At 36.5% G+C, this 72,089-nt stretch overlaps 2 protein-coding genes and 2 pseudogenes across 2 annotated transcripts; 3 read left to right on the plus strand and 1 right to left on the minus strand.

The window, feature by feature from the left end:
- Nucleotides 1-1,815: 1,815 nt before the first annotated feature.
- On the minus strand, nt 1,816-2,360 carry LOC127104697 (polyadenylate-binding protein RBP45B-like; annotated as a pseudogene).
- Nucleotides 2,361-11,745: 9,385 nt separating this feature from the next.
- LOC127104699 (uncharacterized) lies at nt 11,746-24,585 on the plus strand (annotated as a pseudogene).
- A 1,826-nt stretch (nt 24,586-26,411) lies between these two features.
- On the plus strand, nt 26,412-30,635 carry LOC127104700 (uncharacterized). Its single transcript, XM_051041870.1, has 5 exons — nt 26,412-26,642; nt 26,805-26,938; nt 27,024-27,384; nt 30,098-30,261; nt 30,560-30,635. The coding sequence occupies exons 1-5, from the start codon at nt 26,412-26,414 to the stop codon at nt 30,633-30,635; spliced, it is 966 nt and encodes a 321-aa protein (XP_050897827.1).
- A 2,968-nt stretch (nt 30,636-33,603) lies between these two features.
- Nucleotides 33,604-35,452, plus strand: LOC127100985 (6,7,8-trihydroxycoumarin synthase). The gene is made up of 2 exons (XM_051038296.1): nt 33,604-34,624; nt 34,730-35,452. Exons 1-2 carry the CDS (start codon nt 33,746-33,748, stop codon nt 35,336-35,338), a joined length of 1,488 nt encoding a protein of 495 aa, XP_050894253.1. The 5' UTR covers nt 33,604-33,745; the 3' UTR covers nt 35,339-35,452.
- The last annotated feature ends 36,637 nt before the right edge of the window (nt 35,453-72,089 follow it).

Below are 72,089 nucleotides of genomic sequence, written 5' to 3' on the forward strand. Positions count from 1 at the left end.
TAGTTATACTTGATTGATGTTGACTTGAAGTCTTGATCTTGCATTTGAACCTTGAGATTTTGAGCTCCTGAGATTCAGCGTATCCACAATAGCTTGAGCGTAATAAACTTGTCATATCAAGTGATCAATGGTCTTTTGATTACTTGAATGAGCTTATGGCTTACATCATAATTACAAAGGATTTGGTTGACCAAAGTATCTTTTGGTCAACTAATCAGTGGGATCAAAATAATAGCTTAATTAATAAAAATCATACAAATCTGATTAAGGCCCTAAACTAAGGGATGATGTATCAAAAATCAAGATTTTTCTACCTAGGAGTAAAATGGTCATTATGCTAAAGTTTTTGATTAAATGGAATTTATAATATGGATTGTTTAGAATTAATTAAAACCAAACTAATTAATTAAAAATAATACATGAATATATGATGATAAAAAATTTGGCTAAGTTTAAATAACCTAAAACTTTTAATGATTAATATCAACCGATTACCCACAATTAACAAATTAAAGCAAACTTATTTCTATTAATCAACTAATTAACAAAATAATCATAATTAACCGCAATTAATCATAATTACAATTAATTTAAAAATAACTATCAATTTTTTTATGTAAAAAACAGAAAGTGAAAAATTAATCAAGAAATAATTAGGATTCATTAATTAAGATTGAACCAAATTAAATAATAATTAACCAAATATTAGGGGGGTGCAGGCCCATGGCTTGTGGTAAAGAATAACAAAAACGAGGTTGGGCCTATGGAGCCAAGGCCCAACGCTTCAGCTGGTTGAAGGGGGTGCCACGAGTTCGATGCAGGTGTGAACCAAACAACTCGTTTGGGCCTAAGGCGAAAAACGATTATGAAAATCTCAGGTGGAAACGCAGCAACACGATGGTGATGGTGTGTTGCTTCTTTGATATGCTTTGTTGCGTTGCATTCTTGATGGTTGCGGTTACGTTGCGAGAGAATTCGAATTGCAGAAAGTGGAACTTCAAGTTGTCGATTGTGAACTCGAATTATAGAAGGTCAACCACCCAGTTGCAGAATTGAAAGCTCGAGTTGAAGAATGAAAAATCAAGTTGCCGAATGAAGAAGAAGGTTCGTGTGAGTTTATGCAGAGTGAGAAATTCTCCCAATTGCAGTGGATCAATAGGTACTTATAGACTTTTTCATCTCAGTTCTGTTAGAGATTCACATGAAATTCATTATGAAATTCACTTATCAGTTAGAGATTCAATAGTTTGTTAGGGATTGTTAAGTTGGTTAGAGTGAAATCCAAATTGAAATGAAATGAAATGAATGTTTTAGTTAGAAATTCAACTTAAATTGAAAATACCAATTAAACTCCACTTCCTGCTTTTGTAATGCTCTTCTCCTTTTGAAATTCCCTTGTTAGTTATGCAGTTAGAGTATTTATTGAATTGTATGGACTATGTTAGGTTATGGTTTTCCAATTTTGGTTAAATGAAATGTTAAATGCCAATTTGTGTTGAACTGAATTTGTGGGATCAAAATTGTCTCAACTCGATTTCTTCTCAAATATTTTTGTTAAGTGATGTTTTAATTAGTGGCTGAAAATTTGTTATGCTTCCTGAAAATTCTGTTAGAACTTGTTTATTTGGTTAGAAGTTGGTTAAAAGTTAGTGTTAACCGAGTTTCCGTTAGGTTATTTGTGCTAAGGATCAAATCATCTAAATGCCAGTCCTGTTAGCAATGGTTTTGTTAACTCGTGACGTATGATTGTTTGCAATGCTGAGTTATTCACGTTTTGACCTTGTTTATGGCCATTTTTGGACTGATTTTGCAGGGTTACGGGTTGTTTATTCGCTTCATGGTTGATTTGGATTTTGGCCTACTATGAGAGTTTAGATGGAGGCTAGGAGTTAGTCCAGTACGCATGGGTTTTGTGGAATGAAGAACTCCTTGCATTCCAGTCATAGCCCTCATTTGTTCACTCCTACTGGTGAGCCTATCAATTGCAACCTTGCCTCCCTTAACTGAGTTATATTGATTTCTAAATACCTTCGTTAGATGTGATCAGTAATATCAGCAACCAAGTCTCCAATACCTATGGTGAGAATCAATCATGACGTTTCTCACCAGAACTAAAAGTTGCCCAACTCAAAATGAAATTCCGCCCACCATTTGGCATACTGGGCTATTAAATGATTGAAGCACTCTCTCAGTGTCAGAGCGGCTAGCGAACTCCATAACTCCCATCCATCAGGTATTGCAAATCAACGATCCAGAGGGTGCAAACTTCGTCGGCACTGGCAGGTTGCACTTGTTACCGTTGAGGCGTGGATTGAGGAGGAGCTTTAGGAGAAAAGGGTCCACACTCGAGCAGGTTGGGTTTGAGGTTAAGGTTATGTAGGCCTTATCAGGGAGGGTGGTTGTTGGTGTTGTTGGCATGGCTTTTATTGGTTTTTTATGGACATGTTGTAATGTTGATTTGCAATTCGGAGTATATGGTTATAATTTTTGCAATTTGACATTGAAATAGGGATGTTGGTTTGTGGTTATAATTGGATGTACATGGTTAAAATGAAAATGCGAGTTGGTTTGGTTTACATTTGAAAATGATGAACGTAATTTGGATATTAATTGGAAGTGGTTGTATAGGTTTATGTAATGCATTGTAATGTTGGAAAATTGGTTTACGTCTAAAATTGTTTGTAGTTTGAATGAATTTGTAAATTGGATTGAATGAATGCAATTGTAGGGAATTTGGTTATGTGTGTGAGAATGGAAAATGGAGTTTGACTTGAAAGGATTTGGTTAGGTCATTTGGAATGTGGTTTACGTCATGGTGAAAACTGAAAATGAACAAGTTTTAAAGAATGACTTAGAATGAACACGTGATTATGGTTTGAATTGATTTATGTAAGTGATGGGTAACAAAGAATAAGATTGCTAGGGACTATTAATGGTAGCATGAAAAGTTGACTTTGGTCTACTGTGACGAAAAAGTCAATAGTTGATCAAAAGTCAACTCATGCATAAATGATGTAAATCTTGTAATCTTTTTCAATGCAATGTATGGACTACAATGAAAGAAACGGATTTACTATGTTAAAGAATGCTTTAATGAACCACTTGGATTCAAATGACCATTTTCCAAATTCAATGCGACCAAATTGCAAACAAGTGTTTTGACTGAATGAAGGATATTGAAATCAAATGACCCTAAAATGATTTGACCAAAATAGAAAATGAAACTTTGGGCTAAATGACCTTAAATGGGTCTTGCCCTACAATGAGACTAATGAACGAGAATGATGATGATCATGAAAACCAATGGGGGAAGTGCAATCAAGGGGTGGAATGTAAATGAAGTATGCCTGTAGGCATGTCTCAGACCAGTCATGTGGCAAACCATGAATTAGGGTTTAGCTAGGCCAAAGTTCAAAACCAAGCAATAATCAAGAATCTCAACTCAAAAGTGAATATCCCACACATGTAATGCACCAATTCCATGAACCACAGCTAGGGTTTTCAACCCTCTTCAAAGCAAGCCATATAGTTACAAACTTCCTAGATCAAATAGCTAGGGTTTTGATGAATTCCCAATCCAAAAGTTAATCCATCATGGTACTTAAGCATCAACTATCCTTGATTAGGGTTTCAAACTAAGCACAAAGATCCACTAACAACATCTTAAACCAAATACCCACCATTAGGGTTTGAATACCTTGAAGAATACCATAGTGGAACCTTGTTGAATTCAAGCTTCAAAGAGGTCAAGCCACTAGGTTTTTGCATCTCTGCCCAAAACCTTAGCTTTGTAAGCCAAGAACTTTGAATCCATAATGATCAGCCACTAGATATGAATAAATGTTGATGCATATTCATGAAGCATGAGGGCATGCAAATGATTCTCAAATTAAGGATTGAATGGAAAGATGAAAATGGGAGGGCGAATTTTGGGGTACGAAAGGAAGCAAGACGCTTGGTTTGTTGTCAGAATATTTACCCCCGCCCATAGACTTTAGTACAATCTAATCGCAAACATTATTTTCATAAATCCTTGTTTAAGGTAAAATCAACACAACCCATCAAACCTATTTTTTGTGCCTTAGGGCACCCATCCCGAAACCCTTTTCTCAAACGTAAAATCAATCAACACACAAACATTTTCTACTATGAACTACGAAGCTCTGATTCCTCATCCCCGATGAGTGATACGTAGGCACAAAGGCCATAATCCTTGGCGAGCACCATAATAAAAAACCCATAATCCCTTTCTTTCACACACACATTCTTTTGAAAATAAAATAATAATGAGATAAATCCTCGCTTATGTAAACAACCCAAATGGTTCCAATGAAGTACCATGGACATAAGGGGTGTTAATACCTTCCCCTTGCGTAATCGACTTCTGAACCCTAATCTCAGTTTCAAGACCGATTTCTTATCCCTTTCTAGCGCTTCCCGTGCACTTAACTTTTTTGAGGGTTTTATCGACTATTTCCCCTCGCCTCTCCGATAGAGGCACACAAATAAAATTTGGTGGAGACTCTTCTGATTTTTCCCTTGATAGGCAGTTCATTTAGTCTCGGTTTTCGTTATTATGTGAAACCCCGGTAGCGACAACTGGCGACTTCGTTGGGGACCTGGTTTTCCTTAAGCGAGTCTAGCCTAGTTTGGATTGATTTTCTTTACGGACGTGGAGATTTATTTGTTATTTATTTTTTATGTATATATTTCTTTTATTGCTAACTTGTGTATATTTTCTTTGTTTATCTGTTGGTTCGTAACCATAATTTCGTGAGAAAGAAAATTTAGAGGCAATACTGATTTCAAAGAGAATCTTGTGTGAAAGACTCTCCACCCGAGTCTGATAAATTGCTTGAGATAGGAGAGGTTGAGTAGTATTTATCCCTGAGGTGCCTTCCTCGTAAGGATCGTACGAGAACCTCACTTAGTGGTAGACTCTCTTAAGAGGATTGATGACCGTCGTGCTTTCGGGGTAAACATCTTTTCCTTTATTAGAGTTTGTGACCCTAAGACCCCCTTTTAGAATATTTAACTATGACCAGTCTAGACCGATGGTCACGTAGTATAGGTCCTTAAGGTGCCTTCCTCGTAGGGGTCGATACGAATATCTCACTTAGAGTAGATGACCTTGATGGAGCAGTTGCCTGGCAAGTAAATTGAAATAAACGGATGACAGTCAAGAGAGTCCATGACTCTAGGGGTGGTGTCTTACACCCAATTTCTCAAAAATCCCTTAATCATGCAAAGCGAGAACCTTTGTTTACAAAGCAATATTTATTAAACCTCACGCTTCGTCACGATGGTCCAAAACTTTGAACCCATTCCTAAGTTCCATGAAAATCAATAAAAAAACCAATCATTTGTAAGACCCAATTTTGAACCTAAGATCCCTCACGTTATTTCATCATTTGCATTGATTTTGGGATCACACCTTGGCATCCTCCTTACCTCTCAGTCATTGGGTTTGCATTGAAAGAGGTCACCAAGTACTATTTGAATATATCATACTTATTTTTATTTTTTTACTAACCAAAGTACCAAAAATATGTATATGTGTAACTTTGTTTCTTTTGTAGGTAGTGTGTGTGTCCACCTGTGCCTCATCAAGCTCACAACTAGGGTTTGAGACCCTCAATGCAAAGAGAAAGTTAAGAAAAGTTTCACATTGGTTCTAAGCATCATATATGGATCCCCATATTCTTCATTTATCATTTTGATCAAGAATTCATCAAGAGTTTGAAGCTTGTTTACCTTGGAAGCCCTAATTCATCTGGGTATCTTATGTGACTTCCTCAGCAAGTTTCTTCACTAATTGATCAAATATTTCAAAGGATACTCCATCATACATAATATCAAGCATATATGACCCTCTGTGAGTCCCAAAGATCGAGAGAGCTTCAAGTTTGCAAGTTGGTTCAAGTAGGTTGACCAGAGAAAGTAAATTGGTCAAAATTGGGGTTCCCTAGACCCTATCTCCTATAATTTTTGTCATATGAAAATGATTATAAGAGAAAAGTTAATATTTATGACATTCCAAACAACTTTGATATTGACATCAAGAGCTAGTTTTTCTTGGAAAGTCATTTTTTATGGTGAAAAATTATAGGTCATTTTGTCTGTGCCCTAGTTAGGAGGTGAACTTCCAAGAATCATAACTTTCTAAATTTTTGTGATATGAATGTCATCCAAGTTTCATGATCTATTTCAAGATGTCTTATCCAACTTTTATTCTTTTATAAATATCAAATTCAACTTTCAAAGGCATGTGCCAAGAGGAAACATTATAGGTTATTTTGGATCATTACCATTGAACATGCAATTTTCCTCAACTTCAAAATCCATATCTCCCTCATGACAAATCTAAATGATGTTAAATTTGTAACCAAATTTAATTGTAATGAAAGAGATACAACTTTGGTGAAGAAACCATTTTCATATGGAGCTCATAGCAAAAGTTATTCAAGGTGGAAGAAGTGGTCATTTGACTTTGTACTTTGAAAATTTTCAACCATGTTTGATTTCTCCAACTTCCACCTCAAAATCTATCATGATCTAAGCTCCAAATGAAAAAGTGTTCAACATCCAAGTTGTTCCCCTTCATGTCACCATTCCAAATCATCCAAGATCACTTCATTTGGATAAGAATTAAGGGACTTGCGCATGGTTCCTTTGTTGGGTTTCTTTGGCAACTTTTGCACTCAAATGATTAATTATTTTTGCATGCTTCCATGTGATGACTTCAGTATCAAATGTTCAGGAATTGGAAGTGGATTGCATCATTGGTTGGGCCTAATTCAATGCACATGCACCCATGCGCAACATTGCTATTTTTGACATTTTTTGGATTGGTGTAGAAATGAATCATGTAGCCTATAAATACAAGTGCATTGCTTCAGAAATCATAGACACACATTGCCCAAGCCTTGCCAAGCAAACTCAGAACCCTACTTCATAGAATTCTTTGAAGATTTCTTTGAAATCGAGTTTGAATTTCTCCTTCTATTTTGCGATTCAAACTCCAAGGATTCATTGCCATTTTCATCTCAATTGATGACTGCAAGCAAGAGGAGGAAGAACCAAGTGGATTCACATTGAGATCAAGCCAAATCACTGTCACCCAAAGGTGATTTTTTCAAAACTTCAAGCCTTCGATTCTCTTTCAATTCTCCATTATTCTTTTTGTTTATTGGTTGCCTGAAGGCCTACCAATGTAGGAAACAAGATTGAGTTGCTTTGAGGTCAAATCAAAGCAACTCAGATCGTGTACCTCAAAATTCAATTCCTCATATCTCTCAATATATTTGGAATTGGATAAAATTTAGGCTAGATTCGAGCTCTTGAGCTTTTTCTCTTTAAAATAGTGTCCTTACTTTTTATTTTCTTGATGGTTGAGGGTCGACCAGTTCAATGAGGTCCACCGGAGAAGACAACCGGAGCTAGGGCTTCGGTGATGTGAGGGCATTCATCCTAGCCATCTGATTTGTTTAAAATGTTTTAATCTGAGCCGCTCCTTCTGATTACCACTCCTGTGACGCATTACTGAGGACTATGGTAGAAAGTGCGCGCTTGACCATCAGATTTGCCACCTCAATTAATTAGGGAGATCTGATGGCCTCATTTTTTCTATTTTCTTTTTTAATTCTGATTTTTCATTTAATCCATCTATTTTATTTTATTCATAGAAATTTCATTTTTAATCCAAAAAATATGAGACTTTCACCAAAAATCTTCAAATATTCTCCTCTTCTATATTATGAATTAAAATCATTTTTTTGATTACTTTTGATATTTTTCATGAATTAAATGATTTTTAACTTGTTTTAAATATTTTTAAAATACTTTTGACTTTCCAAAAATTATGAATTTTTTTTCTTAAGGTCCTTTGACCTTATTTGACCTAGGATAAATCCCTTGGCCATTTATTTGATGTTTTGAAGAGATTTGAGGTTTTATCCATTTTGAAATGCATTTTAATTCATTTTTAATTTGATTTTTAATTGGATAATTGTCTAAAAACTATGTTGAGTCACTTTTATGGTCTTGTGATGTTTGACTTTCTGTTTGGCCTTGGTCATGATTGATTTGACTTTTGTTTGATCAATACCATTGGAATTAGGGGATTGATGAAAATGTACATTTTATCTCCCAAAATGAATGAATAGTATTGATCAGATAAAATTTCTCCTATGATCAATTTGGGTTTCTAGTTTCCCTTCCCTCTTCATCTTCTTCCCTATTCTTTCCCAATCCATCATTGACCAATGACTTCTTTAATGTCTAAATGCTAGTTGATTCATCAATGACCTTGTGTCAGATGAATCAACATAAGTCTGACTGAGATAGGTCTTTCCCATTTCTTTTAGTGTGTGGTATGTTTTAGGAGTTTGGTTCTTTGTACCAAATCTCTAACATACATTAACACCTATATCTTATTGGCCGACCTCATATAGTTGTGACTTCTACATAAGTCCAATTACAATTGCTTAACATAGATCTAAATTTGTCCCTCAAGGCATAGAATTCTAGTAAGTGAGATTGTAAGTCTCTCATTCTTCATGGCATTGTGTGGAAACTTGACCTTTTTTCCATTCATGAGAGCTAGTGGCATACTTGTTGATTTATCTAAGTTGGATCCCTTCTCATGGATGATATCTTAGTCCAAGAATTCATACTTGTGAATGAATGGTTGAGTGTCCAAAGAATGACTTAATCAATTAAAACTATTCACTAACATTTGACTAACCATTGACTAACTTTTATTAATGTTGCTTTATTTTAAAGTCATTTAATTTATGCACTTTAAATTTCAGTACCTTTATCATTCATTGTCATTTACATTTCATGCAACTTGTTTATGTTTTAGTCCTTTATTTCACTTTGCTCACTTGAGCCATACTTTGTGATTGTGTATATTGTTTGTATGTCTTTGTTTTTTTTTTGTGGTCTTAGGACCTTAAAACACCTAATAACAACAAAACCCTAAAAACATCTTGGTGGACTGTTGGACTTGATCTGAACTTATGGACTTAGAATTAGGAAACATTCCCTATGCTAAAGGACTTGGCCAATGCCATTATTTGAGACTATGTTATCTCTGATAGTGTCTTTCATCTAATGCAAGACCTTGAGTGCCTTTGATTCATCTGTTACTCTGTCTTTGTGCTTAATTGATATATTGTTATTATCATCTATGTCTGATGATTGTTCTGAATTGATCAAGGAATATTTCATCTAATACATTGGAAGACATTGAAGACTGCTAGCTATTAGAATGCTTGCTTGGATATTATGGCTATCTTTATTTGATGTCTTGGTCTTCATATGGTTTATTGAGATATTTCTTATGTTTGTTGCTTGCTAAAGTCCAAAGGAAAATGGGTTTCTATATGACATTCTTATCTGTTGGATTGCATCCCGTTGGTCAGATCTTTTCAACTCTTAACTTTTAATTTTTGTCTAGGATAATCCCTTCATCAACTCCCACTTCTTAAATTTCAAAATTTCTCTCTCTTTTCAAAAACCTTCTTTACCTGTGATTTCAAACTTAGACATATTTTAATTATTAGAAACCTTGGCCTTAGGCCATTGAATTTTCAAATCTTTTCCTTAATCAAATTTGTAAATAAACTAAACCATATTGACTTTAATTTCAAAAAGAAAAAAAGAACTAACAACCCCATTTAAATCTTTGCCCTTTTGTGCCTTTTCATTTAAACTTTTGTTAAAACCAATTCACCAACTTCTTTGAAATTTTTACCACGAACTACGAGGTTTTGATCCCTCATTTTTATGTTGGTACGTAGGCATAAGACTGAATGTCTTGTCAAACATAAAAATATAATCAACAAATTCTTTCCTCATCCCCTCACTCTATATTTTATCAAACATCATTTAGACCAAATCACTTGCACAAAAAGGGATTCATAGGAGTACATAGGACACTTTGGGTGCTAACACCTTCCCTCTGTGTAACCAACCCCATTACCTATAATCTCTGGGATTTTATTAGTTTTGATTTGAAAACCTCTTATCTTTGGGTTTTGTTCGTAATTTCCCCTTTTCCTTTGGAAACAATAAAAGCGCGGTGGAGAATCTGGTTTTACTAACGTCAAGTTTACCCATAACTTGATGATCATGAATTTACCGCTACAAATATTAAGTGGCGACTCTACTGGGGAGTAGTCCTTAGTGGGTTTAGCCTAATTTTTATGTGTATATATTTGTATATTTGATGTTTGTGTTGTATATATTGTTGTGTGATATATTCTATCTCTTGTGCTTGGCGATCTCTGTGTGGTGAGATAAGTTCTAACCCGAACTTGAGTGAAATCTAAGATAGGAGGGTGGTATAGTCATGTTGACTTTGAAGGAGTAGTCCTGAAAGAGTTGGCATGAGATCCCCCACTCAGTGGAGACCTCTTTAGGGTTACTGATGTCATACGAGTAATTCGTGGATAGGCACTACTTTCTCTAATTCGGGGGTCCGAGAAGCTGAGTACCGTAGAACATTTAACCCAACTTGGCCTATTTAGGACGTAGTATGGAGACTGTTCAAGTGTAAACTTGATAACAGTTGTTACGCGATACTACACTCAGACGAGTTTCTCTTCAGAATATTATGGGTTGATGAGTCAATCATCCTAACCTATAATATTCGATAGATGGGATCATAACTCTGGGAACTTTTTAGAACATGATCTACAAGATTTATCCTTAGTACACTCCTTTTGGAATGGTTCTTATCCCGACTCCATGCTCGTGACTCACAACAAACCCTTTGATTCTTGGTTGATCCGATCAAGTCTTGTCAATATCAATGGAACTTGGGTGTTGATAAGGTGAAAACCATAATCCACCAAAATGGATGATTGATCTTGATGATAACTTTATCCATCCCTTGACCTTTGTTTCTGTTTGCCTTGTGTGTGATCCCTTGTGTGTGATTGTTGCATTCATGCATTCATGCACATCACAACATTCATCACGGAAAAATAAATTTCAAGGAAACTAAGGTCTTGTTTGCAAATATTTTCAGACCATGGATTATGGACGAAGAAACACTAAGAAGTATAGTTTCAGATGTCATGATTTGAAAGAGTTAAGAAATTTGTAATCCTTTGTATTAGATCTCTTGGACTTCAAGCAATGTCATGGGAAGATCTTGTCTCTATTATCTGCTGATGTGGTTGAAGAACTTCTGAGTGTGTTGGTTCAGTTCTATGACCCTCTCTATCGGTGCTTCACTTTTCACGATTATCAGCTTGTGCCCATGTTGGAGGAGTATGCCCATCTCTTGGGTATGCCCGTCTCTGACAAGGTATGTTTTAGTGGATTTGAGGAGATTCCCAGATCTCATGACATAGTCGAGGCTCTTCATTTGAAGAAATCTGAGATTGATACTCATTTGGTGAAGAAAGGAGGCATTCTTGGGTTAACTTTTGAGTTCCTCATTGGTAGAGCTACTGTTTTTTCTCAAGCTAGTATCATGGATGCTTTTGAAGCCATCTTTGTATTGCTCATCTATGGCCTAGCTTTGTTCCCTAACATTGACAGTTTTGCTGATATTAACGCCATTAGAATCTTCTTGATCGGGAATCCTGTTCCAACTGGGTTGGGCGACATGTATTTCTCTTTCCATTTATGTGATGTGTTCCTCTTCTGTACAAGTGGTTTATTTCGCACTTACCTCAAACACCCGCTTTCTTGGAGAACCGACAATGTCTACGGTGGTCCCAGAGACTTATGTCTCTCACTAATGATGATATTATTTCGTATGTTTCTGCATTGGGTAGCATGGATATTATTGACAGTTGTGGTGAGTTCTCTAACGTTCCTCTCATTCGTACGCAAGGAGGAATCAATTACAACCCTGCATTGGCTCGTTATCAACTTGGGAACCCTTCGAGAGAGAAACCTAATAACGTTCAATTAGAGGGTCTATTCCATCAGGAGGGTAAAGATCCCTAACTTTTGAAGAATAGAATGGTGCGTGCTTAACACACTATGCATATGAAAGGAAGATTTGAGCTTGGTCCACGTGACTGTGTAGCTTTGGAAGCTTACACTATTTAGGTAAAGAAAAGAGCTTTGGAGCTCAAGATGTCGTATGCTTGTGAAAGACCTATGTCTATGGTTGTGGCTGAGCCATCAACTCTCCATAACCAAGATGTAGAGGAGTTGGAAGATGCACTTACCAAGATGAAGCAAGAGAAAGACTTGTGGGAAGAGTGGTTCCATGCTTTGAGCCGAAAGCATGAGGAGTTACAACTCGATTCGAAAGATAAAGATGCATTTATCGAGATTCTTGAGGAGCGTGTAGTGAAGAGACAGAGAAAGCCAGAGGATTTATTTTCCTCTAGCATTCCTCAGCCTTCCAATGCTTGGAAGAAGATTGTTAATCAGCTTTTCCTTGAGAAGCTCATAAGAAGACGTCCTTTGAGTCAGAGAATCGACGCATCCTAAGGAAATACACTCCCTTGGCCATATCATATGATGCAGTTGCTAAGGATCCTTAGGATGACATTTTCCTTTTCTCTTGTATTTGTATTTTGGTTTCTGAAATTATACTCAGTGTATCCTTCCAAATTTTATGAATAAAAAGAGATTTTATGGTCAATTGAATTATTATTATTGTTGATTATTGTTATATTTGCAAATAAGACTTCATATGTTCCTTGAAATTAAAAACAATCAAACAGATTGCATTTTATGCATCATTTGCATAACAGGTTTCTTCTGCAAGGTGTCTTATCAATTCTTCTTCTGTGTATCAGCCAAGCTAACTCATCACTACAACACCCGAGCTAATCGACTGAGAAGAATGGAACATCTAGATCAAGGGAATAGAGAACCGAAGGATGAGATCGCCAGACTCATGGCATTGATGGAGTCTGTAATTGCTGCTCATAACCAACCTTTTCCACCTCCTACAACTCCTCCTCCTCAAAGGACTGTCATTTCATAGATCACTTCATCATCTGTACCTGTCATTGCTAGCCAATCTGTTCCTGCTATGCCTGTTAGGTTCCCATGGGGGATGCCACCAAATTTTGTGCCTGAAGGGTACGCGCCAACATTTTCTTCTCTGCCGGCATCTAGCCTGGTCCTGTATGTGCCTCCTCCTATTATTCATACTATTACTCATGTCGAGGAAACCATTTACCACTCTGATCCGTCTAAAGGTCCGGATGTTTATGAGAAGATGGATGAGATGAAGGATCAATTTCTTGAGCTGCGCAAGGAATTGAAGATTCTAAGAGGGAAAGATTTATTTGGTAAGAGTGTTGTTGAACTGTGCTTAGTTCCCAACGTCAAAACTCCGGTGAAATTCAAGGTTCCAGACTTTGAAAAATACAAGGGGAATACTTGTCCGTTGATCATCTTGTTATGTATGCTAGAAAGACGTCTACTCAAACTGATAATGATCAGCTTCTTATTCACTACTTCCAGGACAGTTTGACTGGTGTTGCGCTTAGATGGTATATGGGCCTGGACAGTGCTAGTATCCGTACTTTCAATAACTTGGGCGAGGCCTTTGTCAAGTAGTATAAGTATAATGTTGATATGGCGCCCGATAGAGATCAATTGAGGTTGATGTCTCCGAAGGACAAAGAGACATTTAAAGAATATTCTCAAAGATTGAGGGAGTTAGCTTCCCAAATTAGTTCGCCTTTGGAAGAAAAAGAGATGACCAAGATTTTCTTGAAAACACTGAGTTCATTTTACTATAAACATATGATCGCTAGTGCCTCCAATGATTTTACTGAGATGGTAAACATGGGGATGAGATTAAAGGAAGGGGTTCGTGAAGGACATTTATCCAAAGATGAAGCAATGACAAGAAAGAAGTATGGTGGATGCTTCTCCAAGAAGAAGGAAGGATAAACTAATGCGGGATCAACCGGGAGGAAGAGGAGGCCTCATGTGAGGAAACGTTCTCAGTCCCGTCAACATCAGCACCAAGTATCATCAGTGATTCTAGTTTTTTCCAACAATTCAACCAATCAATTTATTCCTATTCAACAATAACATCAACAACAACCACAACAACGAATCAACTACAACAACAACAATAATCATTAGCAAAACTATGATAGGAAGAAGGTCTCTTTTGACCCTATTCCAATGACATATGCAGAACTGTACCCATCCTTGGTAGTCAAGAATCTTATCCAGCCAAAGAACCCTCCTCAAATTCCTAAGCCACTACCTTGGTGGTTCAAACCTGACCTTCATTGTGCTTTTCACCAGGGATCCCATGGTCATGATATTGAGAACTGTTATCCCCTGAAGTATGAAGTTCAGAAGCTTGTCAAAAGTGGTATGGTGTCCTTTGAGGATAGAGCGCCAAATGTTAAAGCCAACCTGTTTCCTGCTCATGGTAACGCTTCTGTAAATATGCATATCAATGCACTTGATGACATATATCAATATGGATAAGTGACATGGAAATTTCATGCAACGTGATCTTTAAATAATGCATATTTCCAACTGATCCTACTTAAGTCTTTAGTGAGATCAAACTAAAGTTCCTTAGATGCAATTCAAAATTAAAATATTTGAATATAAAAAAGACTTAACATTGTTATAACAATAGTACCTCCTGAATTTTTATTTCTACAGAAAATCAAACATAACTAAAGTTTGTACCAAAATAAAATCAATGTATAGAACGTACGTAGAAAAATAAGGAAAAGACTCTCACTAATCTAAGACAATCTCAAAACCAAGACTCATAAGAACAACATGCCATGTAAAGTCTTAGCTGTCAAACCTTTGGTTAGTGGATCAGCTAGTATTAAGTTTGTCCCTATATGTTCTATGAAAATTCTCTTCTCCCGAATTATTTCTTTCGCAACAAGATGGTTTGATGCCTCATAGAAAACCACAAACTTTGCTGCCATGGTGGAGGGAGCCACTAAAGTCTGTTTGGAATACTTCTAGGAGACGACTCCTCCAAGCAAGAGAAAGATGTAACCAAATATGGAACCTCTGCTATCCGAGCATCCTGCAAAATTGGAGTCAGAAAACCCAATGATATCCAAGTTATCTGACTTCCCATAAGTGAGAACGATGTCTCTAGTTCTCTTCAGGTACCGCGGTACATATTTTACTACTATCAAATGTTGTATACCAAGGTTTCTTAGATATCTTCCAAGAACTCCTACGATGAATGCTAAGTATGGACATGTTCAAACTTGAGCATACATAAGACTCTTCACAACTGAAGCATATGGAACCTTATGTATCTCTTCTTTTTTAGGATCAGTAGTGGGGTATTGTTTGATACTAAATTGGTATCCTCTAGCAATGGGCGTGTCTCCTAGTTTTCTATCTTTCATGGAGAATCTATCCAAGACTGTATCAATATAGTTCCTCTATTACAATCCTAAAATACCTCGAGAGCAGACTCTAAGTATTTGAAGTCCTAAAATAAAGGAGGCGTCCCCAAGATCTTCCATCTCAAAATTATTTGTTACAAATCTCTTGGTTTCGTGCAATACACCTACATTTTTTGCATTCCAAAAGGATATCATCTACATATAGTACAAAGAAAACGAGTTCACTCCCACTTAACTGTTGGTATTCACAATTATCAATTGGATTAGCCTCAAAACCAAATGAGGATACAAATTGATGAAATTTACGATACCATTTATGGGAAGCATGTTTAAGGCCATAGATGGATTTTTTGAGTTTGCAAACCATAGATTTTGGGTCCCCTAACACAGTTTTTTTGGTTGCACCATATATATTGTCTCTTAAATGTTTCCCTTTAGAAATGCAATCTTTACATCCATCTGATGCAACTATAAATCAAAATGAGATACAGATGCCATCATCTCCCTAAGAGAGTATTTTGAATAAATTGGAAAGAAAGTATATTTATAATCAATGGCTTGCTTTTAAGTAAAACCTTTAGCAACAAGATGAGCTTTATATCTCTAAATGTTACCCTTTGAGTACCTTTGGGTTTCAAATATCCATTTACAACCAATCAGTTTCTATCCTCCATGTAATTTAACGAGATCCCAAGAACCATTCATAGCCATCGACTTCATCTCATCCTCCATGGAATCAATCCACTTAAGATAGTTTGGACTTTGCATAGCTTGACTAAAGTTGATATGATCTTCCCATTTCAAAAAAAAAAATATAATGATAAGATTATAAAAATTGTACTCGTAAGATATTAGTTGTCATCATCAAAATTTGATGTCTTTGTTAAAATCATATCACCTGCAAAACAAGGTTCCACACACTTGTCACTAATATCTTACAAAACATGTTTCCACAAGCTTAACCAATAACAACTTTCGTTTTGGTCATTACTTTATCCCTAAAATTATCTGTTTGGTTTGTTAGTTAGCTTGGGATAAGAGCTCTCAATTGGTTTGTGAGATTATCCAAAAAAAATCTTTTTTTGGTTCATCGGTTATGGCAGATGTATAACCTCTCATTTTGTTTGTGAGATTGTATATTAAAATCCCATGTTTTGTTCAGAGGATAACCAACTGCTATCTATTTGTGGGAAGGTTCATGAGAATAACCTGTAAAAATTTCACATATATAATGGAAACTCTTAAGAAGAAATTATTGGGGATAAGAGTAGGCAAAATGATTGGGTTGAACCTATAAGAATATCTAGTGCAAATCTCTTACCTCTTATCTCTAATTATTTGTGTTATTTACTTATTTCTGATGTGCTTAAATTTGTTTTCTACTCTAATTTCATTCTATTTTTTAATTTCGTTGCTTACTCTTTGCTTACATCAAGGAACTAGTTGAAGAAAAGAAAATCACCCTTGAGCATGTTCGAATAGACAAACAATTGACTGATAGATTCACAAAAGATCTTGATGATATCCAATTTCAAAATCTTCGACCAATTTTAGAACATTGTATTATTAACTTATTTTAACTATTGAAAGTATGGCAAAAGGTTTTTGGACAAACTAGTATCTTTATCGGTCTGCACCTCTCAAGAATGATGTCACTTATATCCTTCAGCCTAACAATAAAAAGTTACTTTATATAAATATTCAAAGAATACAAACTTTTTTTCCGCTTCCATGCCTCAAACATCTCTATAACCCTTGACCTTCCTCGGGAAATTTGTTAAATCCTTTTGAGAGAATGATGGGAACAATGAGAGAGATAAACACATCTCAAAATGATAAGAAGATCACTACTACAAATAATACATTTCATGACAAAACTTTCACTTTGATCTACCAATAACCGAGGTATATGTCCTAGAAGTGCCATCATATATATATATATACATATATATATATATATATATATATATATATATATATATATATATAATATATATATATATATATATATATATATATATATATATATATATATATATATATATAATATATATATATATATATATATATATATATATATTATTACCAAAACTAGGGGAATATAATTACGAGGGAGCTCACTTCGTTTTATTTTTAATTTTTAATTTGTTTAGGGTCACATGGTGCCTCTCTCTTTTCCCTTTTCCTTTTTTTTTTTAAATTTACTTTTAATTTGTATTACACTCGGTTATGTATGTCAATCGATGGGTAATATCTTTTGCATCAATATTTTAAATGCCTTTTTTTTTAATAATTGGTAATCTATTACCTCAGTTTTGTCTAAAAATTAACGTGATAGTTATTTTAAATGAATTACTAGAATATGGCGCTATGAGGCTTTCCTATTTTTATTTTTTATTTTTAATTAATATATTCCCCCAATTTAGCTTAAAAACCAACATGTTTGTTCTATTGCATGAATACTTCAGAGAACTAGACTCTAACTTTTCATTTACCTATCAACAAACACTCTTACTTCATCGTCATTCTCTTAAAAAAACCTATGCGATTCTTACCAAAACTCTTCCAACATCAACTTAAACATCATTTATTTTCAACTTCAACTCTTCTAACATTAACCCGAACATCGACTCTTTTCAAAACTCATTGAAGCTTCGTCATCGCGTTTGAGGTAGGTAACTCACCACTAAAATGTTCATAGAAATGGCGTTAGTTTTAGAAATATTCATAAAAATGTTGTTAGAAATGTTAGAAATGTTGTTACGCACTATGTTGTTAGTTTTATATGTTCATAGAAATGGTAATACCGCTGAAATGTACGCAATTCTTCCTTATATGTTATTTTTCTTGAAATTTTTCATCATAGCTTATTACTTAAGTGTATGTTTCTAGTTAGTATTATTATATGGTCTCTCTCTTCCATATATATAGTTAGTATGTTCTATGTTTTGGATCATTTATGATGAAGTGGTTTTCAAGTTCATGTCGGTGTCTCTGTAATAAGTTGTTATTTTTCTTAATATACACATACATGTGTGATTCGACAAATATCTCTCATATAAATTTTGTTACAACCTCTGTTAATACAAAAAATAAAAGAAAAACTAGAGGTGCCACGATGTGTACCAAGATTAAAATATCCCACAAAAATGATGTTATCTCCCCAATTAACTTTGATATGAAAACCAATAGGTTTATGGTGAAAATATTGATGGTTGTAAGGGTTGCATGGCATTACAAGGTATAGATAAAATGACTATTTTGATAGACAATTGGCACGAGATTGACGGTTATTTGAAAGAAATCATATGGACTAATATTAGGGTATTTATTATGAATTTTATGATTTGTTTTACAAGTATATATGACCTTTTTTTTTTTGGTTTAATACTAATTTCGACTCTATTATGTAAACGTAGGAAGTGTTTATTATTTTAGAGGATACAATATTGAAAAAGAATGACTTGTATATGCTGATGAGGGTTGGAGGGGCTTTAAGACACATCTCACATATGATTATATTAATAATCCAAAAGATGACGAAATGCCTCTATACATGAAGTATTCATCTATACCTATAGATAAAGGGGATAAGTGAAAATGGTATGGCCTTTTTTTCATCCAATTTTATCCTTTATCAATTGTTACAATTACTATCAATTATTAAATTTAAAAAAAAAAACAAAAACAAAATCATTTATTAAATATGTAACATCCATGAACACATCAAATAACTTCCTCCAACATATCAAATATACTAAATAACTTCCTCCAACACCACTATATATGATAAGTGCATATGTAATCTATTATCTATAACAATATATAAAGGGAAAACTTGGTTTTGGTGTAGCCTTTTTTCTATCATTTTTACCCTTACTTTATTGTATAATTTACTTAATAAACCACTATTATCAACTTCTATATAACTTCTTGCTATTAACTTCCACTTTCTATTATTAACTTCCACATACTGTAATTTTTTAAAATTATATTCAAATATAAAATATGATTTATATTTATCCATTATACTCTTTATATTTATTTATTTTTTATTTTATTTTTAATGGATAAAATTTGTTGTTACATGTTGACTATAAAAGAAAAATATTTATATAACTTACGGCAATAACTTCCACTTAATATTAATCCCCTTTTTCACTTCCACTTTCTATTATTAACTTCCACATACTGTAATTTTTTATAATTATATTTAAATATAAAATATGATTTATATTTATCCATTATACTCTTTATATTTATTTATTTATTCTTTTATTTTTAATGGATAAAATTTGTTGTTACATGTTGACTATAAAAGAAAAATGCTAATATAACTTGCGGCAATAACTTCCACTTAATATCAACCCCCTCTCTCACTTCCACTTTCTATTATTAATTTTCACATACTGTAATTTTTTAAAATTATATTTAAATATAAAATATGATTTATATTTATTCATTATACTCTTTATATTTATTTATTTTTTATTTTATTTTTAATGAATAAAATTTGTTGTTACATGTTGACTATAGAAGAAAAATATTTATATAACTTGCGGCAATAATCCCCTCTCTCACACATAAAACTGTTTTTTAATTTTTTAACTGATCCCCACACAATTGTTTAATCTTTAAATACCTTAAAATCATAATGCTTTGGAATCATAATTGTTTTCTATTTCTTCACACAAAATGAAGGTTGAAAGGTTTCAGACAAAATGAAGGTTGAAAGGTTATATATATTGGTTAGTTTTTTCTCTTCATTTAAATATTAATTAGTATTCTTTTTTACATTTCTCATTTAGTTTCATTCTTACAGATTTTAAGAGTTCAATATTACTTTAAAATCAGAATGCTTTGGAATCATAATTGTTTTCTATTTCTTCATAGAAAGTGAAGGTTGAAAGGTTTCAGACAAACTGAAAGTTGAAAGGTTATATATATTGGTTAGTTTTTTCTCTTCATTTGAATATTACTTTAAAATCATATTTTAAGAGTATTTCTCATTTAGTTTCATTCTTACAGATTTTAAGAGTTTAATATTACTTTAAAATCAGAATACTTTGGAATCATAATTGTTTTCTATTTCTTCACACAAAATGAAGGTTGAAAGGTTTCAGACAAAATGAAGGTTGAAAGGTTATATATATTGGTTAGTTTTTTTATCTTCATTTGAATATTTATTAGTATTCTTTTTTACATTTCTCATTTAGTTTCATTCTTACAGATTTTAAGAGTTCAATATTAAAATAATATAATGTTTTTGTTTTGACGTCTAAAATTGTGTTACCCTTAAAGTTCAATGTAATTGTTGATCATGGATTAAAAAATCAGTGCAAGACATGCCCTGTTATTTCTTATTTAGAAGAAAAGAAGAAAAATAGAGTAAGTTATTTATCCTTACAACAACTATATTGCAGATATGGATACAAATGATAAAAAATTATGAAGTTGATTTTCTTTTATTGTTTGTTGTTCTCAATTCTCACACATCTTTGGTTATAATTTTCAATTCTATTTACAAGATTATGCTTATACTTTACTAATTGTAACTAATTTTGGTTACTTAATTCTTAATTATTTTGTTGTTTTTTATTCATGTCTTTGGTTTTGGAAGAAGATCGCACTGTCGTAATGAAAAAAAAAATTGATGGAATGAGCATATGAAAGATATATAGGTGAACCAGTCATGTGGAACTTTCAATTGTTATTGTTTGTGCAATTCAAATGATAATCTTATAAAAGCAAAGTGGATGAGAAAAATAAAGAATACATCTCATCACGCAGAGGACTTCCAATAGCAATGTATAGAGACAGAAATCCTTTCCTATTTCTTCTTTGTTTCTATACATTTTTTAGTATTGTTAATTTTTTTTCAATTGTTTATCTATCTTTTCAATTGATGTGTTTCTATTCCATTTTTATTCAATTCAATTTTTATTATTAATTATCTTTGTTATTGTTAACATTCTCTTTCTCAAATTTTAGTCTTGATGTTTGATTGTAAGTAAATCATAATTTTCAATGATTCTCTATCTTATCTGGTCACATACGTCAACAGATTCTCATTCTCACCATCATTAAAGAAGGAATTTGTAAGAAAAATAAAGGTAAAATATTTTCGTTATTTCATTGTATAATTTATGTGATAACTTCCATAAAATTCACTACTATTAACTTCCATAAATTCAATTTTTGTAGACAGAGTAACACTTACTTGCATCAACAATAAATTTAACCATAGTAGAAAAAGCACTATAAAAACTTGCATCAACATATGAAAATCACTATAAAAACTTAATTGAATTCACATGAAGTTTAATCACAGTAGAAAAATGTTATTTATTTCAAATCTATTTTTTTCTAATTTATCTGGTGATTATTTGTCAGGAAATAATAGATGACAATCAAATATATGTAGAATCAACCATATTATGTGAGTCAACCATTATCATCACTATGAATCTTGAAAATTCAAATTTCTTTTTTAATTTATTGATATTTTTCATTTGTAAATTTTATTAATTTATTAGTAATAAATATATTAAAAATACAAAGTTTGGATATTTTTAAATCCTACATTTAGTTTTACAGATAAAACTAGCATCTAGACAGGCACTCGCGTGCCCGTCCGTCCGCTTTTTTAATACACATCATTGAAAATATAATATAACTTAATTTTTAAAAAATAAAGCATGTGGAAGTTTTTAATAGGAAGTTACGTGAAAGTTAATAATAGTGGTTTTATTGGAAGTTATTAGGTAAATTATACAATAAAATAAGGATAAAAATGGTAGAAAAATAGGCTACACCAAAAGGAAGTATTTCATTTATATTCGTAGTCAATATTCAAGATTAATTTATTAGTAATAAACATACTAAAAATACAAAGTTTGGATATTTTTAAATACTACATTTAATTTTACTGATAAAATAATATAATGGAAAATATTCGTAGTCAAGATTCAAGAGAACGTCAAAGAGAAAGACGGACACAAAATGCAAAACATCGAAGACAGCGGATTAGTCTTGAGCAAAGACAAGAAGAATTGGCTAGAAGGCGTTCGAATTATAGACAAAATAACGACAAAGGAAAACAAGTTCAAACATGTGATCTTTCTGATATGAGAACCATGATGCCATTTCAAGACTTAACAAATGCCAATTTTGCTTCTCGGTTTTATCAAAGAGCACATGACAATGAAGCTGGACCGAGTACCACATATGTCAGTCGCGTTCCATCCACGGGTTAGAAACTTTAAATTATTGTATAGATTATACTTTAATACTTTATTTTTTAAAAATATCAATTAATTATGAAAAAATAATTGGCTGATATGTTAATTCAATACTAATTTACAAATCAAAATTTTACATACCCGATTTTCCAACAAAATGATAACCAGGAAGCATGACCATTTATAAAAAATATTGATAATAATGATTGTGGTAAGTATAATTCTGTCTATACTCAAATTGATAGTAACACACACTTAGATTTATATATTGTTTCTATTTTTCATCTATAACTCTATATTGAAGTAAATACTTTCTTTTATAGAATCACATTCGTAAAATATTAATTCACCTGTTGAAACTCACGAAACACAAACAGTTTTTGATCAAGGTACGATTATGTATTTTTAATCCATACCATATATTGTATGTTTTTATTTAAATATTATTTCACGTTAGTCACCATGTAGATAATAAGTATATTTCTTTTAATGCATGTTTTGTATGTAATAAAACACAAAATCAAGATATATTTTTCAAGCAAGACATAACATTGCTAGAAATTTTTGAAATACTGTTATGACAATACAATCCCTACTTCCTACTTAGAGTGAGTGTAGACGGTGCAATGCAAAATTGTTTCATAGAGAATCTCAAGATATGTGTTGCAAAGGGGGAAAGGTGACAATTTCACAAGTGCCTGCTCCTGACGAGTTGTTACAGTTATTTTTAGACAGTTCTATTGAAGGAAGACATTTTAGACAACATATTAGAAGTTACAACCATGTAATATCGTTTACTTCACTAGGTGTTCATGTCGACGAAAGTTTGGTTGCAACTGGTTGTGGTATTTACACGTTTCGTGCTCAAGGCGCAATTTATCACAAAGTAGGAGGTTTTCATCCGAATCAAGGTTCAAGGCCATGTTACTTGCAGTTATACATTTATGATACCGATCATGAGCTTCAAAATAGGATGAGGGAAAACCCAATACTTAACCAAGCCGTAGTGTATAAATTGCAAAAACTACTCCACCAATGCAACCCGTTTGTCATTATGTTTAGGCAGCTTGCACTAGAGCCAAATATTGAAGAATGTAGGTTACTCATTAAAGAACATCCGTCGAATCAACCCCAATATAGTCTCCCTTCAGCTTCCCAAGTCGCAACAATTGTTATAGGCGGTGGTGATGAAGATACAATAGAACGTGCAAGAGATATAAAAGTCATCAACTGTGATGGAAAGCTAACAAAGGTTCAAGAAACAATGGGGTATTATGATCCTTTACATTAGCCTATATTGTTACCGTTTGGAACATATGGTTGGGACATAGAAACAAAAACTAATGTTGGAAAAAATGTTACATGCCGAGAGTACTACAGTTATGTGCTTCAGGTACACACAGAACTATTTTTCTAAGAAATATACTTCTAAATGTGTGAAAAAATAATTCAAGATTGATTCATTTATTCAATGTAGATTCATCGTAATGATCAATCTGTATTGTTAAAATCGGGTCGACTTTTACAACAGTATGCTGTAGACAATTATGTAAAGATTGAGACAGGAAGGTTGAGATGGATCCGAAGAAATCAAAATAATATTCGGTCTTAGGTATATCAAGGATTACAAGATGCATTGCACGATGGGGAGAATAACGCGGGTATTTAATATAACATATTATATTTATACATGAAGAGTGTATACTTTATGTTTATACCACTATCCACACATTTAATTTTTATACTTTTCATATATTTCTATAGATAATGTCGGACAAAGAACAATACTGCCATCGTCATTTATTGGCAGTAAGCGAGATATGACAAAAAGATACCAAGATGGTATGGCCATTGTTCTTAACAATGGTAAACCAAACATATTCCTTACAATGACATGCAATCCTTCTTGGATTGAGATAACTTCCGAACTAGGCCTCCATCAAACCCCACAAGATCGACCTGATTTGTTAACAAGAATTTTTCGATCAAAATTTGAGTAGTTGAAGGATGATGTCATTAACAAAGGAGTCTTAGGGAGGTTTAAAAGTTATATGTATGTTACCGAATTTCAGAAACATGGACTATCACATGTGCATATGCTACTCATCTTGGATACTGAAGAGTATGATAGTATGGTGAAAGCAGAAATACCACGACATGAATCTGAACCAGAATTGTATGAAGATGTGTTAAAACACATGTTCCACGGGCCATGTGGAGTATTGAAGCAAAGCTCTCCGTGTATGAAGAATGGTCATTGTAAAAGAAGATACCCAAAAGACTTTTGTGAAGAGACGCGTCAGGGAAATGACTCATATCCTGAGTACATGAGAAGGTTTAGTGATCCCATTTTTTTAAATAGAAATAAGTCTGTTGATAATAGATGGGTGGTTCCTTATAATCCATGGTTGTTGTTGAAGTACGATTGTCACATCAATGTTGATATTTGTAGTAGCATCAAAAGTATTAAATATTTGTATAAATATGTTTACAAAGGTCCTGATCGAGTTGCAATGGAGGTTCACAGAGGTACAGGTATGGATGAGATTCAACAATATGTTGATGCAAGATGGATTTGTGCTCTAGAGGCATTGTGGAAAATATTTAAATTCACACTTTACAAGTTATATCCCTCTATTGAAAGACTACAAATCCACTTGCCAAATCATCGTCAAGTGCGGTTCTATAAGCATCAATGAATCACAAATGTACTAAATGATAACCAAAATGCAGTAACCATGCTCACTGAGTTCTTTGCACTAAACCAAATGGATCCACATGCTAGGAATTATTTGTACAGAGAGATTCCAGAGCATTATTGTTGGCTAAAAGGGGTCAAAAATGGCAGTGAAGACGGACAAAATGAAAAGTTATTGGTCGAATCTATACAGTATCTCCTTCAGAAGGAGAGAAATTATATTTACGTGTTTTGTTGTCTCATTTTAGAGGTCCAACAAGCTGGGAATGCCTTCTTACACATAATAGTACATGTTTTTTCACGTTCAAAAAAGAAGCTGAGGATTGGGGGTTATTAGAGAGTGATAAAAGTATTCGTGAATGTATGCTTGAAGCATCAAATATGTGCATGCCATATGCTTTACGAAGGTTGTTTGTGACTATATTAATTTTTTGTGAACCAACTGATGTTAGAGGTCTATTTAATGAGTTTTATCCCTACATGGTGGAGGATTATCAAATGGCAAATATTGTTGCGGGAAATAACTTTGAAGGTATGTTATTGAGGGAATTGAGAGATCTTTTGCTACTACATGGAAAACTAATCAAAAACTATGATCTTCCAATATTGATAAGGGAAATAAATGAAGTAGGGGGAGTGCCAACAATTATTCAAGAAGAGTTGTCGATCCGAATTCCAGATGAAGACATTCAATCTGTTGAGAAGTTAAATAATGACCAGATGAGTGCTTACAATACAATTATGAACGCCATCCACCAAAAACAAAGTCAATTTTTTGTTGTTGATGGTCCTGAAGGAATAGGTAAAACTTTCCTTTATCGAACTATAATGGAAAATTTGAGACGTAATAGTCAAATTGTCTTAGAAACAGCTTCCTCAGGTATAACTGCTACATTATTACCTGGTGCTAGAACTACACACTCTTGATTTGGGATCCCCATTGATATAGAGCCCATTTCTATTTGCAAAATAACAAAGAATTGTGACCTTGCAAAAATCATTAGAATAACCAATGCAATCATTTGGGATGAAGCACCCATGATAAATAGATATTGTGTGGAAGCATTAGATTGATCACTGCAAGATATTATGAATATCAATGCTCCATTTGGTAGAAAAATAATGATCATGGGAGGAGATTTTCGCCAGGTGCTTCCTGTTATTGAAAAAGGAAGTAGAGGACAAATGATTTCAGCGTGTATTGTTAGGTCTCAATTATGGGCCACCACAAAGATCCTACACTTGCGCCAAAATATGCTATCAATTCATGACCACGAGTTTGCACAGTTTCTGATGAGGATTGGAGATGGAAATGAACCTGCTAAAGAGGATGACATGGTCAAGATGCCCGCTGAAATTGTAATACCATGGGAAGGAGAAAGCTCCATAAAAAATCTTATACAACATACATTTCCCCAATTAGAAAACCATGGATGAGATGCTTCATATATGGTGGAGAGAGCCATACTTACTCCCAAAAATTGTGATGTACATATGTTGAATGACATGATTATTAATAAGTTCCCTAGAGATGAACATATTTTGTTATCTTTTGATGAGGTTGAGGGTGATACTCATGATCTATATCAACAGGAATACTTACACACAATTGCTCTTGGTACTTTACCACCACATATTTTAAAGATAAAAATAGGGTCTTCTCTGATGTTATTGCGTAACATAGACCCTAAATTTGGGTTGTGTAATGATACAAGATTGTTATGTCGTGGTTTTTTTTATGAATTTTCTTGATGTTGAAATACTTACAGGCCACAACGCTGGAAAAAGAGCTTTCTTGCCAAGAATTAAGCTCAAAACCACTGATGGTGTCGGACTTCCTTTTGTGCTTATTAGAAAACAGTTTCCTGCCAAACTAAGTTTTGAAATCACTATAAATGAATCACAAGGACAAACAATTCCAAATGTCAGAATTTATCTTCCACAACATGTTTTCAGTAACGGACAATTGTATGTTGCTTTATTAAGAGGTGTTTCGCGGGCTGCAACAAGAGTGATAATTAAAGACGGAAAAGTAGAGGGGGAAGAAGGGGATTTTACCAAAAATATAGTTTTTAAAGAAATTTTGTTGTCACAACCTCATGTATTTATCTATTATGTTTAATCGTTCAACTATACTTTTTCAATGTCACACTTGGCGTGTACTCACTAGATTACACTATATTTTTTACTATATTAATTTACTTCATTTGTTTTGCACTGAAAAGAGATATATATATGATTTTGGTTCCGTGGTTGGCATTCCTATTAAGCAACAATGTCACTTAATATCTTTGTTAATGTTTATGTTTATTTGCTTAATAAACTGTGAGAAATATTTTTTTCTTCTTATTTTATCTAAATCTTCTTATTGTTTTGAACAATCTATAACAATATATAAACACTAAATTTAATTTTGGTGTAACCTATTTTGATTTTCCATAATACGGTATTCCTAACCATCAAATTATTCCACTCACATTATTGATTTTCTTGAAAAAACCAGTTGAATATAGTCACGTCACAATGCGGTTTTCTCAATTCAAATCAAATTTAATGCGCGAATATTACATATTGCAAACAAAATTTAATTTGTATATGAATAAATATCATATGTTTCATCATATAATTAATTTATATTAAAATCAAATTTATATAAAAAAGACGCTGTTAATATTTTCACCCGTTAGCGTAATAAAAAAAGCGGACAAACGGGCACGGAGTGTCCGTTTGGACGCTAGTTATATATAAAGAGGATAGACAGTTTTGGAGTGACACTTTTTCATATTCCAAATTTATCCTTAAATAATAGCATATTTTTTACCAATTATATCCTTTACTATTTTTTTCCTTCAATTCTTAATAGATATTTTCGGTTATCCTATTTCATGACAAATATAATGTAACTCCCCCTTTAGAGTGGGAAGTAACTTCCACATAATATTAACCGTATCTTTTTTTTTTTATAAGAATGAAAAACCAACATTTTTATAAATCTCATATTTTTCATTTTATCATGTAACTTCCTTCAATAACTACCATCTTTGATTTACACTTTCAAGTTATGTGATAAAATGACCCTTATTAACATTGCAACTATTGTTTCTTCTCGATCTTCATTTTTCTCCAAAAATGATGTTCTGTGTGACAGTGGAAAAAAAGAGGTTATGAAATGTCAGTTTCATTTCTCTAACATATTTCTCATTTCTATTAAGTAAGTTCATAGGATAATTATCATTTTTGATTGACACATTTTTAATCATTCTTAATAGTTAACCAATAATAGAATAAATTATCGCAGTACATATTCATATTGTTGTTTGTTGATTTCTTTTTGAAATATTAGATATTCTCTTACATATTTATTATAGTTTTTTTTGGTTGATTTACTTCTACATGTTCTTTTTTCTCTTTCTTATTTCTATTTTAATGTTTTTTAATCTTTTGACCGGGGTAAAAGGAAGGAAAAAAATGACACCATTTTATGGTGGTGATGGTAACTAAGTGTGAGTTGAAGTCCTATATCTATATCTATAATCTATAATCTATAATCTATCTATAACAATATATAAAGGCAAAATATTATTTTGGTGTAACCATTTTTTTTCTTTCAATTTTACCATCAACTCATCTATAACAATATACCATTTTACCCTAAACATAATAATAAATTATTGAAATAAAAATTATATAAAAATCAGATAGTTTTTTTTATGTAGAAGTTATCGTCAAATTCTACATCTTATATTTAAGGAGGTTAGCCTTATGAATACATATTAACCTCTACTACAAAAGTTAAAGTAATCTACTATTAAAAAAATATTTGAACGGTTATAGAATATAAATATATTTATTCCAACTTCCATTACAAGAATCCTATTTAATATATATTTGAACAGATATCACATGTTTGATCATATAAATAATGTATATTACAATATTTTTTTTCAAAAATACATTGTTAATATTGTTACGCATTTGCGCAATAAAAAATATAACAATGTCACTTAATATCTCTGTTAATGTTTATGTTTAATTATTTATTAAACACATTTTGTCTTATTTTATCTAAATCTTTTTATGATTTTCAACTATCTATAAAATTATATAAAGACAAAACTTAATTTTGGTGTAACATATTTTCTTTTTTTCATAATATATGGTATTCCTAATCACCAAATTATTCCACTCACACCTGGTTGAACAAAGTCACGTCAAAATACGGTTTTCTCAATTCAAACAAAATTTAATGCGCGAATATTACATATTACAAACAAAACTTAATATGTATCTGAATAAATACTAATATAATTCATCATATAAATAGTTTATGTTAAAATCAAACATATAAAAAAAGACGCTATTAATATTTTCACGCGTTAGCGCAGTAAAAAAAGCGGACAAACGGGCAGGACGCTAGTATATTGATAAGAAGGTTTGGGAGGATTTTGTAAAGTGGAGCACCACCGCTCAATTCTTGGCTAAGAGCCAAAAAGAAAAGGAGAATAGAGCTAGAAATATCTCTTTACATAGATTGTCTGGTGGAGGGTATGTTAAACTTGAACATAAAATAATTAATGAAAAAATAAAACAAAGGGAACTAGAGTTGGAAGATCCTTCTAAAAGCCTTGATAGCAATCCATCACCGTCATCACACAATGAGAAATGAAAGAGGGCACGCGTCAAATGCCAAATGATGAGTTCACATAAGAGGTTACACGCGAAGTGTCTAAAAAGATTGTAAGGAGATAATTTTTCAACGTTACTTATTTTAGTTAATTCAATTTGGTAAAGATGAACTTTTACATGTGTTGTAGGATGTACGGGTTGAACAAGAAAAAGTTGGTATCTTCGTTCCACAAGGTCGTTATGATATCTTGGTAGAATCGATTGGAACCAAGGAGCATGTTGGACGTATCCGTGGTCTTGGAAGAGGCGTCAGCTTGAAGTTACATTTCAACCATCGTAACGAATTAACAAAGTAAATCGTAGGAGAGAAATTGAAGAGATAGCTTCTGAAAAGATAGAGGATGTATTAGGACAAGAGCGAGAGAACTAGACTCAGGAGGAACATGAGATGCTGCATCGGGAGGAGTGGGAGATGATGTTGTAGGAGGAGCGGGAGAGAATATTGCAGGAGGTGTGGGAGGAGCGAGAGAGGTTGACTGAGGTTGACAGAGAGAAGTGTACTCGCGATGTGATTGAAGTATAATTTAAAATATTTGTATTGTACGTCGTTGTTATAGTTTGTGTATTTTAATTTTTGTATTGTATTTCAGTTGTTTTAAATATGCAGAAATTGGAATCAATGGGTGTGCTCAACCACCCAATTCCAAATCAGTTGGACATACATGAGAAAATTGTTATGGATGGTGCAAGCACGAAAGATAGTTGTTTTTTCCTGTATCACAATATTGAGACCACGCCACATCAACTAGATAATACTCAGAGACTATCAAGGATGACATACGAGGTTCCAGAAGTCTCCACGTTTGAATTAAAATATGAACCACAACAGTCTTTTATACTTCATAAGAGTTATCTTGTGAATTTTTTAAGACAGATTATTGGCTAGACAGACCCATACTACATTGTGGTTCTCGTAATTATAATTTTTATGATGATTAATTTCAATTTATATTCATTGTTCTCATACTTTAACATACAATTTTGACTTTTGCATTAACTTTTAATTAGGATCATACATGAGATGTGTGTTGAGAGGAAATTGAAAAAGTATTGTTTTTTTAGATCCATTAAACATTCAATTTCAAGGTAATGTAACAAACACTATCAAGATATACATACAAAATAAGTTGGTTAGTGAGAATAAAAAATATTACATGAGACTGTTTATCAAGATCTACATACAATTTTATACATATTATTAATTTTTTTGAGTGTTTATGTAGGAACCATTAGGAAACTAATTGTTTTATGTCTGAATGAAAATATTGTAGTTATGTTATGCTTGTTACACTATAAACTTGATGAAGATATGTAAACGATTTTGAGCGGGTAAGTGGTATTATTTTTAATACTTAAATTTTACCTTTTGTTTTGAATAGTTTTTTTCCATGCTTAATTTTTACTGACATGTAGAGCTATGAAGCGATTGCCTTGTATTCTGTTGATTTTTTGAATTAATTAAAGTTACTTTATTATAAAAAAAAATAATTCAACAATATTTCTCATAATGCGATAGTTTATGAAAGTTGTGTTTTATGACGAAGAAATGGACTAAAAGTCACACAAAATTCACCTATTTGAATTAGGACAAAATGGTAACAAATAAAAATTGAAATATTTTTTTGATGAAAATGATATAAATGAGGCGCTACACACCTTTTTTTTTCTTCAATTTTTTATAGATAAGTTGGACTCCGGAGGCTCACCAGAATCAGAACATATTTCAAGGTTCAAGACGTCAGACTCTTTATAAGAATTAAAAAGAATGATACATCATAGTTAAGACCACCACAAGAAATAGTTTCTTGATAATATAAAAATTAGTCCAAATTGAAAACTAAAGGAGTAAAATTTCCGAATTCACATCATTTGAATTTAATTAACAAAATTCAGCTTTTTCTTATTCGTGTATAACTTGCTCTCTATTTATAAGTATAAGGGCAACTGCTGATTTTATAATGAAATGCAAAAAAAATAAAATGAAAAGCTACAAATTTAACCCATTATCTGATTAATAGTTGTTTGGGATGAAATATCGGACATTAAAAGGTGGTGGAGGTGTGTGGCTCTCTAATGCTTTGAGTGGCTGCAACGGTTACATTTTGAATTAATCATTAAAATACTAAATAATAGTAATTCATAGCCACAGTTATAAAGGCAACTCCACGACTCTTTTTCACCCCTTCAATGATTTGTCTCCTTTTTGCTTCAACTCATTATTTATATGGACATTGAATAACTCACCTTTTAGAAGTTTTAGAATATTTAAAAAAAAACACGAAAATAAATCAAGTGTTTTAGATCTAAATTTTACAATTTGGTTCCTTATACATTTTATTACAACAAAATAAATTAAAAATATTAAAATAGGACAGCAAGATCATGTGTCACGCCCTCTTCATAGATTTGGATTAAAATGACAATTATTGTCTTATTTCCTCTCAATTGATCATTTGATGTTATTGATTTAATCATAAATTGAATTAGGGCACGTTGACTCTCATAGCAAATGTTCTTGTCATAGGATCTCTTAGAATTTGGAATGCTTCATTTATTTTTGGTTCTTCGTGTCTTCGTCAAATTAACGTGTTCGTGTTCATCTGACACTTTTTCTTCTTTATCATAGAGATCACCTCTATAAAATGTATTTTATCCAAGTGTAAAACAATCATATTTAGTTGTTTTTAAAATATATTTAACAAAATAAAGGGAAAATTTGTAATAAACCAATCATAAATTTTTCACTTTTTATTATTATTATTATTTATTTATTTTTTAAAGAGTTATTGAGTATTGATGTTGCTTACAATTTATACACCGGCCAATTATTTTCCACTAATTAATCATTTTAATTTTTTATATAATTTAAATAAAACTAACAATAATAATAACATATTAATTATAGTTTGTTATAAAAAGTATACACATAATTAATGTTTATGACTAAAGAATTAATAAAAATTAATATTTTTTTAATATCTTCAACATAAATATGAGAACAAATACAATACACTAAAATTTAGTTACACATAATTTATAGACAAGAAATATTTATTTGTTCTTAAACAATTAGTTAAACTTAATATTTATGTATTTTCTAAATAAAAATAAAAACAAGACTAATTATAATATATAACTTTTATTATTATAAAAACTAGACATCTGACTTAATATTTGTGATTGAAAATTAGTTAAAATTAGTGTTTTTTAAAATTTGTCATTGATTAATATAAAAAAAATTTGGATAAAAATTTATTACCAAAATTAATCCTAACAATTTGATATATGTACTCAAAAGAAAATCATAATGAATATAATCATTCTATTCAATTTATTATATACACGTTTAATAAAGATTATCTCACCTACTATTTATGTTAAAACTATATTGACTAATTAATTTCTACATTACAATTATTTAACCAATAAAATATATTACTTAACCAATCAAATACGTTACGTATATATTATATATTTTATTGATAATTAAAAAAATTATAATAAACCCGTGCGAAAGCTGACCAATAAAATATATCACGTATATATTATACATTTTATTGATAGTTGAAAAAAAATATAATAAACCCGTGCGATGATGTCTATGTGATGTATGGCAATTTGCTCTTTGATTTAATACGTTTGATTATAATTTGACAATTAATAAATATTGACAAAGTTGGAATTTTTCATACAAACCAAACTATATTTCAAAGTTGAGGTTTTACATCTAAAGCATTCTCTTCTTCTTCTTCTTCATAGTCTATACATTTCAAACAATGTTTTCACTTCTATTTCTACTTCTTCTATGTCTAATTCTTTCTTTGTTAATGTTCTTCCACAAATATATAACCACTAAACATCTTCCACCTGGTCCTAAAGGCCTTCCCATAATAGGAAATCTTCATCAACTAGACATTTCTAAACTTTATCTTCAATTTTCACAATTCTCAAAAATATATGGTCCTATATTTTCACTTCAACTTGGTTTAAGACAAGCTATTGTTGTTTCCTCAGCTGAAATAGCCAAAGAAGTATTGAAGAACAATGATCTTGTGTTTTCTAATAGACCTATGTTATATGGTCAACAAAAGTTAACTTATAATGGATCAGAAATGGTGTTTACTCCTTATGGTGAAGTTTGGAGAGAGCTAAGAAAAATTTGTGTTGTTCATATTTTTAGTTCCAAACATGGATCATATTATTCTTCTATAAGAATGTTTGAGGTGAAGAAAATGATCAAGAAAATTTCTGAGCATGCTAGTTCTTCAAGTAATATAAACTTGAGTGAGTTATTGATTTCACTCTCAAGTACTATAACATGTAGAATTGCTTTTGGGAAAAGCTATGAAGATGAAGGACATGAGAGAAGTAGGTTTCATGGATTGTTGCATGAGTTTCAAGCTTTGTTAATGGAATTCTTTGTTGCTGATTATATTCCATTTACGGGTTGGATTGATAAAGTGAGAGGATTGCATGGTCGAGTTGATAGAAATTTCAAGGAGTTTGATGAGTTTTATCAAGAAATTATTGATCAACATTTGGATCCAAATAGAGAACATTCAGAAGAGGTTATTGTTGATGTCTTGCTCAAATTGAAGAAACAAAATTTGTCTTCAATTGATCTCACTTTTGATCACATCAAAGGAGTCCTAGTGGTATGATATTTTAGTTAGTTTTCACTTTTAACTTTTAAGTTATTTTGATATCAATTGTGATTATCTTCGTTAAGTATCTTACATATTTTATCTCTTTCTCTGTAGGACATGCTTGTAGCGGCAACAGATACCACATCGGCCACATCTGTTTGGACTTTGACTGCCCTAATAAAAAACCCAAGAGTAATGAATAAAGTACAACAGGAAATTAGGAAAACTGGAGCTAGAAAGGAATTCTTAGACGAAAATGATATTCAAAGTTTTCCATATTTAAAAGCAGTGATAAAAGAGACACTAAGATTGTACCTACCAGCCCCACTTCTTGTGCCAAGAGAATCAAGAGAAAAGTGTATTATTAGTGGCTATAACATTCCAGCAAACACAATATTGTATGTGAATGCTTGGGCTATTCAGAGAGACCCTAATGTTTGGAAAAATCCAGACGAGTTTTATCCAGAAAGATTCTTAGAAAGCTCTATAAATTTTCTTGGACAAGATTTTGAGCTTATTCCTTTTGGAGCTGGTCATAGAATTTGCCCTGGGTTGTCTATGGCTGTTGCGTCAATAGAACTTATCCTTGCAAATCTTCTTTATTTCTTTGATTGGAAATTGCCAGATGGGTTGGTAAAAGAAGATATTGATACTGAAATGTTGCCAGGAATCACTCAACACAAGAAGAATCCCCTTTACTTAGCTGCCGAATCCCCTACGTAGATGCATCAGTTTACAATAACTCTGTTGAGTTTTTGTTGAATTTGAATTTTATGCAAGTGTGTGAAATATTATGATACTATTTAAAATAATGGCTTTAATAGTTTTTTTTATCTATGTTAATTATCGTGTTTTTAATAATAAAATAAAAATATTAGAAGAAATATAAAAATTATATTGAGATTAACAAATATGAGTAGTGTGGAAAAATCTCATATTGATTAGAAATGTGGAGATTTGAGCATTTATAAGTAGAAGAACTTACACATCTTTTATTTTAAAGTTTTGGGTGATATGTTTCTCTTACAAAGTATATTTCTCTTGAAGAAAAGCTTCTAAAATATAAAATAATCACTCGTGTTGACCCCTAATTTGTAGCCCCAACATAACTTATTAGGACTACAAGATTATTAAAACTTCAAATAATTTATAATTGTCAAGTTAATATGGATTTTATTTTATTTAGATACACGAAACTTTTAAATAGAAAGGATGTCAGAATTAATACTTCTTCAGAAATTTGTAGACAAAGTTTGTTAGAGGGTATTTTTCTATTTCTATTTAAGTCCCTATTGTATTTAAGCAAGTGAGTGATGTGAGTATTATTATTACTTTAATTCCTTTTGCAGTCTGAATAGTGCAGTTTGTGTAGTGCAGTGTGTGTGTGTGTGTGTGTGCAGTGTTGTAACCGTTTGTTAGAGTAGTAGAAGTTTATTATTCTTCTCTCTTCTCTCTCTTACTTTTTTGTTCATCTTTTTCACATTGTGCACCAACAATTGGTATCTAGAGCTCCCGTTCAGAACCACGGGAAAACACCAAGGGACACACGAGTAAAACGGTGAGACATTGTGTGATTGATTTATGTTCGGAGAATTCATGTTGAATTTTTGATCAGAATCATAACTGAATCACATATCTCGATTTTGTGGGATTATGAAACACTGGGTTTAGGTGAGATCTGAGTGTATTGCACAAGATTGAAGATGAACGAAAACGGTAATTTGAGTATCAAGATTCTAATGTTCGATGGAAAGAACTAGAATCGTTGGATAATTCAGATGCGCGTGTTGTTTGGAGCTCAACATGTTCTTATCTCATCAACGACGGTTATGCTGCACTTCCAAAAAATACAACGGATGCATAGAGAAATGCTCAACATGATCTAAGGAAGAAGGATCATAAGGTGTTATTCAACATTCATCAGTGTGTGGATGTAAACGTGTTTGAGAAAATTGTTGATTCGACGACGGTGAAAGCTGTGTGAGACACACTGGTGCGGTGCTACGAAGGTAGGGCATCATGGAAGAAGGTGAAGCTTCAATCTCTACTTAAGCAGTATGACAATCTCAACATGAAGAACAATGATAAGTTACCTGACTACATCTCCAGAGTGATTCTAATCACAAATGAGATGAAGTCGTGTGGAGAAACTCTCTATGAAGAAAGTATCATTGAGAAGGTACTTAGATCTCTTACTCCTCAGTTTGATTACATCGTTGTAGCAATTGAACATTCTAAGAATTTGAGCACGATGAGAATAAAAGAGTTGTAAAGTAGTCTAGAGGCACAAGAGTTGTGTCTGACTGAAAGAACCTCTAAGAGAGAGGTATAGTGTAGCGGCAAAAATCTTGAGACTAAGCTATTGATTAACTTAACCCATAAAGCAAGAGCCGCCACCGCGCTTTTATTGTTTCCAAAGCAAAAGGGAAAAAGTACGAATAAAACCTGAAGAAGTTTTAAAACAAAACTAATAAAAAAAGAACAAGGGTCCGGGGGTTAGTTATGCAAAGGGAAGGTGTTAACACCTTAAACATTCATGGTACTCCATGGGGACCTCTTTGAAAATGTGTAAATTTTAGCTTGAAAATAGGTGTTGTTTGCAAAATATTAGAGGGATGGGAAATATTTTTTTTATGATTTTTGTGTTTATCAAGACCTTTTGAAGTCTCATGCCAACGTACCAACAAAATGCAATGGAGGATCAAAACCTCGTAGTTCGTGGTAAAAATAACAAAGATGTTTATTTTGATTCATTTTTAAGGGAAAAACACTTTGTCATTTTAAGGAGAATATTCAACTAGTCACCCACAAGTATGCGAATTTTGTATCATCTTGAGAAGGACTACAACTTGGATAATGATCAACAAGTATGTCACTAACTCTCTTAGATGGAAACGAAATAACATCAATGCTATGAGGATATGAGAATCATATCTCAACTATTGAAATGAATCATGTCTAAACTTTTGAGAAAAGTTTTTTAAAAAAGAAAAAGGTGCACAAAGCGAAAAAAAGGTTTAAATGAGTTATGCATTTTTTAGGTCTTTTGAACTTGGTCTGAATATGCTTAAGATGAATTAGCATTTATTAGGAAAGGGTTTTGAAAATCACTTGACAAAAGTCAAGGTTTATTGAGAAAGTGGTTCAAGTTAAAACATGAATATTTTGAAAAGGGGGAGAAGATTTGAAAAATAAAGAAAGGGAGGAGAAGAAGAGACTCTCCTAGAGCATAAAGTAAAAGCTAGGGAGGAAACATCTAACCAAGAAATAACAAGTTTTATGACATAAGTCAGGCAAGGATTCCTTGCTTTGGATTAAGCCTCAAGCAAGAAAAATAAGAAAATAATAATCCATGCATCAGATGAAACCAAAGTGACCTAACCAAGTTTCCGAAAGAAGTCCCAAGTCAAAGGTACCAGATGGATTCCAAGGTCTCAAGTCAGGGTATGGCATATACTCATATTTAAGTTTCTTCAGTTGGGAGATATGAAGGTTGAAATCTTTGTCTCGACAAGATTGAAGAACCTTAAATATCAAAGACCCAATTTTTGGCCCTAAGATGCCGTAAAATGCTTATGATATGATATGAACGCAAACAAGGATCTCTGTGGGGGGGGGGGGGGGGAATAACAGTTTCCATAGGGTGACCTGGTTGGGGAAACAAAGTTCCACAGGGGGAAAGAAAAGACTCTGGAATAACTATCGTTGAAAGAAACCAACGTATAGTTAGAGAAATGACCACAACAAAGATTCCACCGGGAAAATAATCAAAGGGGGAAAAACCAACTCCACTAGGGGAAGAATATTACCCATCTACCAGTCGAGTGATAGCTTACCAAAGGTAATAAACTAAAATAGAATGATTACCAACTATCGTCCAAGTGGTAACTTAACAAAGGCAACCAATCAAAGGTAAGATGAACTATTACCTACTATCAGCCGAGTGATAGCTTAACAGAGGTAATAAGCTTAAATAGAATGATTACCAACTACCAGCCAAGTGGTAACTTAATAAAGGCGACCAATCAAAGGTAAAATGAACTATTACCTACTATCAATTGAGTGATACCTTAATAAAAGTAATAAGCTCAAACATAATGATTACCAACTACCAGCCAAGTGGTAACTTAAAAAAGGCAACCAATCAAAGGTAAGATGAATTATTACCTACTATCAGTCGAGTGATAGCTTAACAAAGGTAATAAGCTCAAACATAATGATTACCAACTACCATCCAAGTGGTAACTTAACAAAGGCAACCAATCAAAGGTAAGATGAACTATTCCCTACTATCAGCCGAGTGATATCTTAACAAAGGTAATAAGCTCAAAGGACTAAAGTTCAACCCAAGAATGAACTGGAGAGAAACAGTCAAAGAAGACTCAATCCAATAAGGACATGAACTCAATTGGAGATTGATTACATCAAGATAATGAACTGAAAAGGAAAACAAAAAAAAAATTCCACGAGGATCAAGCTCTATGGAGAATTAGAAAGGATAAACTCTTTCTGCTTAAGGTCGACACTTTATTGGAGAGAGGACGCACGCACTCTATGGGGAGTGAAAACACCGGAAAGTGGCGGGGCACCAAGAAATGCAAAATGCACAAACAAAAATCATGATGTTATGCATATGCGTATGAATATGCTGACAAAACAAACGCAAAGGGAGTTAGAATGATAACACGGTACAACCAGATACTCGGCTAATCTTAACAAGGTGGAGATGCTGGCGAAGATCTGGCTAGGGATTATACCATTCCTGCAATCTGATGCTGGGGAGACTGTTATACATGTACCAAAAGAAAATACGCCCTGGGACATCACTAGATTCCACTCTTCAGGATCTTACCATCCTTGAGATTTCTATTAACATTCCTCTTTTGTATTCACAAGTCGAGGAAAATACATATCTTTTTTTGTAAATTTTCAAAAATATGATTGTTTAGATTTCTTTTGTTTCAAAAATTATTATAAAAAAATAAATGAAATTTCGTGAACTGAAACAAAATAAGAATAGCAAACAAATGGGAAAAAGGCTTGAATTTTATTGATAGAATGGTAGTCTACAAATGGCACGACTCCATGGATCATTACAAAGTTGAAAAAATGGTAAATACATGGAAACGGATACATTGAAATACAATGACCACTATTCTTCCTAACAACTTTGAATTTCTCTATGCTCTGAACTTCGACTGAGGATAACTAAATAGGAACCTTTGATAGACAATGTTGCTTCAAACAATCAAGTCTGGCATGATGCAGTAACTTTTGCGTAGATTGTCCTTTCGGATTCAATCTACTAGGATGATTACTTTCTGTTTATGTCTCTAATTTTTGCTTGGACTGCCCTTTCGGGTTTTCAATCCACCGAGACGCTCAATTTTGCGTAAGTCTCCCTTTTGGGTTTTCAACTTAGTGAGTTGTTCTTTTATTTTTTTAGGCAAAGTATTTCTTGACTGCATCGGAATTCACAGGACGAGGGAGCTCCTCACCATCTATAGTTGTAAGAATCAATGCATCATCGGAGAAATCTCTCTAAACAACATATGGGCCTTTGTAATTAGGAGTCCATTTTCTCCTAGAATCAGTGTTGAAAGACAGGATCTTCTTGAGCACAACGTCACCTTCTCTGAATAAACAAGGTCTAACCTTCTTATCAAACGTTTTTTTCATTCTCTTTTGATATAACTGGCTGGGACACAAATCCGTCATTCTCTTCTCTTTAATCAAATTCAACTAATCATATCTATTTTGACACCATTAAGCCTCAGGCAAATTGGCTTCCATCAAGACTCGCATTGATGGGATCTCCATCTCTACAAGGAACACTGCTTTCATGCCATACACGAGAGGTAAAGGGGCTTCCCTTGTTGAAGTGCGGACGGATGTACGATACCCATGCAAAGCAAAAGAGAGCATCTCATGCCAATCTTTATATGTCACAACCATCTTCTGGATAATCTTCTTAATGTTCTTATTTGTAGCTTCAACAGCTCCATTCATCTTAGGTCTATAAGGAGAAGAGTTATGATGTTCAATCTTGAACTCATCACAAAGATCTTTCATCATCTTATTATTCAAGTTTGACCCATTATCAGTAATGACATTAATTGGAACACCATATCGAAAAATAATCTGATTCTTGATAAATCGGACCACAACCTGCTTGGTCACATTGGCAAAAGATGTTGCTTCGACCCATTTGGTGAAGTAATCAATAGCTACCAGGATAAAACGATGTCCGTTTGATGCTTTGGGTTCAATCATACTAATCATATCAATTCCCCACATAGAGAAAGGCCATGGAAATGAAATAACATTGAGAAGTGTCGAAGGCTTATGAATATTATCCGCATAAGCCTGTCATTTATAGAACTTCACATATTTACAACAATCAGATTCCATTGTTAACCAATAGTAACCTTCCCTTAACATCTTTTTAGCCATTACGTGTCCATTGGCATGAGTACCAAAGGATCCTTCATGAACTTCTTGCATTAACATGTATGCTTCGTGTCTATCCATGCATCTGATCAGAACCATGTCAAAGTTTATCTTGTACAACACATCTTCATTCATAAAGAAATTGCCAGCCAGTCTTCTCAAAGTCTTCTTATCTTTGTTTGATGCCTTAAACAGGTACTCTTGACTTTGGAGAAAACATTTAATATCATGATACCAAGGCTTATCCTCTGCGATTTCTTTTGCTGAAAACACGTGAGCAGGCCTATCAAGGAGCATAATCGTGATACTGGGCGCGTCATTCCAATGATTTACTTTATACATAGAAGACAAAGTAGCTAGAGCGTCTGCCATATGATTCTCTTCGCGAGGTATATGATGAAACTTTATTTTATTGAAGAAAGTCGACAACCTCCTTGCACAATCTTTGTAACGAATTAAGCTAGGATGACAAGTCTCCCATTCTCCTTTAATCTGATTAACCACTGTAAGACCCCAATTTTGTCCCTAAGATCCCCCATGGCATCATATCATAGCATTGCATAGCCTCAAGGATCTTTGAGCATCTTGCCTTCCTTTCCTTTGGGTGGGATATTCCTGTGAGTGGTTCTAGATCACCAGGAATTGTTTGCATTGTATATCATTGCTTTTCTTCTTTTAATCACTAACCAAAAGTACCAAAAATATGTCATCTAACATTTGTTTTGCAGTCTAAGTAGCCACAGGTCAAGGCAATTCAAGGTTTTCCTCTGAGCAAGAGCAGATGGTACTTTCTTGGTATGAGGACCTCATGACATTATATTGAGCTTATATGAGCTAAGGTTCATTTTGGAGAAAATTCCCCAAGAGGTTGAATCCCAAATTCATCAGGCATTGTCCAGGTCATCTGAGGCCCAATACAATCAACTGTACAGTCAATTGAAGGCTTTGAGGTGTGGGAAATGATCTGAGACACCTCATTCATGTTCAAACAAGGCCTATTCATCATGTCAAACATCCATATTGAAGATTTTGAAGTCAAGTCAAAAGTTTCCCAAAATGGAAAGTGACCTATAATTTCAAGTTTCCAAAAATAGCAAGTTTTTGGTTCACATTCAACTCAACTTTCCAACATCAAAGAAGCTTCAAATGAATTTTTGTCCAACATGAAAGTTGAAGATATTTCTCTCCCATTTCCATAAAGTCCAAGATCATGAGCATCTGATGAATGGTTGAAGAGTTATGATCAAATGATTGCCAAGTGTGCATGAAACTTCAACAAGCCATAACTTTTGATCCAAAGCTCCAAAATGAGTCCCTCTTTTTGCATTATGCTTGTCATGACCTATAATTTCCAAATCCAAAATCGCATTGCATAAAATTTACTCATATGATCATTTGCCCATGCATGTTCATTTTGGAGGGAAAGTTGGAAATTCAAATTTGGTGCATCATATGGACAAAATTCCAACTCCATCTTGCTTATGAGCTGATTTTTAAGTGAAATTACACCTCCATATAGCACTGTTCACGTGCTCATTCACCATGCATAGGTGTTTTCACTAGTTTTGCCATGCACCTCATTCTCATTAATCTTCCATTAACCAAGCTTAATCAAATTTTCAGAGTGATTAACACATAGTATAAATGCCAAATCACAACAGAATTCTGGGTTTTTACACACATTCTAGATCTAGATCCAAATTCCCTCCAAAATTTCTCTCAAGCCAAATTTGAAAATTCTTCACATAACACTTGGATTTTATTGCATATTCGTGTTCCTTGATCATCATTGGGTGCAGATCAAGCTGTGGATTGAAGGTTTTGGTGGAGAATCGAGCAAATCGTGCATGAACACATGAACATGGAGCTTTGAGTTTCAGCTAGATCCAGACCAATTCAAGCATCAATTCGTGTACCAGACTTCAGAGCAAGGTTGAGGAAGGAAATCTGGAGCTGGAGAGCACTTGAATTCATTGAATCAGTTCACTGTTCTTCAGGTTGGTCAAAATTCGAATCTCTTAATTCTTCAAATCATTGCCATGTTTAGATAGATCTCCTCATGCTGATTATCCTGATGCTTTTAGAATTTGAAATGGTTGAGTATTGATTGAGTTATGCTGAGTAGAAGTTTTGAATGCAAAAATGTTTCTCTTCGATTTGCACTGGTTAGGAAGAATTAATGTTAGTCGAGTCTGGATTTGGAATGTACATTGAATGAGCTTTCGATTGGTATGCTTTTTGCTGTTTTCTGGAAAAAAATTGATTGAAGCTACTGTAGCTCCACCGTCTCAACGAAGAAGACGGTGGAAACCGCCGTTCCCTCCGCCGCCTGCAAAAGCGCTAGGGTTTGCCCTGTGTGCGCCACGCGTGCGTCCTCATGTCAAATTGATAGGCCACGCTTTCTTTGACTGTTTCCACATGTACATTGACTGTGACTAGGCGCCACTTCATTAGTGAAGCGCAGCGTTTTGTACAAAACGCACCAACATTCGATTCCCACCTTTGGAAAATTGGAATTTATTTTCCAGCGCTTGATTTTTTTTGGTGAACCTGGTTCGATTCCAGCTGATAGCATATTTTCAAATTAACCAATCCAATTTCATTTCCCTCCAATTATCATGTGCTTTCTTCATTTTTATTTCAATATTTTCATCCAACTTCAAAAAATCATAACAAATAGAAAATGAATCCAAATCACTTCCATTTTTTTGCCAAACGTTCATCTTGATGTCTACTATTTTGTGGTTGTGATTTCATGATTTTATCATTTCTGGATTTTTAATTGTGGATTGTTATTTGAACATGTATGCAAATGTGACATGTTGTACCAATTCTATTGTGAAATGCTCATACATTGGCCAATTGATTTGAAATTTGGTATGCTGATTCCCAACATGTTGCATGATTTTTGAGGCTTGGTTGTGCATTTTTATCATTTTCCATCTCTGTTTTAGGCACATGGATGTATGGTGTGACAATGTGTGTCACACAATTTGATGTCATACTTGTTCATTTTCATTGACATGTCAATTGAGCCTTTCTGATTCCAATTTTTTGCATGATGCTTGTGTTTAACATGTTGTGTGCATATAAAAAATTTCATGATTGTTTTATTCATTTCTGTTTTAATATGGAATTTTCATTCTTTATGACCAATTGTGTGCTTTATAATTGCCTTTGCCATATCTTGCTCATGTGATGACTTTGCTTAATGCTTTAGATTTGGTCCTTTTTAGAACATGTTCTTACTTAATTAAATGTGATTCATGTTGAATATCAACTTCTGTTTTGACTTTTTGCCTTACCTTTGACCCTAGTCTTGTATATAGAGTCAGTCATGTGGAATAGGGTCCCTCATTCTGGACCCCCACACCTTCTTTGATTCAAGCTCACCCAGGCCAGGGTTAAGAGCTATGAGGTCTTACCCTCATTACCTTTCATCTGCTCACCCTGACGGTCAATGTCAGTGGTTAAGAGCCTCACCACCCCATAACAGTATTGGCTTGTTTGTCAAGGTTGATATGACCCCTTAACTAAAGCCCAACCTTGCTTGAGCCTCTTGGTTGTGTATAGCGTGTGATAATTGATTGCTTGTTTGCTTATTTGTGCATCTTTCATATATTTGCTTTGCATGCATCTTTGTTTGTTTTATGGAGTCAGATGTGTAGCACCTCAAATTTGCACCTACATTTTGTACATACATTTTCATCATTAGTTCATTAACATAATATAGTCCACTGCATAACATTGCATTGTCCATTTGCCCAAGTGCAAGTTCAGCTGACAAGTTAGGTCAAACTGGTCAGGAGATCAGTCAATCAAGCAAGCAAGTGCAAATTTCATTGAGCCAAGGCCCTAGGGTTGGTCCAACATGTTCACATGACTTGGGGATCCATTTGAAGTGTTTAGGTCAAAGATTGGATGTTCAGAGGTCATCATTCAATGCACAGTCAGTCAGAAACCCTAAAGAGTCAAACTTGGTCAACTGTGATTGATTTTATGGTTTTGATGATGGGATTTGGTTTGAGAGAGCTTATTCATGTCCAAATAGGCCTCATATATCATGGCAAACATCATCATTGAAGAATTTGAAGCCAGACAAGAAATTTCCAAAAATAGAAAGTTGACCTGTAATTGGAATTTGCCAAAAATGGAAAGTCTTGATCCTCAAACTTACATCATGATACAAGCTTCAAATGAATTTTTGCCCAACATGAAAGTTGAAGATCTTGTTTTCCCATTTCCAAAAAATCCAAGAACACTCAATTGCCATGTATGGTTGGCAAGTTATGATCAAATCATTCTCCAAAATTTTCGAACTTCAAAAGGCCATATCTCTCAAACCATTTGGCCAAATTGGGTGGGGTTTTTTCCTACAAGTCACATTTGATCCCCTCTTTCCAAAAATGTCATCATCATTCATCAAAACATCACCAATCAAAATGGCCTTTTTGAACTTGCTTGAATTAATTTCAAGTGAGGGTGAAATTTGACTTTTCCAAATAATCATTTTTAATCATTTTGGCCAATTGGGAATGTTCTGAAATGTCATTTGAAACATGTTGGAAGGCCCAATTTCGCAGCTTGCACATCCACCTTGCCACTTAAGTAAAAAATGGTCAATTAGCAAAATGGTTTGATTAGCAAATTCTGTTTTCACTCTCCATAAACCTTGATTAAACAGATGCTAAACAACATATAAATGCTTCATTTTTACCTCTGCAGAACCCTAGCAGCCTCTTACCAAAATAGAAAACTCTCTTTTCTCTCAAACTCTCAAGTTCTTCATTTTTGAATTTCTGCTAAAAACTCCAAAGGCCTCGAGCTTTGTTGGTTTGTTTCATCATTTGCCATCATTTCTAAGTCTTTTTCAAAGCACAAATCTCAACTGAAATCAGGGAATCGTGACTGTTGCTTCAAGCCTTCATCAATGGCAGATCTTGGTTGCAGCTGGAATTGAGTTTGCTGAGCTAAATTTCTTCAATCCTTCATCAATACCAACTACAAGCTTCATCTGTTTCGAGCAAACAAAGCCAAACCACCATTACATCTCAGCTGTTCCTCAAATCAAGTGAGTTTTCGACCTCTTTGTTTTTCCAAATGTTGCTATGCTTTGTGTAGACCTTACATTGCTGGTTATTTTAAACTTTGAATCACATGAAATGGTTGCATATTTGGAAAGTTATGCTGTGTTAAAGTATGATGTTGAAATGAGTTTCTTGCTCGATTCATGTTGTTTAAGTCGATTTAGTGAAAATGATGCTGGGATTCATGATGTGTGTGGTTTGCTGAGTTTAATAGTGTGCTTGATTTCATGTTCTGGGCGAATAATTTTTCCACGATTTGAACAAGATGGTGAAGAGGACACTGTACATGAAAAACCCTAATTTCTAAGCGTTGCCCAGAATTCCTCTCGTGTTTGCATGTGTATGGCACTGTTCTATTGGCATGAGCCAATCAGAACATTTCATTTGTCCTCCCTGTACGCTGGGTTTTGATTAGTTGTCCTGGATATTACAAAAATGCCACCATCCGTGCCATGTGACCCATTAAATCATGTTGGTTTCTATTATTTATTTCATTTGATTGCTCCAACTTACAAAATTCATAACATCTTCATTTCAAATCCAAAATTCATGGGAGTTTTTGCATTGTGTTCATCTGGATCTCTACTTTTTTATCATGATTTTTGCTGATTTTTTGGATGAGTGAATTTTAAATGGTATTAGGGTTTGTGACATGTATTCATATTTTGTACCTTTTTCCAAAACCTTTGTGAAATGATGATGCATTATCCAATGGCCCTGAAATTTTTTGTGCTTAAACTAGACACACTCATGGTGATTTTGGTGTAGGGTTTGTGAATTTATCTTATCTGGTTTGTGAGTTATGAATTTTTGAAGTAGGGTGTGACAATTTGTGTCACACCATTGATGTGCAACTTGATGATTTTCAATACCATGCCTCTGGACCTCAAATTGGATTGAATTTTTGCATGAATGTATTTGAGTATGCCTAGTTTACATGTGATTTTTCTTAGAATTATTTGTGGCATTTCCTAATTGATTGAGGTTTTTTCTCCCCTGTTTGGTCTTATGTTGACTTTTTGTGATACATGTTCCCATTTCCTTTGTGAAATCCTCATACCTTATTAGATAAACATGAAATTTGACATGTGTTTAGTAGACATCTTAAGCTTTGCCATGGTTTTAGTCCCATTCATTTATCATATGCCATCCCTGATTTATGATTTTTCTAAGTTGATGCATGTTTGGTTGACTTCTTTGAGCATGTTCAAAATTGCCTTGCCTTTCTGATTTTCATTGACTATCTTCTACTTGTCCAAATGAGATGAAATTTGACATGCTTACCATGCTGTGGATTGTGATTGATCATGATTTATTTGATGATTTTTGGAAATGTTTAAGATTGCTTTTGATTCAAGTCTTGCTGTTGACTTCTATGAGCTTCTAAATGCCATGTTTTGACCTAATTTGTTCATGAAATGATAATGATGATTGATATGAATGTGAACCCAATTGGTTTTGTTTCTTGATTGTTTGAACATGATTTTGGATACTTACCCTTTGCTGTTTTAACTTTCTCATTCACTTTTGACCCTAGGCTTGCCCTAGTGGTCCTGTTACTCACATTTGAGTTCATGTTTTCAGGTTGACCAACAAATGGCCAATGAGACCAATTATTTTTGATTGAACTTGCTTGTTTATCATGACTAACATGTTATTTTTTGTAGGTTGCTTGGCTCACATGCCTTGAGCCTTGTGCCTTGCACATTCACTTGCTTATGATTAACTGTTGATGTCTGTTTCCTTTTGCTTTGTTTTGAAGTTGTATACTAATGTCTGCTTGACTATTTCAGGTGCTTTTAGTTGCTCAGTTCCTTGTGAACTTTTGCTTTGCTTTGCTTGTATAAGCAATTTGCATTGAGGTATACTTCTAAATCTTCATGTAGTCTGGAAGACCTGGCCTGTTACTTGGCCAGGCAACTGTCTGAAGTCCTCCTTAAGAGGCAATGTTTGTGACTGTTTACATTTGTCCTTGTATAGAGTCAAAGACCTCCTAAGTGAAGAGGCAATTGGCAGAACCCAAGGGATATGCAACCTATCCCCTGCTATTCCGTGTGTCATCTGTTTTGCTCACACCACTGTGTTGATGCATTGCAGATACAAACCCAAGATCTTGTACAATTGTACAGTTGAGTCAGTTTTAAATGTGTAGAAGGGTTCCCACTTTCTGAATCCACACATTCTTGTCTTAAGCTCTCCCAGGCCAGGGATAAGATCTGTGAAGTCCTATCTTCACTCACCTTTCATCTGCTTCACCTTAGCCCCTCAATGGCAAGGTTAAGAGCTAATATTACCCAGTTCCAGTGGTTTGTTTGTTGAGGTTGATATGACCCCTCGACTAAAACCTAACCTTGATTGAGCCAATTGTTTGCATATAGTGTGTGCTACTTGTGCTTGTGTGTTTGTTTGGCTTGCTTCCTGTGCAAGTTAGGTTTAGTTTGGCTTGCTTCCTGTGCAAGTCAGGGTTAGGATAGGCTTGCTTCCTGTGCAAGTTAGCTAGAAACCTTAACTTAGGGATGATTTGCATGATAACATCTAGGCTCGAGTCGTAGTCTCCCTAGTTGTGTCTCCCTCTGTTATCTGGTTAGGCTAGTCTTTCTCCCCTCTGTAGGGGAACTACATCGCCCTGATCCTCGTTCCAGACGAGGTATGTAGGCAGGAGACCGCGCGAGGTCTCTCCGGGCACCTTTTTTTTTTCTTTTTGTGTGTGTGTTTGACGATTGCTAGGCTCGAGTTCCCGACTCCTTAGCAATTTGTTGTCTGTTTGTTCTTGTTGTGTGCTTGGAAGCCGGTATAAGTCCATCGAGTGGCATCTGGGTTCCAGTGTGCGTGTGTTGGTTTGGATGCTGATGTAAGTCCAGTGATTGGCATTCGGACTCCACGTTTGCCTTTGCCTGTGTTTGTTTGTGTGCGTGTCAGCCGAGCTACGAATGCTCTGATTCTCCTTCGTCCAAAGGAGATACGTATGCATAGGATGCGACATCCTAGCGAGCACGTGTCGTTTCCCCAGTTCGAACTACTTTGACTCTGATGTCTATGCCTGATAGACTAAGTAGGCCCAGGATACGATATCCTGCCGAGTCAGTTTCAGTCTTGTTTGTTTTCCTGTGTCTCTTTCAGCCAGTGTGTGTGTGTGTGGTGTTTGTTTTAGCAACCTTTTCTTTCTTAGAGCGTGGATCCCGTTGAGTACGACGGACGTGAGGGGTGCTAATACCTTCCCCTTGCTTAACCGACTCCCTTACCCTTTCTCTTTGGTCGCGAGACCATGTCTTTTCCAGGTTTACTTCGAGCGTTTCCTTTCCCTCTTTTGGGATAAATAACGCACGGTGGCGGCTCTGTTGTCCTGTTTTCCCGCCGGTTTTTCGCGTAATGCGACAGCTGGCGACTCTGCTGGGGAAAGTCATAGATGTTGACCTGTGCTGGTCCATCTTCCCTAAGCGAGTCTCTCCTAGCGTTCTAGGATTAGTTTAGGTTGCTTGTGTTGTGTATTTATTGCATTTATTATTCTAACCAGTGTATATATTTGCATAAATATTTGCATGCATCATACTATCATGTTGTTGCCGTCCTCTGTGCAGGTGGTTCCTCTGTTTTGGGGTGGGTGTTCTGAATGGGGCTAAAACCCAGGCCCGAGTATACACCTAGGATTAGTGTGGTCTCATGTTGCCTCCTTCATGTTAGGTCAATATGTGCCTGGCAACGTGATGTACCACAAGCCGGACGAGGTTCATTTGATAGTGCTCTCCTCTGTGGGGTACTCCACTTTGTTTGAGTTACTTCATTTGAGTAGTTGACTCTGGTGACCGATCATTTCCCGGATTTTTGGTTTAGACGATCTCAGGAGAGCTACAATGGCACACCCGAAAGGGCAAACCCATTGAGTATCTCTGCCCGATTGTCGAGACTATTATCCGCCTTAAGGTGACCTGATTAGAATTTACCTGTGAGGGGAGGGTGGTTCTTACAGATGCATGTTTAGATGGTGACTTTGTTGGTGACTTTTGGTTCCGTGGATCAGAGTCCTATTTATGAGTCGGATTTATGGTCATTTATCGCCGAGACGCCGGAGTGCTGTCCGAGTTATTTATCAGTGGGGATCCGTTTATTTCAGGATTCCCTGGGCCGATTCAGAGGATTATGGGTATTTGCTCAAAGATTGTCTGATGGTGATGATGGTGTATCTGTCAGTTCCGTTTATTTCGGAACCCTTGAGTTGGATTTATGGTTACATATTCCTTTAGATGGTTGTGATTGGTTCAGAGATCAGGGTTATGATTCAGAGTAACAGATGATTAGATGGCTTGGAGGATGGCAATGCATTACATTCATTCATCTGCATCATTCTCATTTTGCATTCATCTGCATCAAACTCACGTCTAGCCATATGAGGAGTATTATTGATTGAGAATCTGGTTGAGAGACATCTGGATGTCAAAATGTTATTGGTGAAATATTATCTGTCTCGATGAAACCAGAATCAAAGGACAGAATCTTCCTCATATGGACAGACGTTGCATTCATGCATATTAACCTGTTCGCTGTTTTGCAGGTATCTGTTGCTAACGTGCTTGATTGTTTCAGGAATCATTGCTCGTGCTCGCAGAGTTGTACCTTTGCACTCAACCCGACCTCACAGATACTTCACGAGGCGCAACACTCCTCGACTGATGGATCTTCCAAGTACAGATATCCTCGAGCTGAAGGACAAGATGACTGAGCTGATCAACATCATGCAGGGTTTTGCAGTTGGTCAGAAAGCTTTGGCTGACAAAGTTGAGAAGCTCGAGCGGGCTTCGGCAGCAAACAGTGGTGTAAACTTGGATGGTGTCTCCAACCAGGGGCTGGGTGGTTCTAGAGACGGTGGAAAAAGAGCAACTGTGGGTATGGTAAATGATAATGCTGGTGGTTTTGGCACTGCTACAGGGGGTCAACCTGGTCCGATGGGTCCTAATTTGAAGGATAGTCTGTTTCCTCCATTCTTCGGGGTTGAGGATGACAGAGAGGAAGACAAGGAGGCAGACCAGTTCTCGATGCATAATGAACCTTTTGGTCAGTACAGTGCTCCGCCGCAGAACAAAGAGATTCAGCTGCTGGCTGAAAAGATCAGAGCTCTGGAGAGCTATGCCACTCCTGGGGTGGTAAACATGTCAAACATGGGGCTAGTGGAGGGGATTGTGATCCCGCAAAAGTTTAAAGCGCCCGCGTTTGATCGCTATAATGGGAGTTCCTGCCCCGAGACTCATCTGCAGGCTTTTGTCCGCAAGATCTCAGCTTACACCATGGACCAAAAGCTGTGGATGTACTTCTTCCAGGACAGTCTGTCTGGAGGATCTTTGGAATGGTATACCAAGCTGAAATCTTCTGATATCAAGAATTGGCAAGATCTGGGGGACGCATTCTTTAAGCAGTATCAGTTCAATGCTGATATGGCCCCGAGTCGTACCCAGCTGCAGGGTATGTCTCAAAAGAATAACGAAGGGTTTAAAGAATACGCTCAGAGGTGGAGGGAGTTGGCTGCCAGAGTGCAACCTCTACTAGTTGACAGAGAGATGTCTGATCTCTTTATGGGGACTTTGCAGGGGGCGTATGCTGAGAGGATGGTTGGTTGTCCGGTGACCAACTTTTCAGATATAGTTGTGGCTGGGGAGAGAATTGAGAGCTGGTTGAAGCTCGGGAAGATTCAGGGTGTAGCTTCGTCGTCTGGGTCAAAGAAGCCCTTTGGGAATGGACAGAGGAAGAAGGAGGGTGATACCAGTGCAGTTTACGCACAAAGAGGACCCAGTAGGGATCGTTACTTCCAGCATACTGCTGCGGTAACCATTCCTGCTGAGCATCAGCCTGTACAGCAACAACAACAACAACCTCAACAGCAAAGACAACCATTTCAGCAGAGGCCTCAGAGGGCTGGTTATCAGGTGTGGGGGAGAGCAGTTGATAGGCAGTTTGACAGGCCGCCTGTGACTTATTCGTTCCTGTTCAAAAAGCTGATGGACTTAGGGCTGGTACAGCTAAGGACTCTGGCACCTTTGAGACCTGATCAAAGGCCAGCCAACTATGATGAAAATGCGAAGTGTGAATTCCATTCGGGTGCTCCCGGACATAATATAGAGAACTGTAAAGCTTTTAAGCACACAGTTCAAGACCTGGTGGATTCGAAAGCTATCAACTTTGCACCATCTCCTAACGTGAATGCTAATCCCATGCCCGCGCATGGTCAAAGGGGGGTGAATGCTATCTCTGAGGAGGGAAGAGTTGGGTTGTCAAGTGTTAATCAGTTGAAGACTCCTCTGGCTGAGGTCAAGAGGCAGTTGTTGAAGAATGGGGTTTATCCAGGCTGTGATGAGCAATGTGCTAAGTGCGTTGGTGCCCCCGATGGGTGTGAACTCTTAAGGAAGACTGTCCAGAGTTTGATGGATGATGGGAGTATTTTGATTGAGAAGGTTGATATGGGAAAAGAAGAGGTCTCCACCATAACAATTTATTTTGACCCGGTAGATTTGTCTACCCTGGCGGAGGCGGCTCCAGTTACCATCACGGTACCTGGACCCATTCCGTATGACAAAGAGGATGCCGTACCATGGCATTATGGTGGAGAGGTATACTGCAATGGTGAGAGGGTAGAGGATCAGACTGCGGATGAAACCACCGTTTCGAAGGTGGATAATGCCGGTCCTAGCGGTTTCACTCGCAGTGGCAGACTGTTTGCTCCGGATGCCTTAAGGAGAGGGGAAGGAGAAAAAGAGAAAAAAGAAAAGGCCGAGGCTTTAGCCAGGGCAAAAGGGAAAGCAGTGGTGAGTGATAGTACTCCAATGGTGACACCGGCGCCGCTTGGGTCGGAAGAAAAACTTGATGATGATGCAGAGGAATTCTTGAGAATCATCAAGAAGTCTGAGTACAAATTGGTTGACCATCTGCAGCAGACTCCTTCCAAAATATCCATTTTGTCCTTGCTGTTAAGCTCTGAGGGTCACAGGGAGGCTTTGTTGAAGATTTTGAGGAAAGCCTATGTTCCTCAAGAGATTACCATTAACCAGTTGGAGACGGTCGTGTCTAACATGCATGCCAGCCATGGGTTGGGTTTTACAGACATGGACTTGACTGTGGATGGGAGAAATCACAATCGGGCGTTACACATAGCGATGGAATGAAAAGGAGACGTGCTTTCGCATGTGCTGGTTGATACCGGCTCCTCTTTGAATGTGTTGCCGAAGAAGGCTCTGGCAAAGTTGAATTGTGATGGGCTGATTCTGACTCCGACTGATTTAATAGTGCGGGCATTCGATGGGTCGAAGTGGGCCGTGTTTGGAGAGGTTGAGCTTCCTGTGAAGATAGGCCCAGAGGTGTTCAAGTCAACTTTTTACGTCATGGATATCCAGCCGGCATATAGTTGCCTGTTGGGTCGACCATGGATCCATGCTGCTGGCGCAGTGACCTCGACTTTACACCAAAAGTTGAAATACATCTGGGAGGGACAGGTCGTCACTGTCTGCGGAGAGGAGGATATCTTTGTCAGCCACCTGTCCTCATTCAAATATGTGGAGATGGATGGCGAAATCTGGGAGACGCCAAGTCAAGCTTTCGAAACCGTCAAGGTGGAGAATGCTCTGTTTGCTAAAGAGGAGAGAAAACCGTCCATTGCTTCGTACAAACAGGCCGCCGAGGTGGTAAAGAATGGAGAGGCTCCTGGTTGGGGCAGGATGATGGATATCTCCGCAAAGAAAGATCGCTTCGGAGTGGGTTACCAGCCGGGCCGAGGCTCGGGACAAGGCAGAGGACGCCGTACGTCAGTAACATTCACAAGCGCCGGAATGCTGGATCCGGATCACATCTGCATGATGAGTGAGGAAGCTGATAGCGACTGCGACATTGACCGGTGGATAAAGCCGTGCGCACCAGGGATGGGAATCCAAAACTGGAAGGCTGAAAAGATCATCCGGGTCACTCTGCTGGAAGAGTAATATTTTTCTTGTTTTGATTTTATGTGCATGAAAGCCATACGCGTTGCCCGACACGTAATGGTCCATTGTAAGGGCCACCTCATGTTTAAATTTGCAAGTTCGCATCATTAATTAAAGGATGTTTTTCAATTAAAAGCGGTGTTCCCTGTTTTTCATGTATTTTTGCAGTTTAAAAATAAAAATAAAATAAAAATGGCAATGTTTTCATTTTTCTTTTTCCATTTGTCACACACTGGTTCTAAAGCAATGCATGAATCAACATTCATGCAGATGTGATTCTTCTCCGGATCTCATTGATAACAATCCTGTAGGTGTTTAATTGGCTGCATTGTATGGTAAAACACAAATGTCTTGACTGATGTCATGACATGTATATGTAACTACATTGTAGTTACTGCAGGACTAGCTAACACAGGATTATTGAATGCTGTGACATTCATACCTGTCAACAGATACTAAGGAACAGAAGCTCTGTTAGAACTTAGTATTCACTTGCAGTCTGGTTATCAAGGAAGAACCAGACCTGGCATAAGGCCTACTGATTGAATGTCAAACTGGATGTTGTGACATTCATCATTGACAGCAGCTACTGAAGATTGGGCAGAGTGGTGTTCTGCTATACTTCAGCATATTAGTTAGTTTGTTCTTCAAGAGAATTACAGAACTAACCTAAGGCCAACTGTGTAAATGTTAAGTTGGACACTTTGACATTTACTAATGTAAGCTGGTACTGTAGTATGGTCATATTGATCATGTACAGGTCAGCAGATTTGTACAGTCTGTTTTCTGGGAAAACAGACTCAGCATATGGACCTTGATGTCAAGCTGAATGTCGTGACATTCATGCCTGACAGCATATGCTAAATTGTAGGTTGTTCAGTTTTCTGTTACAGCTTTCTCAGGCTATTCTTTAGGAAGTCAACAGCTTAGAGAAAATCCAGGAAATCAACAACCAAGCTACATTCAATGAACCTAACAAATAGCCTATTTGTTAGCAACCTAAATATTGAATTTGAGGGAACGTATGTGACCTAAAATTCAGGAAAATACAGGTGCAAAAGCCCAGGTGCTGCAATATAAAAAGGAAGGCATTCCTCCATTCAGTTTCAGGGATTTTGAGGCGTGAAGATTTAGTGTGTCCATCTTACTTCACTGCTGTATTTTTGTGAGTCTAGAATTAGACGTATCTTGTAAGCCAAGTCATTATCAAATAGATGATTGCTTTGGCATAGGGTGTTCATTGAGTTGTAAGTGTTGTGTCACTCAAAGCTTTTAAGCGTGAGTGCTGTGTATCTTGGTTTAAGCTGTGAAGCATAACCAAGAGTTGTTTTTGAAGTGTGACTTCAAAGTGTTTTTAATATCACTGAGGTGATTGAGGGGGAGTGAGTAGGAACTCTGATCTTAGATTAAGATTGAAATTGCATTGGGTAGGGATTAAGTGATAAGTTGTAAACGGGTGAGTTTAGCTTTGAATTGATACTACTAATAGTGGATTTCCTCCCTGGCTTGGTAGCCCCCAGATGTAGGTCATGTTGGACTGAACTGGGTGAACAATTACTTGTGTTATTTTCTGCACTTACAATTAAGTTCTGCATAATCCCTGTCTGTGCAGAATTGGATGTCATAACAACCAGTGTGACATCCAAAGTCTGATAACTAGAATTTCAAATCCTGTTACACCCTCGTATGACTTCGACAATCCAATCTATCATGCTGAAGAAGAAGGCGAAGAAGATTGTGAACTGCCAGGGGAATTAGCCAGGTTGTTGAAACAAGAGGAGAAGGTGATTCATCCGCATGAAGAGCAGATTGAGGTTGTGAACTTGGGTACCGACGAGGTCAAAAAAGAAGTGAAAATCGGGGCTGCTTTGGAGGAAAGTGTCAAGAGCAGAATGGTAGCACTGTTGAAAGAGTATGTCGACATCTTTGCCTGGTCTTATCAAGATATGCCAGGGTTGGATACCGATATTGTTGTGCACAAGCTACCGTTGCGAGCAGATTGTCCTCCAGTGAAGCAGAAATTGCGCAGAACTCGACCTGACATGGCGATGAAAATCAAAGAAGAAGTGCAGAAGCAGTGGGATGCTGGTTTCCTTGCTGTCACTAATTATCCGCCGTGGGTTGCAAATATCGTGCCAGTTCCGAAGAAGGATGGGAAGGTGAGAATGTGTGTGGACTACCGAGATCTGAACAGAGCTAGTCCGAAAGATGATTTTCCGCTACCTCACATCGATGTGTTGGTGGATAATACAGCTCAATTCTCGGTGTTTTCCTTCATGGATGGCTTTTCTGGCTATAATCAAATTAAAATGTCGCCAGATGATATGGAGAAAACAACGTTCATCACACCGTGGGGTACCTTTTGTTACAAGGTGATGCCATTCGGTCTCAAAAACGCCGGTGCTACTTATCAGAGGGCCATGGTGACTTTGTTTCATGATATGATTCATCATGAAATCGAATGCTATGTTGATGACATGATAGCAAAGTCCCAGACAGAAGAGGGGCATTTGGTAGATTTGGCCAAGTTGTTCGACCGGCTGAGACAGTTTAGACTGAGGTTGAATCCGAACAAGTGCACGTTCGGAGTGCGGTCCGGTAAATTGCTGGGGTTTATTGTAAGTGAGAAAGGAATCGAGGTTGATCCTGCAAAGGTAAAAGCAATAAGAGAAATGCCTGAACCGAGAACGGAGAAGGAGGTTCGTGGTTTCTTAGGTAGATTGAACTACATTTCACGGTTCATATCTCATCTAACAGCCACGTGCGAACCGATATTCAAGTTATTGAAAAAAGATCAAACGGTCAGGTGGAATGATGATTGCCAAGCGGCATTTGAAAAAATAAAAGAATATTTGCAGGAGCCTCCGATTCTGGTGCCTCCTGTGGAGGGAAGACCGTTAATTCTGTACTTGACGGTCCTTGAGGGGTCTATGGGGTGTGTATTGGGGCAGCATGACGAGTCTGGTCGAAAAGAGCATGCCATATACTACCTTAGCAAAAAGTTTACCGACTGTGAAACAAGATATTCACTGCTCGAGAAAACTTGCTGTGCTTTGGTCTGGGCTGCTCGCCGACTAAGGCAGTACATGCTGGTTCATACCACTTTATTGATTTCCAAGATGGATCCAATCAAGTACATTTTCGAAAAGCCAGCATTGACCGGACGGGTTGCGAGATGGCAAATGATTTTGACTGAATATGATATACAGTATACCTCTCAGAAGGCTATCAAGGGGAGTGTATTGTCTGATTACCTCGCTCAGCAACCCATTGATGATTATCAACCGATGAAGTTTGAATTCCCTGATGAGGACATCATGTTTCTCAAATCGAAAGATTGCGAGGAACCAATCCCGGAGGAGGGGCCTGACCCTGAATCCGAATGGATTTTGATGTTTGATGGGGCCGTTAACGTGAATGGAAGCGGTGTTGGTGCTGTTTTGGTTACGCCGAAAGGATCCCACATTCCTTTTGCTGCCCGGCTAACATTTGAGTGCACCAACAACGTGGCTGAATATGAAGCTTGTATATTGGGAATCGAGGAGGCGATTGATTTGAGGATCAAGAACCTTGTCATATATGGAGATTCAGCTCTGGTGATAAATCAGGTTAACGGGAAGTGGTATACGCATCAATCTCATTTAGTGCCGTACCGAGATTATACGAGGAGATTGTTGACGTTTTTCACCAAGGTGAAGATGCATCATGTGCCTAGAGAGGAGAATCCTTTGGCAGATGCTTTGGCTACTCTAGCCGCCTTGATTAAGGTGCAGTGGTGGAATCAATTCCCCAGTGTTGAGGTTGGACGTTTGGATAGGCCGGCTTATGTGTTTGCTGTTGATACAGCGTCTGATGATGAGAAGCCGTGGTATTACGATATCAAGCGCTATCTGGAGACTCAAGAGTATCCCGAGGGAGCATCTAAAAAGGACCGAAAGACTCTGCGGAGGTTGGCCATGGTGTTCTACCTGAATAAGGATGGGGTTTTGTATAAGAGGAACTTTGATTGGGTCTTGCTAAGATGTGTTGATGATAAAGAAGCAAGCCAATTGATGAAAGAGGTTCATGAAGGATCGTTCGGTACCCATGCCAGTGGGAATGCAATGGTAAGGAAGCTGCTGAGGGCAGGTTATTATTGGATGACAATGGAGGCCCAATGTTTTAATTTCGTGCGGAAGTGTCATAAATGCCAGATTTATGCTGATAAGGTGCACGTGCCTCCAAATCCTTTGAGCTTAATGTCGTCTCCATGGCCGTTTGCTATGTGGGGCATTAATATGATCGGAAAGATTGAGCCTACAGCTTCGAATGGGCATCGGTTCATATTAGTGGCTATTGATTACTTCACCAAGTGGGTTGAAGCAGCCTCTTATACGAACGTGACGAAGCAGGTTGTGGCCAGGTTTCTCAAGAGAGACATCATTTGCAGATATGGGGTTCCCGAGAGAATCATTACTGATAATGGTTCTAATTTGAACAATAAGATGATGGCAGAACTGTGCCGGGAATTCAAGATCGAGCATCATAATTCTTCTCCTTATCGTCCGAAGATGAATGGGGCGGTTGAGGCAGCCAACAAGAATATCAAGAAGATTGTGCAGAAAATGGTGGTAACCTATAAAGACTGGCATGAGATGTTGCCGTTTGCATTGCACGGGTATCGATTGTCGGTGCGTACATCTACTGGGGAAACTCCTTTCTCATTGGTGTATGGGATGGAGGTTGTATTACCTATTGAGGTTCAGATTCCCTCTTTGAGAGTCCTGATGGACGCGAAATTGCAAGAGGCTGAATGGGTAAGAACCCGATACGAGGAGTTGAGCCTAATAGAGGAAAAGAGGCTGGCGGCCATCTGTCATGGGCAGTTATACCAGCAAAGGATGAAACGGGCTTTTGACAAGAAGGTACGACCTCGGGTGTATCACGTAGGTGATATGGTGCTGAAAAGGATCCTTCCTCCTCAAAACGATCGAAGGGGCAAATGGACACCAAATTATGAAGGTCCATTCGTGGTTAAGAAGGTTTTCTCTGGCGGAGCCTTGTTGCTAACGACCATGGATGGCGAAGATTTTCCATCCCCTGTGAATGCGGACGCAGTTAAAAAATACTTCGTGTAAAGAGACCCGCTGGACGAAAAGAATAAAACGGTTCAGGCAAAAATGGGCATCCCGGCGAACCAAAAACAGAAAGAAAGGTTCGGGCAAAAATTAGGGATAAAAGGAAAAATTGTACACCCGGCAAGTCGAAAACCTGGAAAGGCGGCTTGGGCAAAAAAGGGTATCCCGGTGGACTGAAAACCCGAAAGGGCGGTCCAGGCAAAAGAGGGATTGAAACGAACAGCTGCGTCTAGCATGATCGTTTGCACTTTGGTTAAAGCATCATGGATAGTACCCGGTGGGGATCAATCAGAAACGTCTTGTTCAGAAGGCAGAAAGCATGGAGAGTCTGAGGATATATGGGGTGTAACTGAGTTGGAACTCGATGAGATCACGGGTTTCACATTGCCATTAGGATAGATTTTTCCTTTTGTACGCAATTACCTCTTTTCAGGAATTGCTTCCTTTGTATTGCTCATTTGAGCCACACTTTTTTCAATCAATAAAATGCATATTCAGTCAAATAATTTTGCTTTTGTTTTTCATTACCGCTTTGATTGCAAAAACATCCAATTATTTTTGATAAAGAATCTTGCATTTTGAGACATACAGGTCCCTTCCAATGCATGTTTATAAGATTGAGAGCTTGAAATCTTATTCGGAAGGTTGAGGGACCTAAGTGTTGAAATCTTGACACGCCTGGGGCACGGTTTTATCTGGCGATCTCCTTTTGCAGGTGCTGTTAGATATTTTCGCTCACTTGCAGGTTGTGATGTGGAAGCTTTTGACAAGACAAATCCCCGTGGAGTCCGGTCAGGGACGAATGAATATGAAGGGATGACAAAGAGACGTTGAGACGTGCGACGATCCTTGAATGATAATCAAGAAGACTCTTCAAAGTCGGAAGACTGGAAAGTCTGTGGAAATTCCCCGCAGAGTCCAATCAGGGACAGGCGAGTTGGAGGAACGGTGAAGAGACGGCGAAGGACGTCCGAGGGCCTTTGAAATTAATCAAGAAGACTCTTCAAAGTCGGAAAATTGAAATTTCTGTATAAGTCCCAGGAGTTCGATCTTCGTCGAGTGCGGAGCGATTGGGAATACAAGATGATGGAGCAGAAAAGGTCCAGACGAGTCTGGGAATTCTCAAAAGTGGAAAGCTGATACGAGATTAGGAGGCGGATACTATGGTTCGACAAGTCGACGGGTGTTCTGTACCAACTTTTCTCATTTCCCCAGCGTAGTCTCCAAACAGAGTCGTGAGAACTAACTCCCCAGCGGATCCAAGGTCTGTGGGTTCCCTAGTCGAGTCAGGATGGTTATCCCAGGCAGGTTTAAAACGATGTTTCCTCAGCAGCAGGCCCGAAGGTTGCTATCCCCGAGTGGAGCGGGTTTCAATGAAATATATCTCCAGCAGTGCTCATCCTACCAGTGGATTGGACGAGTTTCCGTAGCAGACTGATATCTGCATCCCCAACTGAGTTGATTCTACCTGTGGATTGCATGGGTTGTCCCCAGCGGAGTAGCATTCGTTTCCCCTGGCAGGGTCAGGATGGTTATCCCCAGCAGGTTTTAGATCGATGCTTCCCCAGTTGCCAGGCCTGGAGGTTGCTGTTTCCTAGCGGAGTATCTATGAGCATTTCCCCAGTGAAGTCGTCAGGTATCTGTGAGGGTTCTCCAAGCAGAGTCGGGATTGATATCCCCCGCAAGTCAAAGATCGAGGTATCCCCACTGAGTGTTGGTGGTTCCTATCCCCCAGCAATTCCCCAAGCGGATTGGGTGCAAAGGAGGCTTTCCCCAGCGAGGGTTACCTTTTCCCAACAGCAGCGTCATTCCCCAGTAGGGTGGAATCGGAGTATTGCCGAGTTCCTCAACGGAGTGTCTCGTACTCCCCAGGAGAGTCCCTTGAGGGGGACATTTTTTATGCATTCATCATGAAGAATAAGCATAGCATATTGCATAATAAATCGCGTAGCATTTCCATAATCATGGAGCATTACGCAGAAAAGTCAATCATGCATCATATTGCACGCATAAGCTAGGCTGAAGCCGTGGTTACCGTTTGAGAGGTGGTTTTATCAAAAGTGAAGGTGTTGCTCCGCGGAGTTTAGTATCTTGATTTTGAATCAGAGGTGTTCCTCAGTAGTGCGATACTGGAGGAGTTTTCTGTCGTGCGAGACAACGATTGGAAGATGTTACTCTGAGGAGTCTAGCATCATGACGTTAGATCAGCAATGTTCCCTAGTAGTGCGATATTGGAGGAAATTTTTCTGTCAAGCGGAGAAGGAAATGGAATCAAAGGACGTTACGCGATCAGCGCGATTACGGGGTTTAACTGGAGAAAAGGAAATGTCGAGACACTTTTTTTGGAGATCGAGGTTCAACTGGAGAAAAGGAGATGTTGAGGCATTTTATGGGGTTCAAATGGAGATTGGAGTTAAAGATTATATCCGGGATGAGGTCCTCAGGATTATTTTCTGTTCATGTGTCACCTTAGACTTTGGCTGAGGCCTATGGAGGTCGTTATAGGTGTCTTCCGGGGAAGAGACGCACATGTTACCTTCCTTTTGTGAAGGTATACCCTCTGATATGTCGCCCTCAGAGTGGTGTTGGTGTTATTTCCGACGTTGCCAGCGGAATTATCACGAGAAAATGGAGAGCGGGGTTCAAACGGAGAAAAGGAAATGTTGAGGCATTTTCTGGGAACGGGGTTCAAATGGAGAAAGGGAAATGTTGAGGCATTTTCTGGAGAGCGGGGTTCAAATGGAGAAAGGGAGATGTTGCGGCATTTTCTGGAGAATGGGGTTCACAATGGCGATCGCGAGTTATCGTCAGGCGACTGGGGTTCAAATTGGAGAATGGGGTTCATTATTTTGGCAAAACAAGATGTTGGGGTTCAACTGCAGCGATCGGGGATCATTTGCGCAAAAGAAAAATCTTGGGGTTCAAGAAAAGCAGGAAAAGGAGAGATAATAATCCCCAGCGGACGTGTGGTGTTTAGGCCATGGTTATCCCTGCGTTACCATTTATTTTGGTATCCAGGTCGACGTTACTATTTCGGCGATCAGGCCGACTTTTTCCGTTCCAGACGGATTCTTGTTTCAAGACTGTTCCTTTGCCGATTATGAAAGGCGTTGTTAATTATTTTCCCAGCAGAGTGCAAATTTCTACGGTTCTTTGGTATTCAATCCCTGTGTACCCTGAAAGTCTGACAGCCGTTGCTCTCATCCATTCGGGTTCCCAGCTGATTGAATAGGGGCAGCTGTAACACCTCAAATTTGCACCTACATTTTGTACATACATTTTCATCATTAGTTCATTAACATAATATAGTCCACTACATAACATTGCATTGTCCATTTGCCCAAGTGCAAGTTCAGCTGACAAGTTAGGTCAAACTGGTCAGGAGATCAGTCAATCAAGCAAGCAAGTGCAAATTTCATTGAGCCAAGGCCCTAGGGTTGGTCCAACATGTTCACATGACTTGGGGATCCATTTGAAGTGTTTAGGTCAAAGATTGGATGTTCAGAGGTCATCATTCAATGCACAGTCAGTCAGAAACCCTAAAGAGTCAAACTTGGTCAACTGTGATTGATTTTATGGTTTTGATGATGGGATTTGGTTTGAGAGAGCTTATTCATGTCCAAATAGGCCTCATATATCATGGCAAACATCATCATTGAAGAATTTGAAGCCAGACAAGAAATTTCCAAAAATAGAAAGTTGACCTGTAATTGGAATTTGCCAAAAATGGAAAGTCTTGATCCTCAAACTTACATCATGATACAAGCTTCAAATGAATTTTTGCCCAACATGAAAGTTGAAGATCTTGTTCTCCCATTTCCAAAAAGTCAAAGAACACTCAATTCCCATGTAAGGTTGGCAAGTTATGATCAAATCATTCTCCAAAATTTTCGAACTTCAAAAGGCCATATCTCTCAAACCATTTGGCCAAATTGGGTGGGGTTTTTTCCTACAAGTCACATTTGATCCCCTCTTTCCAAAAATGTCATCATCATTCATCAAAACATCACCAATCAAAATGGCCTTTTTGAACTTGCTTGAATTAATTTCAAGTGAGGGTGAAATTTGACTTTTCCAAATAATCATTTTTAATCATTTTGGCCAATTGGGAATGTTCTGAAATGTCATTTGAAACATGTTGGAAGGCCCAATTTCGCAGCTTGCACATCCACATTTCCACTTAAGTAAAAAATGGTCAATTAGCAAAATGGTTTGATTAGCAAATTCTGTTTTCACTCTCCATAAACCTTGATTAAACAGATGCTAAACAACATATAAATGCTTCATTTTTACCTCTGCAGAACCCTAGCAGCCTCTTACCAAAACAGAAAACTCTCTTTTCTCTCAAACTCTCAAGTTCTTCATTTTTGAATTTCTGCTAAAAACTCCAAAGGCCTCGAGCTTGGTTGGTTTGTTTCATCACTTGCCATCATTTCTAAGTCTTTTTCAAAGCACAAATCTCAACTGAAATCAGGGAATCGTGACTGTTGCTTCAAGCCTCCATCAATGGCAGATCTTGGTTGCAGCTGGAATTGAGTTTGCTGAGCTAAATTTCTTCAATCCTTCATCAATACCAACTACAAGCTTCATCTGTTTCGAGCAAACAAAGCCAAACCACCATTACATCTCAGCTGTTCCTCAAATCAAGTGAGTTTTCGACCTCTTTGTTTTTCCAAATGTTGCTATGCTTTGTGTAGACCTTACATTGCTGGTTATTTTAAACTTTGAATCACATGAAATGGTTGCATATTTGGAAAGTTATGCTGTGTTAAAGTATGATGTTGAAATGAGTTTCTTGCTCGATTCATGTTGTTTAAGTCGATTTAGTGAAAATGATGCTGGGATTCATGATGTGTGTGGTTTGCTGAGTTTAATAGTGTGCTTGATTTCATGTTCTGGGCGAATAATTTTTCCACGATTTGAACAAGATGATGAAGAGGACACTGTACATGAAAAACCCTAATTTCTAAGCGTTGCCCAGAATTCCTCTCGTGTTTGCATGTGTATGGCACTGTTCTATTGGCATGAGCCAATCAGAACATTTCATTTGTCCTCCCTGTACGCTGCGTTTTGATTAGTTGTCCTAGATATTACAAAAATGCCACCATCCGTGCCATGTGACCCATTAAATCATGTTGGTTTCTATTATTTATTTCATTTGATTGCTCCAACTTACAAAATTCATAACATCTTCATTTCAAATCCAAAATTCATGGGAATTTTTGCATTGTGTTCATATGGATCTCTACTTTTTTATCATGATTTTTGCTGATTTTTTGGATGAGTGAATTTTAAATGGTATTAGGGTTTGTGACATGTATTCATATTTTGTACCTTTTGCCAAAACCTTTGTGAAATGATGATGCATTATCCAATGGCCCTGAAATTTTTTGTGCTTAAACTAGACACACTCATGGTGATTTTGGTATAGGGTTTGTGAATTTATCTTATCTGGTTTGTGAGTTATGAATTTTTGAAGTAGGGTGTGACAATTTGTGTCACACCATTGATGTGCAACTTGATGATTTTCAATACCATGCCTCTGAACCTCAAATTGGATTGAATTTTTGCATGAATGCATTTGAGTATGCCTAGTTTACATGTGATTTTTCTTAGAATTATTTGTGGCATTTCCTAATTGATTGAGGTTTTTTCTCCCCTGTTTGGTCTTATGTTGACTTTTTGTGATACATGTTCCCATTTCCTTTGTGAAATCCTCATACCTTAGTAGATGAACATGAAATTTGACATGTGTTTAGTAGACATATTAAGCTTTGCCATGGTTTTAGTCCCATTCATTTATCATATGCCATCCCTGATTTATGATTTTTCTAAGTTGATGCATGTTTGGTTGACTTCTTTGAGCATGTTCAAAATTGCCTTGCCTTTCTGATTTTCATTGACTATCTTCTACTTGTCCAAATGAGATGAAATTTGACATGCTTACCATGCTGTGGATTATGATTGATCATGATTTATTTGATGATTTTTGGAAATGTTTAAGATTGCTTTTGATTCAAGTCTTGATGTTGACTTCTATGAGCTTCTAAATGCCATGTTTTGACCTAATTTGTTCATGAAATGATAATGATGATTGATATGAATGTGAACCCAATTGGTTTTGTTTCTTGATTGTTTGAACATGATTTTGGATACTTACCCTTTGCTGTTTTAACTTTCTCATTCACTTTTGACCCTAGGCTTGCCCTAGTGGTCCTGTTACTCACATTTGAGTTCATGTTTTCAGGTTGACCAACAAATGGCCAATGAGACCAATTCTTTTTGATTGAACTTGCTTGTTTATCATGACTAACATGTTATTTTTTGTAGGTTGCTTGGCTCACATGCCTTGAGCCTTGTGCCTTGCACATTCACTTGCTTATGATTAACTGTTGATGTCTGTTTCCTTTTGCTTTGTTTTGAAGTTGTATACTAATGTCTGCTTGACTATTTCAGGTGCTTTTAGTTGCTCAGTTCCTTGTGAACTTTTGCTTTGCTTTGCTTGTATAAGCAATTTGCATTGAGGTATACTTCTAAATCTTCATGTAGTCTGGAAGACCTGGTCTGTTACTTGGCCAGACAACTGTCTGAAGTCCTCCTTAAGAGGCAATGTTTGTGACTGTTTACATTTGTCCTTGTATAGAGTCAAAGACCTCCTAAGTGAAGAGGCAATTGGCAGAACCCAAGGGATATGCAACCTATCCCCTGATATTCTGTGTGTCATCTGTTTTGCTCACACCACTGTGTTGATGCATTGCAGATACAAACCCAAGATCTTGTACAATTGTACAGTTGAGTCAGTTTTAAATGTGTAGAAGGGTTCCCACTTTCTGAACCCACACATTCTTGTCTTAAGCTCTCCCAGGCCAGGGATAAGAGCTGTGAAGTCCTATCTTCACTCACCTTTCATCTGCTTCAGCTTAGCCCCTCAATGGCAAGGTTAAGAGCTAACATTACCCAGTTCCAGTGGTTTGTTTGTTGAGGTTGATATGACCCCTCGACTAAAACCTAACCTTGATTGAGCCCATTGTTTGCATATAGTGTGTGCTACTTGTGCTTGTGTGTTTGTTTGGCTTGCTTCCTGTGCAAGTTAGGTTTAGTTTGGCTTGCTTCCTGTGCAAGTCAGGGTTAGGATAGGCTTGCTTCCTGTGCAAGTTAGCTAGAAACCTTAACTTAGGGATGATTTGCATGATAACATCTAGGCTCGAGTCGTAGTCTCCCTAATTGTGTCTCCCTCTGTTATCTGGTTAGGCTAGTCTTTCTCCCCTCTGTAGGGGAACTACATCGCCCTGATCCTCGTTCCAGACGAGGTATGTAGGCAGGAGACCGCGCGAGGTCTCTCCGGGCACCTTTTTTTTTCTTTTTGTGTGTGTTGTTTGACGATTGCTAGGCTCGAGTTCCCGACTCCTTAGCAATTTGTTGTCTGTTTGTTCTTGTTGTGTGCTTGGAAGCCGGTATAAGTCCATCGAGTGGCATCTGGGTTCCAGTGTGCGTGTGTTGGTTTGGATGCTGATGTAAGTCCAGTGATTGGCATTCGGACTCCACGTTTGCCTTTGCCTGTGTTTGTTTGTGTGCGTGTCAGCCGAGCTACGAATGCTCTGATTCTCCTTCGTCCAAAGGAGATACGTATGCATAGGATGCGACATCCTAGCGAGCACGTGTCGTTTCCCCAGTTCGAACTACTTTGACTCTGATGTCTATGCCTGATAGACTAAGTAGGCCCAGGATGCGATATCCTGCCGAGTCAGTTTCAGTCTTGTTTGTTTTCCTGTGTCTCTTTCAGCCAGTGTGTGTGTGTGGTGTTTGTTTTAGCAACCTTTTCTTTCTTAGAGCGTGGATCCCGTCGAGTACGACGGACGTGAGGGGTGCTAATACCTTCCCCTTGCGTAACCGACTCCCTTACCCTTTCTCTTTGGTCGCGAGACCATGTCTTTTCCAGGTTTACTTCGAGCGTTTCCTTTCCCTCTTTTGGGATAAATAACGCACGGTGGCGGCTCTGTTGTCCTGTTTTCCCGCCGGTTTTTCGCGTAATGCGACAAGATGTAAGACCATTGATTGGCTATCTGTTTCCTATTTTGTTTGTTTTATGGAGTCAGATGTAAGACTATTGATTGGCTATCTGTTTCCTGTTCCTTTTGGGGAGCTGGATATAAGACCATTGATTGGCACTCCATTTCTTGTTTTGTTTTGTTCTGTGGAGTTAGATGTAAGACCATTGATTGGCTATTTGTTTCCTATTCTGTCTTCTTTTGTGGAGTCAGATGTAAGACCATTGATTGGCCATCTGTTTCCTATTCTATTTTGTTTTTTGGAGTTAGATGTAAGACCATTGATTGGCTATCTGTTTCCAGCTTGTTTGTGGAGTTGGATGTAAGACCATTGATTGGCATTCCGTTTCCAGCTTTTGTTGTTCTCTTATGAGACCATGCTTATTTTCTTATTGCTTGTGCTGCCTAATTCCAAAGGAACTTACTTGGATCATTTTTATGATCTTGAGAAAGAAACTCCTATTTGTGGCTTTGTTCCCTTAACCCTCACCCTGCGTGCTTAACCTTGATCCATGTTTTTCATCCTTAACCGACACCAGAAAACTTTTGTGCAAACATTTTCACTTGTTTTCAAAACTAGAAACCTAGGCCTTAAGCCTTTGATTTTCAAACTCTCATTTCCTAATACTCATTGTAATTGAACTTTAATTCATACTTTGACTTCATTTTTGTGAATAATGCTAATTGGTTAATTCAACCCACTCAATTGCTTTTGTGGCCCTTGTCCACTTCTTAATCAAGTTTTCATGCATTAGCCATATATCTGAATTATCTTAGTGGTTGATGTAAGTCTCACCACATCCTTAGTGATTGAACTGTAAAACTTCCATGCTTATTATAGGGTTAACCCCTCACTAGCGTGTTGAAGCTGTTCTCACATGGTGGATTATTGGTTCAGGTTGAGTTTTCTCCCGTTGATAATGAAAGACCTTAAGGCTTTTGTTTAAAATCAATCCACTCACTTTTTTTGGAAATCTTTTAGCCGAACTACGGCGTTTTTATCCTTATCTTTCAGGAAAAGGTACTTAGGCAATGGGTTCATCCATCCAAACACAAAAATAATAAATTTGTACATTCTTCTCTCATCCCTTTAATCAATGTTTGCACAAAATAATTTCATAAACAAATAATAATACAACATTTGTGAAAAAAGGTTCCCTAGGAGTACCTAGGATGTTGTGGGTACCTAACACCTTCCCACAACATAATTACCCCCTTACCCAGATCTCTGACCCCCTTTTGCTAGTTTTGTTTGTAAAACTTTATAGGCTTTTGTTCGCTTTCTAGCCATTCCTTTGGATAAATAGAAGTGCGGTGGCGACTCTATCTTTGTATGATTTACCTTGGATCTAGTTAATATTTCTAATGGTGACGAATACACCGCTACAACCACTAGGGCCAAATCTCCATACACATCAAGGGTTTTAATTCTAAAATCAATGGCCTCTTCAAGACCCATGATACAAGCTTCATATTCTGCCATTTTATTCATGCAATCAAACATCAATATTGCAGTGAAAGGGATATGAGAACTTTAGTAGTAATGATGATTGCCCCAATTCCATTACCATAATCATTAACAACTCCATCAAACACTAAACCCCATCGAGATCCAGGCTCTGGTCCTTCTTCAGGAAGCGGTTCATCACAACCTTTAGCTTTTAAGTACATTTCATCAGGGAAGTCAAACTTGATGGATTGATAATCATCGATCGGCTGGCGAGCCAAACGATCTGCAAGAATACTTCCTTTAACCTCCTTCTGAGTACGGTATTGAATATCATATTCAGATAATAACATCTTCCAACAAGCTATCCTTCCAGTCAAATCAGGCTTTTGAAAAGTATACTTGATTGGATCCATTCTAGATATCAACCAAGTGGTATGATTTATCATATACTGGCGTAAACGTTTGACAACCCAGGTTTAAGCACAACAAGACTTTTCAAGCATGGAGTACCGAGACTCACAGTCTGTAAACTTCTTACTCAGATAGTATATGGCATGCTCCTTTCTACCAGTTTCATCTTGTTGTCCAAGAACACAACCCATGGACTCTTATAACATAGTCAAATACATAATCAATGGTCTTCCTTCCACCAGAGCAGACAAGATAGGAGGTTCAAGCAGATACTCTTGGATGTTGTCTAAAGCTTTCTAGCAGTCTTTGGTCCAAACACAACATGGATTTATGCAAAGAAGCTTGAATATTGGCCCACATGTGACAGTCATGTGAGATATGAATATGGATATGTAATTTAGGCACCCAATGAACCCTCTAACTTGATTTTTTGTCTTTGGTGTAGGCATCTCTTGAATAGCTCTTACTTTATCAGGGTCTACCTCAATACCCTTCTGGCTGACAACGAAGCCCAATAACTTTCCTAAATGTACACCAAAAGTACACTTATTAGCATTCAACTGGAGTTTAAACTTTCTTAACCGCTGAAATAGCTTCAACAAATACCCAACATGATCTTCTTTAGTCTTAGACTTGGCAATCATATCATCAATATAGACTTCTATCTCTTTATGCATCATGTCATGGAAAAGGGTAGTCATAGCTCTTTGGTACGTTGTACCGACATTCTTTAAACCGAAAGGCATCACTCTATAGTATAATGTTCCCCAGGGTGTAATAAATGTTTTCTTTTCCATGTCCTCGGGTGCCATCTTGATCTTATTATAACCGGAGAACCCATCCATAAAGGATAAGACATTGAACTTAGCTATATTATCTACCACCATGTTAATGTATGGTAGAAGAAAATCATCTTTCAGACTAGCTTTATTCAAGTCTCTATAATCAACACACATCCGAACTTTACCATCTTTCTTTGGAACAGGCATAATGTTAGCCACCCATTAAGGATACTCAACAGTAACAAGGAACCCAACATCAATATGCTTTTCCAACTCCTCTTTAATATTGACAGCCATATCAGGGTGAGTTCTTCTCAACTTTTGTTTAACCTAAGAACATTATGGATTTAATGGTAATCGATGCTCCACAATATCAGTATCAAGTCCTGACATATCTTGATAATATCAAGCAAACACATCCACATATTCTCTAAGAAGCTCTACCATCCTCTTCTTAGCATCTGGACAAAGCAGTGCCCCAATCTTGACTTCTTTCTTGTTTTCTTCAGAACCCAAATTAATCACTTCCAATGACTATTTATGAGGCTGAATGGTCTTCTCTTCGTGCTTAAGAAACTGAGAAATATCATCAGGAATCTCTTCAACATCCTCTTCTTCCATCTCAAACACAGGGAATTCAATGTTGGGAGAGGGCACAAGGTCATTTTTTTCAATGGGATTAACAATTAATCTGCACAATGATTTTATGTTTGATTTTAGAATATGAACAAATAAATTCACATTATGATGAAGATATAAAAGTGATTATTATCTGGGTTTTTTATGTTACCATTTTTTCAGAAAAAGCAAAAAGAGAAAACATAATATGGGTAAACGAAATAACATTTTATTAATGATAATAAAAATCTGAAACAAATCCCACATAGATTCACTTTCACCTTGGGCATAGTGAAAGGATTTTTGAAAATAACAAAAAACATATTACTTCGATAAGTGAATAACATAAGGAACATCAACAACAATCCAATTTTGGTAGATCGATCCACACATCACAATCATCCTCTAAGATTATGCTAGCAAATTGATCCTTAGAATGAATAAAGCCAGCACTATGAAACACTTCCTGAATTCGCTTCAAATCTCTTCGGGTTGAACTAGGTGAAAAACCCAAACCAACTTTGTTCCTGTTCTCGGCAAGCTCAACAACTTGTCCCCACTTAGCAGATTGACCATTCTTCAACAAATGTTGGGCATCTTTCAAGGATGACATGGATTCCTCATTCTTCATAACAACAATATTATCAACAGAAAGAGCTTGAAACGAAGTTCACTCAACTTAGTCGGTATCAATGTATGAAAATGAAGAGAGATGACTCACCAACATGGCCTGCTCGCCACCCATGATTACTAACTTCCCATTCTTTACAAACTTTAGCTTCTGATGTAGAGTCGATGTCACTGCCCCAGCCTCATGAATCCACGGACGTCCTAAGAGACAACTATAAGTGTTATGAATATCCATCACTTGAAAAGTGATCTGAGACAAGCACAAACCTATCTTTATTGGGAGATCAACCTCCCCAATTACAGTCTTCCTTGAACCATCAAAGGCTTTCACAACAACCCCACTGAATCTCATTGGAGCACCTTGATAAGCAAGCCTAGACAACATGGTCTTAGGAAAAACATTAAGAGAGATGCAGAGCCAAATTGTGGTTCCTCCCCTGCTTGGGAAAATCTTTATCACTGAAGCTTAACTTGTTACATGCGGTAATATTAGCCACAATGACATCAAATTGATCAATTGTCACGTCGTGATCCACATAAGCTTGCTCCGGAACCTTCTGCAAAGCCTCTCGATGAGCTTCTAAAATTATCAATAAAGATAATACGAATATCTTGGACGGACTGTGCAACAAATAGTCCACCATATTGAAATCACTTTTCTTAATCAATTTCAGCACTTCATCTTGATCAGAATTCTAATTCACACTGCTAGATTTGCCGGTTTGCATAACACGAGTTTTTGCATGACTTGATTTCTCTATCACAACATCTTAAGTCCTCTTAGGAGCTACAACAACAAATATCTGACCACTTCGGGTTATCCCACTTACATCGGTAATGTTTATGACATAAGGAAAAGAAGGGATGAGAACTTCTTTACCATCTTCCGACATAGTAGCACTATACTTATAAGGCACAACTTT

This window comes from Lathyrus oleraceus, chromosome 7 (genome assembly GCF_024323335.1).
Source record: "Lathyrus oleraceus cultivar Zhongwan6 chromosome 7, CAAS_Psat_ZW6_1.0, whole genome shotgun sequence".
Lineage (NCBI taxonomy): Eukaryota > Viridiplantae > Streptophyta > Magnoliopsida > Fabales > Fabaceae > Lathyrus > Lathyrus oleraceus.

Coding starts and splice junctions, on each gene's coding strand:
- LOC127100985 (XM_051038296.1), top strand. CDS start 33,746: ATGTTTTCACTTCTATTTCTACTTCTTCTATGTCTAATTCTTTCTTTG. Junction 34,625..34,729: donor ACATCAAAGGAGTCCTAGTG/GTATGATATTTT, acceptor CTTTCTCTGTAG/GACATGCTTGTAGCGGCAAC.
- LOC127104700 (XM_051041870.1), top strand. CDS start 26,412: ATGGGAGGAGATTTTCGCCAGGTGCTTCCTGTTATTGAAAAAGGAAGT. Junction 27,385..30,097: donor TTTTGTTGTCACAACCTCAT/GTATTTATCTAT, acceptor CATGTGTTGTAG/GATGTACGGGTTGAACAAGA. Junction 30,262..30,559: donor CATCGTAACGAATTAACAAA/GTAAATCGTAGG, acceptor ATTGTATTTCAG/TTGTTTTAAATATGCAGAAA.